This window comes from Nelumbo lutea, chromosome 7 (genome assembly GCF_056320005.1).
Source record: "Nelumbo lutea isolate HS-2025 chromosome 7, American lotus-T2T, whole genome shotgun sequence".
NCBI classification, from domain to species: domain Eukaryota; kingdom Viridiplantae; phylum Streptophyta; class Magnoliopsida; order Proteales; family Nelumbonaceae; genus Nelumbo; species Nelumbo lutea.
Genome location: NC_142690.1, coordinates 15,235,698 through 15,307,786, shown reverse-complemented (window position 1 = coordinate 15,307,786; position 72,089 = coordinate 15,235,698). Strand labels below are relative to the sequence as shown.

At 37.9% G+C, this 72,089-nt stretch overlaps 2 protein-coding genes, 2 long non-coding RNA genes and 1 pseudogene across 5 annotated transcripts; 4 read left to right on the top strand and 1 right to left on the bottom strand.

The window, feature by feature from the left end:
- Window positions 1–3,595: 3,595 nt before the first annotated feature.
- Window positions 3,596–6,896, top strand: LOC148845278 (uncharacterized). Its single transcript, XR_016102001.1, has 2 exons — window positions 3,596–4,033; window positions 6,613–6,896. It is a non-coding gene; the product is annotated as an uncharacterized LOC148845278 (long non-coding RNA).
- On the bottom strand, window positions 4,092–5,493 carry LOC148845279 (uncharacterized). Its single transcript, XR_016102002.1, has 2 exons — window positions 4,910–5,493; window positions 4,092–4,834 (listed from the first exon to the last, which is right to left on the bottom strand). It is a non-coding gene; the product is annotated as an uncharacterized LOC148845279 (long non-coding RNA).
- Window positions 6,897–15,998: 9,102 nt separating the features above from the next.
- On the top strand, window positions 15,999–19,288 carry LOC148845277 (disease resistance protein RPM1-like; annotated as a pseudogene). The gene is made up of 2 exons (XR_016102000.1): window positions 15,999–18,822; window positions 19,101–19,288. The product of XR_016102000.1 is annotated as a disease resistance protein RPM1-like (transcript).
- Window positions 19,289–31,948: 12,660 nt separating this feature from the next.
- On the top strand, window positions 31,949–37,766 carry PRMT3 (protein arginine methyltransferase 3). Its single transcript, XM_088955661.1, has 7 exons — window positions 31,949–32,379; window positions 33,070–33,636; window positions 33,750–33,847; window positions 35,332–35,410; window positions 35,513–35,773; window positions 35,875–36,042; window positions 37,106–37,766. Exons 1-7 carry the CDS (start codon window positions 32,101–32,103, stop codon window positions 37,559–37,561), a joined length of 1,908 nt encoding a protein of 635 aa, XP_088811787.1. The 5' UTR covers window positions 31,949–32,100; the 3' UTR covers window positions 37,562–37,766.
- Window positions 37,767–44,610: 6,844 nt separating this feature from the next.
- Window positions 44,611–69,790, top strand: LOC148845275 (Translin family protein). The gene is made up of 8 exons (XM_088953744.1): window positions 44,611–44,942; window positions 45,072–45,178; window positions 53,331–53,410; window positions 53,865–54,006; window positions 54,093–54,242; window positions 54,775–54,976; window positions 68,967–69,068; window positions 69,170–69,790. Exons 1-7 carry the CDS (start codon window positions 44,876–44,878, stop codon window positions 69,065–69,067), a joined length of 849 nt encoding a protein of 282 aa, XP_088809870.1. The 5' UTR covers window positions 44,611–44,875; the 3' UTR covers window position 69,068; window positions 69,170–69,790.
- Window positions 69,791–72,089: the final 2,299 nt, after the last annotated feature.

Here is a 72,089-nt window from a genome sequence, read left to right as displayed (position 1 = left end):
ATCTAAAAGTACTCTTTGTGAAGCTTGTTAATAAGGGAAAAGCCATCAACCGTCTTATCAGTTAGTTTCTAGTAGATCATTAAAATTGTTTTTTTTTTTAATGTTTGAGGACCCTCCCCTATGTTTCTAGTAATAGATTCAAATATTATGTTCTTAATGATTTCAGTAATTCATTTGGGCTTATCCACTTTCATCGAAGTCTGATTATATTGATGCCTTGTTGAGCTCTAAAAGACATGATTTTTAGCATGGCAGCATGATCTCTTCAATAGTTAATTGATCAGTGACGGTCACATGGCAGCATGATCTCTTCAATACAACTTGTACAGAAGAGTTTGAATCACAGAATAGACCAGCCTTGTAAGAGAATGAAGAGAAGCGGCAGAGAGTGCTGTGAGGTTTCAGGTGTTCACAACTGGTTAAGGTGTTTGTAGTGCAGTTTGATATTTAAGGTAGAGCAGTTGCTTTTGTTGGAGAAATGGAGTCACTGTAACTTTGGAGGAGAAGCTTTGAGGTGCGTCTGAAGATACTGTCTTTAGAACGTTCCCAAGATACAATAGCACATTGGACGAGAATCTGCAACCAACAAAGTTGAAGTGTCTCCAAAGAAACATTCTGTGAGACTGTAGCAGACTAGACTGAGAGAGAGAGTGTGTGTGTGAATTTCGAAATTGTGTGTTTTTGGAGTCCGATTCATGCTCCTTAAATAGTTTATGAAGATGTATGAAGAAAATGTAGGTGTTGTTTTAGAGAAGACACCTTGAACAGTCACAATTTTAAACATTGTGACTGTTTAAAAAGTAGTTAACAGTTAGTGACTGTTAAAAAGTGCGAGCAAAGTGTGCCTCTAAAGCGCCTCATTGTGCCGCACACACGTGTGTTGCATGGTATCAAACCCCCATACTCTCCTCTACTATTTCTAATGAGTGTAAATCAACTCATATTAAAATACTGAAAACAAAACTTATAATTTTCCAATGTGGGACAAGTTCAAAACTAGGTTTTGCAAGAGAAAAACTAATTTTTCAATCAAGTGTGTTGGTGCAATTTCTCATGTAATTGACCAATCAAACCCATTGGATTTAATCTCTTATGAGATTAAAATCCAAGAGCCTTGTGAGAGAGGAGAAATGCCGAGGGTAGGCCGTGAGCTTCCTTGGTTGATGGAAACTAAGCTAGTTGAATCTGTCCTGAGGAGTCGGATTAAGAACCGTCCCTGCTTTTGGAATTGATCCTAATCAATTTTGTATTCCTTGCATATAACTAACTCTCATCAATTAGAGGGCCATATGTAATAGAAATAGCAAATCAAGGAGAAAAGACATTAAGAAGAAAAATGGCTGAGAGCGTCGTATCTTTTCTACTTTACAAGCTTTGGCTCTTGATGGAAGGAATACAAAATTTACTGCTGATGGACGAGTTGGTACATGTCGAGTCCATGACCTCATCCGAGAAATCATTATTTCAAAAGCAAGGGACCAGAATTTTGGATCCATAGTTGTTGCTGGTGATGCGAAAGATACAATAATGGTAGATAAAAGAATCAGGCGCCTATCAATTCATAATGGTTGCGAAAAAATTATAATTGCACAGGAAGCAGAGAGCTTCATCCACCTTCGTTCTCTGTTCATGTTTAGGGTGGATACATTATCTAACACATTTAGAAGTGCATTTTTTTTTCTAGACCCAAGTTGTTCAAGGTATTGGATTTGAGAGGTGCCCCATTGGAGGAATTTCCAGAGGAATTCACCAATTGCTTCCATTTAAGGTATTTAAGCTTGAGGAACACCAAGATCAAAGAGAATCCAGATTCTATCAAGAAGCTCCAGAATCTTGAGACCTTGGATCTTAAAAAAACCTATGTATCCGAGTTGCCTGTTGGGATCCTCAACCTCTATAAACTACGACACCTTCTTGTTTATTACCCTTACAACTTTGATTAAAATCATTATATATTTAATTACCTAGGATGTAAAGCACCGAGCAAAATTGGAGATTTGGTATCCCTTCAAAAGCTCTGCTACGTAGAAGTAGACAATAGTAGTGACCTAATTAGAGGGCTTGGGTGATTGACACAATTGAGACGATTGGGGATTACCAAGTTAAAAAGAGGTGATGGAGTAGATCTATGCTCATCCTTTGAGAAAATGAGATATCTCCGCTCTTTGTTAGTGATTGCAAGAGAAGAGGGGGAGATTCTTGACCTACAATCTCTATCTTCTCCTTTTTCTCTTCAACGTTTAAACTTGGTGGGCCGTTTAGAGAAGTTACCGCACTGGATTCCTTCATTATATAATTTGTCTATGCTGTATTTAATGTATTGTAGAATGAAGGATGATCCACCTGAAGCCCTACAAGAATTGCCTAAATTGACAGCACTTGTTCTTAATGAACATGCTTACGAGGGAGAACAATTATATTTTCGGTCAGGAGGGTTTCAGAGACTTCAGTTTCTAAAACATTGAGAGATTAGAGGGATGCAGAAGGGTGATAGTTGAGGAAGGAGCATTACCTCAACTCCAGAATAGAGATTAGAGGGATGCAGAAGGGTGATAGTTGAGGAAGGAGCATTACCTCAACTCCAGAATATTAATCTATGTATCGTTAATTGTACAAAGCTAGAGGAGGCACCATTAGGCATTGAACTCCTCACCAACCTTAAAATTCTTGGAATTAGTGATATGCCAAATGAATTTGAGAGAAGAATACGTCTTCAAGGCGAAGATCATCACAGAATTGCACACATCCCACTGTGAAGATGGAGATTGGGTTTATTACTAGGATTAAATGCTACTGCAAACTCTAATTTGGTAAGTAGCACACTGCTGGGTGCTGCGTACATTATTATTTATTTATTTATTGCCTTTAATTTGCAGAATCAAAATAGTCCATTCCATTGATCTGACCATAATTAACCGGCACTTGATCAGGTTGAGTCTCTCATTTATTTTTGTACCAGAAATTGCTTGTAGGAATTAATGTCTCTGAAGCAGCTACTCGGGTATCGTGTGCTCTACTTTTTCTTCTTTCCCTTTTGTTATATCTCATTCTTGGGTGATGACATATGTGCAGGCAGGTTGAGACTTGAGATCTACTAGGAAATCCCTATTAAAAATCAGGCCAATTATCCCTTCTTCCCCTCTTCTAAGCTATTTAATCTGCTTATTATTTTGTTGGGCTCGACTAATCTTACATCTTTTTAACGTATTCATTTATATCATTATTTAATAGGATAAATTTTTTAAACTACACTTACTGTTTAGCGGTGGTCATCATTGATGGAAACCAACCAATACCACCTGAACCGCCAGTGCACCGAAATTTTGTGTTGACATCGACACGATCTACATGAACCAGAAGAGTGAATGAGTGTTGCAGACCAGAGGATGGTGGAAATGCTGCTGGTTTGGCGTCTGATTGGCTCGAGCAAGAGATTAAGAGAACCTATAGCCCTTGAACAGAAGCCTCTACATTCTAAAATTCAAAGAAGAAAAATAGCACTGTCAACAAAACTTGGGTTAGAATATTATGACCCCCTCCTCACACCCAGTGTTTTAAAAGGCACACCTGAGGCGCAAGGCGAGGCATTTTCGAGAGCTGGCGCCTCGCATGGGTCAAGGCGGCTACACTTTAGTAAGGCGCTTGCCTCTACACCTAAGGCGTGCGCCTCAGACCAGGCGCCAGGCGGTCCAGGCGTGCGCCTGTTTTTTTATTTGTTTTTAAATTGACTTTTATAGATAGATTATAATCGTATATGTATAGATTATTTCTTTTATGTGTCAAAATGGTTGGGATATGATATACAAATATGAACGAAAGTCACCACCCTCTCGAGAGAAAAAAACTTGCCATGCAAGGCTTCTCAGACTTCCAGTATCAGTCGAAGTCTTGAGCCCTCAGCCCCCACGTTCTTCTTGGATCAACAAGTTCAGGCCATCTCTCAATCGAACAGCCACCTTCGAAGTTCTATCAGAGGCCATCTCTCAGTCGGACGATCAACTGCAACGTTCAGGCTTTAAGCAATCAGCATCAGGTATTTGTTTCTTCTTTTTTTACGCTGAAAACAGGTTCCGCCTGCCCCCTTCTTCTTCTCCTCCTCCTTCTTCAGTTCTTCTTCTTGTTCACAGAAAAACAGGGGCTCCGCCTGCTCTTGTTTTTTTTTCATTGTCTTTCTTCTTCTGAAATATTTTTACGGTAAAACAGGGGCTCCGCCCCCTTCTTCTTCTTCTTCTCCTTCTCCTTCTTCTTCTCCTCCTCTCAGTTCTTCTTCTTGTACACAGAAAAACAGGGGCTCCGCCCCCTCCTTCTTCTTCTTCTTCTTCTTCTTTCCTTGTCTGTTTCACACTAAAACAGGGGCTCCACCCCATTGTTACACAATATTTTTTTACCAGTAGCAAATATTAGTTTGAATTTGAAAACAGGAATCGATCCCTTTCTTTTTTTCTTTTTAGTTTTTTCTTTGCTTCTTTCTTCCCCCACTTTGTTTTTTGATATTTTCCTGATTTCTTAGAATTTCTACATGTTTTCTTTTCTATTTTCTTTTTTTTGTGTGCTTTTTTAAAAAGGTGTACGCTTCGCCTTGCGCCTTTATGCCTCAGGCGCATTTGGAACCTGTTGCTTTTTGTGCGCCTTTCACTTTTAAAACACGACTCACACCTCCCTCCATCAAGCTCCCTCTCATGGTTTACTTCCATGGCAGTAGCTTCATCCTCCGCAGCATATCTTCCACAATCTATCACGACTTCTGCTCAAACATGGCCATTCAATTTCCTGCCTTGATCGTTTCCATCGAACACTGCCTCGCTCCCAAAAGCCTCCTCCCAGCGGAGTATACCTGTCAAATCCATATTCACATTTTATTTTTGCCATTTTGTGTGAAAGAGAACTATAGAGTAACGGCCTTGCTCACCTTCTTCAACCTCGTGACACCAAATAGAGCCGGCAGTGAGCCTTAATGGAAGTCGTCAAATCAAAGCCAATGACGAACCTCACAAAATCTATGCTGTTTTTTGCTTTGAGTTCGAATTAGGTAACGGGTGAATGAAAAAAAAAAAAAATTAAGGTAATTGGCGGTGGTGGTGGAATCGTTGAAAGGCTTCTGACGAGGCCAAAGAATCGTTGAGAGTAACCAGGTTGTCAATGCTTAATGAAAACTGGGAAGAATCATTCAAGTAGGGTTTTTGAGGAACTTATGGGATTTGGAGATTTAAAGAAGCATTGACAACATCGCTGCGGGATCGGTCGACGAAGAGTTGGGAATCGAGTTATCAGCACTACCTAAGCTTAATGGAAGATGCTAAGCCTCGACTTGGTGCCTAGAAAAGCAGTTCCAAAAACGGACATCGGCAATATCAGCATTCCAGCGCCACTGCCAACACCCCTCGAAAGAAGTAACTATTGCTGAAGAGCCATCATTTTGGTTGTTCGAGAATTCCGCTTATCTGGTGACGGAGACGGTTGGAAGAAGATAGAGGGAAGAGAGAGGGGTCAAAGGAGGAAGGGGTGCTGGTCAAGAGAAAGGGGATGGGGGCAATATTAGGGTTTTTTAAACGTGGTCACGCGTGTACGGTTTTGAGGAAATATTATAACTAGTCAATTGCAGGAAACAAGGTTAAAAACATCGATATCGGTGTATTGGACGTTTTGATAATTGTTTTTCTAATTTTTTTTTTCAAAATTGGTTCAGGGGAGCCGGTCTAAGACTCTTCCATCCCTGAACCAATCAGGCCCCTGATACACCCACTGTAAGGGCATATCGAAAGGGTCCCGGAACGATACATATCGGCCGATACAGGCTGTACTTTGAACCTTGGTCAGAAACAATAGGAGTAGTGTTAGACAATAGTCAAAGAGAAAATGTATACTTAGTCAATTAGCTAAACCATATAAGGGTAGTTTAAAAAATTTACCCTATTTAATATTAGTTTAGTTGCTTTATTTATATGTTTTTTTCTTAATTGGTCAATGCATAGATTTTTAAAAAGGGGAAAATCTATGATGGGGAAAGGATATGGTATGGAAAGAATTTTGTCCAATCAAAACCCACCCATGAATTTTGATAAATAACACTTTATTTGCTATCACGTTTATGATTCCAATTTATTGATCAATTGTTTTTGGTATATCATATCTTTTTCATATCATAGTTGAACCCTTTATTATTTATAAAATAGAAGCTTACATTAAAAATGGAAATCGGTTTTGGTTTTATCATTACCACTGATCGGAGTTTGGGTGGGTTTCCAGGAAACCCAAAACTCTGGGAATCGGAAACGGAGCGGGGATGGTATTTGTCCATTGAGCATGCCTGTCACAATTGAAGGAAGCTTCCTCCATTGATTTAGATTGAGCCCAACCCAGACCCGTCCATTGATGAATTGGGATTAGCTGAACGCGCGATCTCTGTTCAGTGGGCTGTGGAATCAATGGTAATACCTCACACCAGTAAAAAAATATATGGGGCTCATATGGAGAAATTAAGTGGTTGTGAGTTTATATATTTTATTAGTGATATGAAAAGATATCACTTGTGGAAAAGGACATTAGGTTATCAAAATCTTATGTTGAATTCAATCCATTTTCTCATGTTTTCCATTTCATGATGATTGATAGGCATATGGGAGGCTTTGACGCAAATACTCGTCGCGGGCGAGATTTGGAGGGAGGCATGCTTGAAGAAAACTTGGTTGGCGTTTGTTTGTTCAAATATTTTTGTTGGGGGGCTTTTATGGAGAACTGTTTTAGGATTTGATGATGACTCTTTGTTATATGTTTTAATTTTGTGTTTAATTGTGCTTTTCAACTTTTGTTTGGATATGTTTTATTTTGTTATTTGATGTAGTGTTTTTATTGGAAACTTTATTAGTTGCATAATTATATATGGATTTTATTTATAAGCCCGATGAATAATTTGTTGATTGTTTTGTTGCCTTCTTACCATTTTGCAACATGTGGATTGGTAGATAGGCTATAAATAGAAATAAAATTAAGTAAAAGATTATAAGAATATGAGTGTAATATATTAAATTCTGAATGGGCCTAAACCAGAGTCCAATGTAGTTGAAATTCTTTATGTTAGAAGAGCTTCTGTTCTAACTTTGTCTAGAAATTTGTGGGTCCAAAAGCTTGCTCTAGCCCAAGCCCAGTCTACTAGAGCCTCTAATTGATTCATAATGCTAAGTGAGTCAGTGAGTCGAATAAAACCTATTGAGTCAAATTTGAATGGGTAGATGTGGGTTTGTGTGTGTGAGAGGTCCCATCTCCAATGCCAGTCCATTCCTTTGAAGGCTCATTTGGGAGGAGCTGCATCCATGAGCCACTGTGAAGAAGCTGCTACAAAAACTAGCTAGCTTAACCAGAAAGTCAATTTCATAAGTGAATGAAAATTGGGGCTTTCCAGGTTCATCACCAAATATACCTTCTATGCTTTTCATACAAGGCCTGCCCACCTTGCAAAACCAGAAGCCACTACATAAATACCCTCCCAAACAAGTACTAAATTATGCCTAATTAACTTTAAAACCCCAATATGCCAGCAGGTTGTTGTGACTGTGAGGAGATCAAATCTCCTTTTCACTCGGGGCCACCCTACAACACCCCACATCACATCCCCACTGTGTATTGAGAACATTTCTTAATGATAGTACCAGAACCGATGATATTATCATTGGGAGAATTTCCCAATACACGATAGGAATATGCTGTGGGGCATTGTGGGGTGGCTCCATGTGGGAAGGAGATGTGAACTCGACCGTGAGGTCCCATCTCCAAAGTGGGTCTATTCCTTTAGTAGTGTCTAACAAGCTTTAAACCCTAATATCCCAACAAAGCAAATACAGAACTCATGCACGGATACCTCCCTTTATCAACTGAACTTTCATTTCCCACCCCATCTTAACGATAAAAAATTTAATAATCGACATACTAAATAGTTAGGATCTTCACCCCACCTCGCTCCATGCCCAAAACGAACAGGGATCTGCTATGAATACAAGCATGTGAACCAAGCGTGCAGTGTCCCATATACACATCAGCATCCGTAGCAGATTCTATATAACCCCAACCTTAATGGCAGTGGAATTGACCTCAAGTCTCTACTACAATCCGCCAGAAAACTTACCAACTGAACCACCATCAATCGGTGAAATCAGTGTCAACGTCTGCAAAGATGTCTCCAATTGATCAAGATGGTCATTCCTTTTTTGCCTATGTGGTTGCATGGAGAATGAATAATCTTCTGATGAAAACTGCTTGTATGTTTGACATTTGATTGCACTTAAAATCATGGTGAAAAAGATATTCTACAAAAGTTGCCCTTGAAAACAAATGGGCTTTGGTGTGATCCGAGGCTCAGTTTAAAAAGAGTACAAATATAAATATGTACAGTGTAAATGCATACTAAACAATACAAAATATAAGGTTTTACACTTTAAATATTTGCCTTTATACTCATTCCAAACTCAGCCTGAAGCACAATTCCAACCCAGCAGAGTTCGGTTCATTATAGCCATATACATTTACTTTGATATAGCTGTGAGGAGGTGCAATGCATCTGTTCAAAGCATCATCAATCCTTGATATTACATTCACAGGATTATTGATTAAAAGATACAGGGAAAGAGAGATCTACAAAACTATTAGAAAGAAAATATTAGGGACATTGTTTGGTACCGGTGTCATACACTAACACGGTTATAAAAATTTCAAATATAAGTTGGTGCGGTTGTTGCTTTGTTGCAGTGGAGACCCAAGTTCAAATCCCATTGCCACCAGGGTTTGGGGGGTTGGGTTGGGGGATGGCTACCCCCTTCTTGTGTAGCCCAATCTCTCTCTCTCTCTCTCTCTCTCTCTCTCTCTCTCTCTCTTAATTCTAGAAAATAACTTTTAAAACATTGATATTTATTAATAATAATTTTAAAATTTTAATCTATATTTATTATATATTTATATATACTAAAATTTATATTTATTATATTTTTTGTTATTTAATAAAAATTTCAATAATTATTGAAGATTAAACTATTAGTTTAGATAAAATTAGGAGTATACATGGATTGGTTCAATTCAGTTTTAGGTTGTTTGGCCAACCAAATTGACCTAACTGGGTTGGGGAGTTGGTCACCCGAAAACCAACCAACCATTAGTGAGAGCTAGCCTACTTGGGTTATATTGGTTTGGGTCAATTTTCAGTTCGGTTGGTTGGTTTAAAAGATTTAAACTAAAAAAATTAAATTTACAATATATAAAATACATATATATATATACAAATGGCTAAACCGAAATTGACCCAACTTGGTTAGTTTGGGAAATTATGAAAGTGAAACCCACCAAAAATACTAGAAAACTGACTAACTTGATTCGAGTTGTGTCGTATTGGTTGATTTCACTAGTTTGATGGACAACCTAGCTGAAATTAATTATCGTTATTTTTGTATTGTAAAATATTATTATAAGTAGTATATAAAATATAACTAATTATATAAAATAATTGTCTACTCTCATGTGTTTTATTCTTTAGCTTTCCCTTAACAAAGCTCGTGCATTGCATGGGTCCCCGCTAGTATATATACTAAAGTAGAAATGTGCCACCTAATTTACTATACATTTTTTCTAATCAACAACAATTTCAATAATTTTGGGAAATTATCATAAGATATTGTAATTTATTCTTATTTAATTTACTATTAGTTAATTAGTTATAGAAAATTATTAGAATTATAGGGTTGGCAATTTTCTCTATAAAATTAGAGCCCTACCTTGCTCCATATAAGAAACTTACAAAAATACAATATAAATAATATATTTATAAATAAATAATAAACAACATATATTATATATAAATGATATATATAAATAATTGATTTGACCACAATATTAATAATCAATATTCAAACAAAATATTGGAATTGCATTTCCTCTTGGTAAATATGTAATTTTTATTATCTCACAAAATAAATAATAAAAAATAAAAAATATAGAATTTTTTTATGAATTTTATAGAAAATTTTGAACATGCATTAATATTATATATTCTTCATATTAAACAAAAATATGTTTGAAAAAAAATAAGAATTATCGTTAGTAAAGATAGAAATGACTAAAATATAAAGAAAAAATGAATTAATGTCTTAATCATCATCATTTGATATTGCTAGGTTCAATGAGTGCGCACTTTTACTAGTATATATTAAAGTAGAAACATGCCACGTCATGGCCTGAGCTTTCTCCGATACCCTAACCGAGAACTCTTAGACACTTCATGTTAGCCTTTCTTACTCCCTCATGAAGTCACCTAATCACTGCCTTCTTCCTCTCTGATAATGAATTATTTAATTAATCATCAGTAATAATTAACATTATTTTATGATACTTATTTAATTAATTAACGGTATTAGCGATACATTATTTAATAGTATTTATTAATCAATTATGGTATTTACTTAATTAAATACCATAATTAACAAAAAATATTGTTACAAAAAATACATATAATATTGTTAAATAATTAAATAAATACTATAATTAATAAAAATATTATTAATTAATGAATTACTAATTAATTATATAAAAATACCATTAATTAAATACTATTAATTAGTTAACAGTATTTTTGTAAATACTATTTATTAATTAAATAATTAAAAAATACTATAATTAATAAAAATATCGTTAAAAAATACAAAAATTAATTATGGTATTTATTTAATTATTTAATTATTTATTTTCAGTATTTTGGTAAGCTCGGTGGATATTTTAGTCAATTTGGGTCTAAGGAGTTCAAAACAAAATTCTAATCTGATGGTGGGTATTTTGGGTTAAAAAAATGGCCAAAATGGAATCTTTTTATATGGAGGGCAAATTATAATCTAATTATTCAATTAATTTATCAACTTTGAAATAGAGTCTTGGTGTGATGGAGGGGAAAATGAGAGAAATTTTTTGTTGAAAATTGGTAGGGTGGTGTTTTTGAAAATTATGGGTAGATTGGTATGGTCAGATTGGCCCAATTGAGCTGAAATCGGGCATATTTGGAAATGACTTAACTCAACAAATATGAAGCTTTGAAATGGAATCTTGGTGTAATGGAGTGACAAAGGTATTTTGGGCTGAATTTTTGTAGGTAGGGTTTTTAGGGTATCTAGGATATGATAGAAACATCTGATTGGTTTTTAAGGGCCAAAGTCATAGAAATTTGGGTACACTAGAGCATTCGAAATGGAATATTTGTTTGATGATGGAAAAAATGGGGGAATTTTAGGTTAAAATTTTATGGGTAGATGTTTTGGTGTGTCTAGGGTTAAATTGTATGGTCTAATTGATTCAAAGGTGTTATGATGAAAGAGATTTGGGTTGTGTGTGCTTCAGGCTAACGAGAAAGTTTGAAAGGGAATATGATTTAATAAAAGAATAAACGGTGGGGAATCTTGAGTTGAAATTTCAATGGTAGATATTTTAGGAGGTCCTAGGTTTGATGGAAGTGTTTGGGAGGGGGGGGGGAGGGATTTAGGTGCTTCGGAAGGTTCAGAACGTTCTGAACAGGTGTTCAGAGTAAATTGGGGTTTCGATGATGAATTAAGCAAAAATCAGGTGTTGACAATGGGGTTTCTAGAGGTATTGGTCTCTTGAAACATTTGGTGGGGTTTGATTGGTCTATAAATGGTATGATCAAGGGCATTTAAGAAATGAATAACTTGGCCAATGAGATAGCCCAAATTAAAATCTTAGTGTGATAAAGGGTTAAATGGGGGATATTTGTGATGATATTTTGTGGTAAGGTGTTTATAAGTATTTAGAGCTCTTTAAAAGCCCATTAACTCTAAGTTGCAATTCGGTTAAAAAATCATATATGTCACACGAGTTCCAACTAGTTAAAAAACAAAAAAAAAACTAAAAACCAAAAAAAGTAGGTCTACCTAATTCTCTAAGAATGACAAACCAAACAAATTTCAAACTCCTTGCATTCGTAAAAGTGGGCCATTGCGTGCCCTTTTCTACTTAAAGAAACATCTGAGGTGCCAAACACAACCTAAGTCACTGCCATGATTACGATTCAGTCTCATGCTCTTCGAATTGAGCAATCCGAAAAACAGATATACAAGTACATGTTCAATTTAATGGGCCGAACCACAACCTATATAATAACAAAGGTTCTGTTTGGCATTGCTGCTGTTTCTACCTGAAATGATTTTCGATTGATCAATACAAATTAATAAGAGATGTGTATTCTCACATCACATATTAGTGTCACTCAAACTGAAATGATGAGACTTTATTTGTATAGGAAAAAGCATCAGTGGCCAAATCTATTATTTTAATAGTGTTTAGCCAATTTTTTAGTGGTATTTATATAAATGTCATTTAAAGCTCCCTTTGGTGGTTTTGGTTCTTTAAAGATGGATGTCATTAATCTTATTGTAAATTGCAAGACTAATCATATATGAATAAAAAGGGAGGTACTAGTGATGTGTATTCAAGTTCTACTGGTTTGGGGGATTTGACATGGGTAGAGCTACTATCTATTCTACAAGATTTAAGACGGGAAATTCATTGAGATAAGAAATTTACAAGTGGAAGGAACCAAAAGATAATCATCAGTTGGTTTAAAAATGGAGTTGTAGGAAGATGGAATCTACATGATCATATGAAGGAGACAAGGAGGCTAGAGCCATGGTTGCTAGATTTAATGCAAGTTTCAACTGCGTTCCTTGATTGGAAAATACTCCTACTGATACTCTAGCACAAGAGGGAATCAATAGAAGGCCTTGATATAATTAAGCATATATCCCCCAATATTTAAGTTAGTTGTCTATATTGGGTCTAGTTGTATATTAGGGAAGAGTAGAAGTGGGCTAGTTCTCATCTATCATTTGGGTGAGGGTTGGTTTCACTATTGTTGTACAATATGGTCTATTTGTATTCAATTATATTTTCTTTAAATTGATAAATCAGATAATTAAGTTACCAATGAAAACAGTAATGTTGAAGGTGCCAGCAAATTCAATTCTATTTTCTTTAACCATGCCCACTAAATTCTGTTGTTGATAGCTAGGGTTAAAGGGCGTCAATGACCGGTTTTGGACTGGATCCCTTCCAGTCCAAAATAAATTTGGACGGACCAACAAGGCATATTGGATTGGACCATTAATCCAATCCAAAATATTTATTAGATTGGATTGGATCTGGTCCATCCATAATAAACTTATGTTGGATTGGGTTTGATTGAGTTAATATGTGGTCCATTGATATAAGATAAGAATATAGGCATCAATGAATCAGGTTTAGGTTGAAATCAATCTAAATTAAAATGAATTTGAACAGATTGGACAATCCAGACTTTAAATTGGACTGGTCCAAAATGGTTTAAAATATTCATTGGATTGGATTGAACCTGATCCATTTGTAATGGACTCGCATTGGACTGGATCAAATTGGACCAAATCCAGTCCAATTGACACCCCTAGCTAGGGTAATGCAAAAAGAAGTGGTGACAGTAGTGAAGGGAACGCGGCCTCAACTTGAGAAAATATACATCTTTGGTTGTGAAATGTCAAAGGCACAGAATTGAAGTTCAGTGGACTTACATTTTTGGTATATGAAATAAATTTGAGATCAGGCAACAGGATTGAACACCTCCCACTTGTTAAATTTTATTACTTCCATGAATTATCCTCTGTTTAAATATTGCTAGCATGGTTGATATATTAAAATTTCTTGGTGACAATTTTTTTTTTTTCTTTTCTGTAGCACCAAAGTCCATATATCTGATGGTAACCATCGTTTTGATAAGTTCGACTTTTATAACAAGGAGATTTTGATGTACGGGTGGTCATGGGCTAGGCCGGGCTTATAACCCATGCTAAGAGCTTTAGTATAGGCCCAAATATAAGTCCAGGCCAGGCCTGGTTCACAGCCTATAATTACATGTGGGAGAAATGAAAATTTTAGATTTAAGTATCTGTAGTTCGATTTTAAATACATGTGATTCAATTCATAATTCAAACGGATAAGAAGACATTTAAATATATTGATGATTTAGATTTTAAATTTCAACTCAGGCCCAACCCTAAGAATTGGGCGTCAGACCAAGGTCAGACAAAACCCAAGGTCAAAAGCCTGATCTGTTCAACCAGGCCCAATTTGTGCTAAAGTTTAACATACATGCTGCATATATGTATCTTTAGTAGCATAAATTAATCCAATATACATTGGTTCATCCGAAATTTAGATTGATGGCTGTAAGGTGGAAGTGTTTTTAGGGGTTTCCAAAGATGGCATAAGTGAATTTTTTTTTCGGGGGCGGGGGTTGTGTCAATGGAAAATCAAATCTTTTCATTTACGGGTAATTTGGGTATTTCATCAATTTCTGTTAGGTTCATGACGTTTGTACAAAGGGAAGGGGTCAAAGTTATAGTTTACCCCAAATGTTGGGAGAGGTTTAAGTATTTCATCCAAAAATTTTAAAAATATTACTGAAAATTTGGATGTGTCTCTAATGTCATATCGTGTGATAAATGAAAAAAATGCGATTGTTAATAGTGGAAATGACTAAATATATATAAAAGAAAAAAGAAAAAACGAATTAATGTAAAATTAAAAAGAATGAATATTTACTTATGACCCATTGGGTCAAACAGTTAAGCAGTTCAAGTCACTCAACATTTTTTACAATTTAGCATTTGGACATTTCAAGGGTGAAAGAACCCAAAAATTTAATAAGACCACCGGCTATGTTGATGATTAAGTCAAATTTTGGTAATTAAGCTCCATTTGAGACAAAATGCAGTACTCAAGCCGAAGAAGCAAAGGTATAGGCCTAATTGCTGGGCTGTGAAGGAAGCAAATTCCTTGAACCATTTCTATTCTCCTACTCCAGCCAGAGGAAGGAATAATTTGTGTTTTTCTTCTTAATTCTTTCTTTTGCTAAAGGAACAAATCCTTGGACACATATCGAAGGAATGAATGGTCACTGTACAATGTTTCTTTGGTATATGGACATCTATAAATTAGTACTAGGGGATACCTTTAACCTTTTTAAGGACTCAAATAAATAAATTGGCCCTTGTTTCAAAGTGGAAAGTGCCCAAACCTCAGTCCTTTTCGTTAATGTGAAAAGCAAAAGAGATGCTTTAACCTTGTATCAGTTGTATCAGTTTTACAAGTAAGGAAGTGATGCTAGAAAAAGAAGAAGAAGGTGGAATGCAAGTATGTAACCTCTCCCAAGTATGAGTCACACGGCCGGGAGTAGAGAATTGTTCTTGACTTTTTTCTATTTCCTTCTTCCTTTGCTTTTGTGATAGTGAGTCACCCATTCAATCAATATACGTTAGTCTATATCAAAAATCTTCATTATAGTTATCCTCTCCTAAATTAAAGAACATAGACATTATTATAAAAGGGAGCATTACTTGGTGCAATATTGGTAAAATTTCGAGCTGTCAAGTGTAAGAACATGGGTTCCAGTCTTAGAGTGACCACTTTGTGGAAAAGAAAAAAAAACACAAGGTCAAGACCATATCCAGTCCACCCCTCCCAAAACCCCAAATGGTCTGATCAACATTGGGTAATGACCTTAGACATTATATATGAAAACCACATCTGTAATGTTTTCTACAACAGTGGTAATGAATGATACAAGAGGATCATTTTATTCTGGATTAATTAGACGATATATATTTTTGTATTCCAAATTTCTAAGGAGAAATTATAAGAAACCTTCTAAACTGTGAGCCTTGTTCTGTATTCAAATAGTATTATTTCAGTCTTAAAGATAGATGAATAGGAAGCACAATAATAAGCAAATAATATTCTTGAAAGCTTCATTAAGAAACGTCCCTTTGGGAATCGATCCTAATGTTGTAAAGCTTGCATACGGTTTGTCTTGTTCCAGCCTCTAAGAAACAAAATTTCATCAATTAGAGTGCCATATATAATAGAAGTTTCAACAAGGAAGATCAGAAATCCTTTGAGAATTCTACCAAAAAATAAACAAAAATCCTCCGAGAGAAACAAGAAAAATGGCGGAGAGTGCTGTATCCTTTCTACTCGACAAGGAAGCTACTGAAAGGGGTGCGCAAAGAAGTCAAGGACATGGTTGCTGAATTGGAAAGCATGCAAGCGTTTGTAAAAGATGCAGATGTAAAGAGCGAGGCTGACGAAAGTGTAAAATCATGGGTGAAGCAAGTGAGAGATGTGGCTTATGACATGGAAGATGTTCTTGATGAGTTCATGCTTCGCTTTGCAGAACAAGGAGAACATCAATCACATGGATTCATCATCAGCTATATTCACAAGATCAGCCGCTTCATCAAGAACTTTAAGACACGCCATTCACTGGCCACTCAGATACAAGAGATTAAAGCCCGACTCCATGGTGTATCTGAGAGGAGAAAGCGATACGAATTACATAGTAGCATGGATCAGATTGCACCTGCTAGTATGTGGCATGACCGTCGAGGAGATGCTCTTCTGATCGAGGAAGCAGAGCTCGTGAGGATTGACAAGCACAAAAACAAAATAATTGAATGGCTAGTGGAGGGTGAATCAAGCCTTGGAGTAATATCGGTGGTTGGTATGGGCGGTGTAGGCAAAACAACTCTTGTCAAGAAAGTGCACGATGATCAGAGGGTGAAAATACACTTCCAATTGCGTGCTTGGATTACATTTTCACAATCATTTAAGATTGAGGAGCTGTTGATCAACATGATGAGGCAACTCTATGATCAATACAACAAGGAAGCAATTCCACAGGCAGTCGAGGCCATGAACGATGTTCAACTTAAGCAGAAATTGTTGGGGTTTCTTAAGGGGAAGAGGTATGTAATTATTCTTGATGACATCTGGAGCATAAATGCATGGGAATCTGTTCAATATGTCTTCCCTGATAGTAATTGTGGTAGCCGAGTATTGATCACCACACGTTTCAAAAATATAGCTTCATCTTGCATCATCAAATCTGACCCTGACATCTACAATCTACATCCCCTGTCTGATGAGGAGTCTTGGACTCTGTTTTGCAACAAGACCTTTCGGTCAAACATTAAGAACAGCTGCCCTCTAGAATTGGAGGGGGTTTCTCAAAATATCTTGAGCAAGTGTGAAGGATTGCCACTAGCAATTACAGCAATCGCTGGTGTTCTATCAACAAAGCAAAAGACTAAAGTAGAATGGGAAACCATATATAACAACCTTGTCTATGAGTTTGTAGACAATGGAAATTTAAGGAGTGCCATGAATGTATTGTCCCTTAGCTACGATCATCTCCCCTACCATCTAAAGTCATGCTTCTTGCATTTGAGTTTTTTCCCTGAGGATGAATTGATTGAGCCCATGAGATTGATTAGGATGTGGACGGCTGAAGGGTTTATCCAAATAAAACAAGGAATAAAGAGCTTAGAGGAGATTGGAGAGAGCTATTTCCTTGAGCTCCTTAATAGGAGCCTCATCCAAATAGCAGAAACAACTCCTGATGGACGAGTTGCTACGTGTCGAGTTCAAGACCTCATACGTGAAATCATTGCTTTGAAAGCAAGGGACCAGAATTTTGGATTAGTTGTTGCTGATGATGCGAAAGATACAATAATGGTAGAAAAAAAAAAAGAATCAGGCGCCTATCAATTCATAATGGTTGCGAAAAAGTAATAATTGCACAGGAAGCAGAGAGCTTCATCCGCCTTGGTTCTCTGCTCATGTTTAGGGTGGATACATTATCTAGCACATTTAAAAGTGCATTCTTTTGTAGGCTCAAGCTGCTCAAGGTGTTGGATTTGAGAGGTGCCCCGCTGGAGGAATTTCCAGAGGAATTCACCAATTTCTTCTTTTTAAGGTATTTAAGCTTGAGGGACACCAAGGTCAAAGAGATTCCGGATTCTATCAAGAAGCTCCAGAACCTTGAGACCTTGGATCTTAAACATACCTATGTCTCTGCGTTGCCTGTTGGGATCCTCAACCTCCATAAATTACGGCATCTTCTTGTTTATGCGGCTGAATTTTTATTTTCTAAGTTGGTTGGATTTAAAGCACCGAGCAGAATTGGAGATTTGGTATCCCTTCAAAAGCTCTGTTACGTATTTGTAGTACACAGTAGCAATAATGACCTAATTAGAGGGCTTGGGAGATTGACACAATTGAGACGTGGGGATTGTTAACTTAAAAAGAGATGATGGAGTAGATCTATGCTCATCCATTGAGAAAATGAGATGTCTCCGCTCTTTGAATGTGGTTGCAAGAAAAGAGGGGGAGATTCTTGACCTAGAAGCTCTATCTTCTCCTCCTCCTCTTCAGCGCTTATTCTTGAATGGGCGTTTAGAGAAGTTACCACACTGGATTCCTTCCTTGCATAGTTTGTCCAAGTTGTCATTGTCGTGGTGTAGAATGAAGGATGATCCCCTTGAAGCCCTACAAGCTTTGCCTAACCTCGTGCAGCTTATCATACACCATGCCTATGATGGAGAACAATTATGCTTTCGGTTAAAAGGGTTTCCACGACTTAAATACCTACAACTGGAAAACTTAGAAGGATGCAAAAGGATAACAGTGGAGGAGGGAGCACTGCCTCAACTCGACCAACTCCACATCGTGGGTTGTGAAAAGCTAGAGGAGGCACCATTAGGCATTGAATTCCTCAACAACCTTGAATTTCTTGCAATTGCTGGTATGCCCAATGATTTTGAGAGACGGCTACGGCTTGAAGGCGAAGACCATCACAGAATTGCACACATCCCAATTGTTCGTTTTCTTCATTTTGAAGACGGATATTGGGTTTCTGACTAGAATTAAATGCTACTGCAGTTAATTAAGCTCGCTCTGGTGAGGATGATTTATTTGGTAAGTCGCATCCCCCTTAAATTTAATTTAATTTGTAGCGCCATGCAAAATTTTGGACCAGTCCAACTCAACACAACATATTGGACCGTCCAAACCCGGTCTAACTGGTTTTGATTTGAATTGAGCCCAACCCATACCTGGTCCATTGACACCACCTAGTTGCCACTTGCCACTTCATTTCTACATTACTAACTTTGGAAGGGACATAACGTTGTCAAAATCTTGGGTTAAATACAATCCATTTTCTTATGTTTTTCGATTTCATGATGTTTTGACAGGGCAAATGGGAGGAGGCTTCAATGCCAATACTTGTGGAGAGACTTGGAGGGAGGCATGCTTGGAAGAAAGCTTTGGTTTGGCGTTGGCATTTGTTTGTTTAAATATTTCTTGTTGGTTTGTTTAAATATACGGAGAACTGTTTTAGGATTTGATGATTCATTGCTATATGTATGCTTTAATTTTGTGTTTAGTTGTGTGGGCTCGTTTTACTTTGTTATTTGGTGTGATGTGCTTACTGGAAACTTTATCGGTTACATAACTATGGATTTTATTTATAAACCAATGAATAATTTGTTGATTGTTTTGTTGGTTTCTTACTATTTTTCAACAAATGGATGGGTGGGTAGGCGATAGATAGGAATAACTTTAAGTAGAAGATTGCAAGAATGTGAATGTAATTTGTTAAGTTTTGAATAGGAAAATCAAAGCACGTTGTAGTTGAACTTCTTTATGTAAGAATAAATTCTTATTAGTTGCTTCTTCTACTCTAACTTCGTTTGGAAATTTGTGCCTCCAAATAGCCCAAAACCTTGCCCTATCCCGGTCTAGTAGAGCCCTTAACTGATTCCTAATTCTAAGGATAAGAATACCTGCTATCTGAGTCATCTGACCCAGAGGAAACTTGGGCTGTTGGGTAACTATTCTTGTGAATGGCACGTCAACCCATTCAGTTACCTATTTGTCTTTTTGGTCAATTGAATATTGAGTGCAATTACACTTTTACCCCATACTGATAGGAATGTGTTAATGTGTTATGTCCGAGGTAAACCTCTTCATAAGCCGGGTGGGGCCAAGCTTGGGTCAGTAACAAATTTTCTTCAAGCAGGAGCCCAACAATCAGGCCTACAATTTAGGCCCGAGCCCAAAGCCCATTCTGCCAATCCACCTATTTAGCTCTGTCACTCAATGTTGACAGTTGTGCTATGGTAGTTGGTGGTGGTGAGGTCCCATCTTCAATGCCAGTCCATTCCTTTAAAGTCCCATTTGGGAAGATTTGATTGAGCCGCGTTCACTGAGCCACTGTGAAGAAGGACCGGAAAGTCGATTTCTTAATTGTATAAAAGTATATTGGGGTTTTCCAGGTTCATCACCGAACATACCTTCTATGCTTTCCATATGATGCCCACCTTGCAAAACCATAAGCCACTACATGAATGCCCTCATAAACAGACACTAAATTATGTCTAATTAACCTTAAACCCCAATATGCCAAAAGGTTGTTGTGACTGTAAGGTCCCATCTTCAAAACCTGACCCGTCCATTCCTTTAAATACGAACCAAATAAAAAAAAAAAGAAATTCAATAATCATCCTACTGCATGGTCAATGGATGTAAGACTTTTTTTCTTCATCGGGCTACACAATGTGAGTAACCCACCTCCATGCCTAAAACCAGTAGAGATCAGCTGTGAATACAATCTTAATGATAGAGGAATTGATCTCAAATCTCTATCACAACCGGCTAGAAAATTTACTAACTGAATCACCATCGGTTGGTGAAATCAATGTCTACAATGATGTATTTATTTTTTTGCCCATGTGATTGCATGTAGAATGAATAATCTAATGAAAATTGCTTGTATCTTTTGACATTTGATTGCACATAAAATCATGGTGAAAAAGATGCTCTACAAAAATTGAGTAATAGATAATTAACATTAAAGTTGGATTCCTTGCATAGGTTAATGATGGAAAATGGTGGAGATATTATGTTCCTTAGTGAATGGGTTGATGGAAAACAAAAGGTCTACTCTCAATAAATAAAGGAATGTTTTAGATAGAAGACAAAAAAGTTAATGTGGATCAAAAAACAATAGCTGGAGAGTTAGGTCTTTTCACCATGAACTCTTGGCGGTTGGTCAATTCTTTGAATGTTCAAAGAGAGCAATGGGAAAGAAAGAGGGTGTGGGAAGAGAGGAGAGAGGGGAGTTGCTCCCTTATGAGAAACCCTAGGCCAAAGTCCCCCCTTTTATAGAGAGAAAGTTAAGATTATCAAGGAAGAAGTTCTTTCCTGTTAGGAAAGATGATCTTTTTTGTTAGGAAAGGAAAACTTACCTTTTGTTTGAATATCAATGTATTATTATTAGAGAATCATATCCCTTTCAAATTCTTTTCGTATGCGATCCTATTATACCGATGTGGCGCGAGTGACGTCATCTTTTAGCAGGCCTACTTTCATTAAACTCGCATGTGTAATTCAAAGACGCATGTGTAACCGACATTTATTCCTGATCTATTGTGATTCTACGGTTTTGTAACGGTCTCAGATTCACCGCAACTCTACACGCATTTGAAGTTCATCATGACTTGTTTTAAGTATGAGTTCATCGCAATCACAAATCTGCGATGAACTCATTGTAAACGTGTAATGGGTTATGGATTCATTACAGGTGTCTATGTAGTGTTGGTTTGACACCTTTTGTACTCTAATGGTTTTATTAACCAGTATGTACCTACATTAGTCCACCTACTTATCATTAAGTGGGAGCTTATTGATAAGCATTTTATCGTCGTGTTTTCTTCGGGGTTTTGCGATGGGGCGAGGAAGAGAATCGTAGATGTTGTGGCATCCTGATATTTTTGCATTGAGTTTGGTGATTGATGCTGTTCTTGGTGAGATACTCTGCAAACTTTGCATGTGGAAAGATTTTATTTGGGTATGTTTAGTAGCCCCAATCTTAAGAACTTGTCAATAAGCATTGTGGTATTCGACTTAATAATGTTTTGGATGGGAATCGGGAGTTTTCGTTTTGTGATACAGCCTCCTGTCTTTTTGATAAGGTGTTGTGTTGACTTGTATTTGCTCTCTGTGTCATCGGAGTATTTTTGAAGGTGTAAGTGATGGAAACATCATAGGAGCATTTCATAAGGTATAGCTCAATACTTTTTATACTTTAGCCCCCTGTTTCTTAAGAGAAGTCATTGTATCAAGAGACAAGTGAAATGAATAGTTGGCTACTTTAACATTCAGCCCCCCTATATCTTGATAGAATGTCTTCTATCAAGAAACACTTAAGTGAGGGTTGCTAGGTTTGTGACCTTTGCGTTAATGTGGTCAAGGCTAGTCTCTCGAAAGCTACTGAGAAGTTAGAGGCCCTCATGAAGGAGTTGTGGTCTCTAGCGAAAGGTGGTAGCCGGTACAAAGCGAAGGCGCAGGATTTGATGGACTTTGAGGCGCATGTGTGAGGCTTTAGAAAATATAGTTGATATGAAGAAGGATTGGGCTTTTATGTGGACACCTGCAATCATTCATTTTGTAAATCACATTTATGAAAATAATAGATGAAATTTTTGTATAATGCCAGTGTCCAAGTGCTTTGATTTATTTTGCGCTAGTGCCTTTGTCGCAATGCCAATGGGTTGTCGGCCTTGGTGTATTATGTACGGGTTCTAACGCATAGCGAACTTAAACGTAGAGGAAAGTTTTCACATTATATTAGAGCTCCATATAAGAGAGCCTTCACAATGACTTCCAAGAGAACTTTGTCACTCGTCAAGAATTTTCGATTTAGTCTGAACCAAAGTTGTGTGTAATGCAGTTTGGAAGTCACATGGTTTGTGAATTTTTACCAAAACTTGTATCAATGCAAATGTCAAATGAAAATCAAATCATTTAAAGTTTGTCGTTTTGTGCATTCCATCATAAATAAGTACTTTTCATAAGTATTTTGGAAGTTATTCACATTCGGGTACCATTACAAGTGTAATTGGATTTTAATTACGAACTACTATAGAAAAAAAAAATTGTGTGTGCCCCTTGGTTTGGAGGCACAGTGCAAGTGTTAAACGTCATTGAGAAGAAAGAAAAAGTTGCAAGTGTCCATTGTCATTAGAAGGGACCTCGCAGGTTTTTGGGTAACATCGGAAATAATAGAATTCAAGTATTTTAGAATCGAGTGCCCGTTGGACGCTATCGCAATAAAGTATTAATACATGTATAGTGAACCTTACCGAATGTCGTTAGAGAAAAACGAACAATGTTATTCCAACATATGAGATATTGTTGGGTGCAAAGGAGTTATCCTAAATAAGTAGATAATTAACATGTTCATAGAAAAGGAACTTTGAATTACTTCATAGAAAAATGCAAATTTTCTACTCACCCAAGGATCGATGTTTGTTGTGCCTTAAGAAAGTGAGGCTCTTTATGGGCAATACAATTAGGGTTCAATCATAGTATAAATTATTAGCATAAGTCAGAGTTTCATCACAGCCATGTTTGGGAGGGTAACTAGTCCTAAAGGTTAATTATGAGTTTCAGATATTTGTTGCCTTTGTGGTAAAGTTTTGGTCATCGCATGAGAGGGCTATCTGAGCCTTCATATAGAAGCGAGATATCAATGGTCAAAATTAGTGTTATACTTTTGCAAAGTGTTATAGTTAATGTATGGGATGGGTGGAGTTTGTTCCCTCTTAGACCATTGCATTTATAAGTTAGATAAAGTATTTGCATTTATAAATTAGATAGGAATCATTCTTAATGTCGACGAAGCCCCCCAGGGGTTGCTTGGGGATGTGAGTACGCCTAGGGTTTCCATGGAGTCTGGGTGCAAGCCTAGAGTTGTTAGGTGATATGAGTGCTCCTAGGGTTGCTAGGGCCTTCCTAGGGCTATCATGGAATCCAAGTGCAACCTTGAGGTTACCAAGTGATATAAACGAGCTTGGGGTTGCCAAGGTCTTCCCGGGGATGCCGAGGAATCTGAGTGTTCCTGGGGTTGCCATGGCCTTCTTGGAGTTTCTAAGGCATGTGAGTGTGCTTGGGGTTGCTAAGGCCTTCTTAGGGTTGCCGGGGATTCTGAGTGTGTCTAGGGTTTCCAAGGCCTTCCTGAGGTTGCTAGGGAATGTGAGCGCATGGGGTTGTCAGGGCCTTTTCGGGGTTGTTGGGGAATTTGAGTGTGCCTAGGGTTGCCAAGGCCTTCCTAGGGTTGCCAAGGAATATGAGCGCACCCGGGGTTGCTAGAGCCTTCCCAGGGTTACTAGAGAATTTGAGTGCGCCTAGGGTTGGCAGGGAATGTGAGCACACCTAGGATTGGCAGGGAATGTGAGCACACCTAGGGTTGCCAAGGCCTTCTTGGGGTTGTAGGGGAATCTGAGTGTACCTGGTGTTGCCAAGGAATGTGAGTGCGCATGGGGTTGTTAAGGACTTCTTAGGGTTGCCAGGGAACCTAAGTGCAATCCTGGGGTTGCCAGGAGATATGAGTGTGCATGGGGTTGTCAAGGCCTTCCTGGGGTTACTTAAGAATCTGAGTGCAATCCTGGGATTGCCAGGAGATATGAACATGCCTGGGGTTACTAGGGCCTTCCTAGGGTTATCAGGGAATTTGAGTGCAATCCTAGGACTACCAGGAGATATGAGCATAACGTATATATATATATATATATATATATATATATATATATATATATATATAGAGAGAGAGAGAGAGAGAGAGAGAGAGAGAGAGACCTGTTCATGGGTTGGGTGGCCCGACGGGCCGGCCCAGCCCCCAGACGGGCTTGAACATGTTTATAGGCCCATGGGCCTAAATCCGAGCCAAAAAGCTTGGTCTGCAATAAATTCGAGTCGGGCTCGGGCTTTGTCAAAATAGCTCGGCCCGACCTAAAATTAAACTTAAAATGGGTTATGTGATTATGTCCATTTGAATAAATTTTTTATTTAAGAATGTAAAACTGTGTTTTAAAACGTAAAAAGAAAGGGAGAAAAACCATCTTGTAGGCCCATTGTTCGTTTAAATAGGAAAAAAAACTATTTGAATTTTTAATTCTAATTTGGATAAGGAAAATTATAATTTTTTTAATAGGTCGGGCTTTGGGCTCGGGCTCGGGCTTCGGGCTTTTTATCAGGGCCAGGCTTGGGCCCAAGTTATAGGCCCGTTGGTCGGGCCGGGCTCAGGCTCAGGCCTAACGTATTTCCATTAATAATGAGTAAAAGCCCAGTCCGAACCCGGCCCATCCTAACCCATGAACAGATCTAATATAGATAGATAGATAGATAGATAAAGCAAAATCGAGATATATATTCATTCGAGAAATCAAAACTACATCACACAATTCAAAATACATCATGATATATATTTCATTGCAGCATATCATATGTTCAACTCAGAACATGTATAAAAAAAATCTGAAGTTAGTAACATGCATCCGAAATCAATCATATTCCTATTTCAGAAAGACTCGAATGCACTATGTTTTGAATATAATAAACCTTTTCCATACACGGCAACTTTTCTTTCTTTTTTTTTCAAGAACCCTTTCAACTTGCAACAACTCATTTATTCCTAATGATATTATTCTCTACACATGTTAACAATTACCAAATTTCATTTAATTTTATTTTAAGTAAAGACCTTATTTTATTTTGCTAAAGCTGCTAACGGATCAGATAAAAAAAATCGATGCATTTATATTTAAATTGAATTCAGATTATAGTTTGAAATTGCCTAATGTCAATAAATTAACTAAAATGGTCAAAATATTATATATTATTGGTAAAATGAACCGAAGTGAACTTGGTATTGTATAAAATAATGAATAGAAAATTACTTGCATGAAACTTGAATCAATTAAAATTTAGTAAAATTACAACGAACTATGAGATTACCTTTACTAATAGGTACAACATAACTTTTTAAGTATATATGAGCATATATAAATCAAATCGATTGAATTGGATTTTATTAGATTAGAGAGGGGTGAATCCATATTTTATCCAAATATATATGAAATTCTAAGGTTAAATATAAACAGTTAAACAACATAAAAAAAAAACTAAGTTATATTACTTGATAATGAGAAGATAAAATCAAACAAACGAGAGTCGATGACTAACCCAACAATACAATTACTATTTAACATGTTAAACATCCAAGAAGCATCTAACACATTTAGTTAATAACGGAAAAGGAAAATAACAAGTCACTCAAAAACAAATTAAATAAAAAACCAACATCTAGCTCATGGGATTCGAGCTAAAAGAAAAGAAATTCTGGGTCATCTAAGGGTCTGCATATTATTTACTCAAATAACAGGAATGAGGTCCATCACTGCAGTTATTATTGGGGCTTTGTTGTGTGTTGATATTTTCTTGGTCATGGGAGACGTTGGGACAGCTACATCTTATGATTCTCTATACCTTCGTAAGTCTGAAGTATCAACCTTTTTGGATTTTGAATGGGAACTGGTTACCAAATTGACTAGTTAGTCAATTATTGAATGGCCTGATATTGTTTATTGATAATTAGTGACTTGATTTTTTTTTACATCATCTTTTGTCAGAATTCCTGGCTTTACTTGATTTTTTTACACCTGTTCACAGTTTTCTTTAATCTTGGACTAACAACTATACATATCTTATGGCATGGTTGACCTATCAGATTGATGAATATTGGTTAATTATGGTAGGGTCTATGTGTCTTTCTAGTGGCACTTTAGATGGCAATAAAATGTGAAGATCAGAAGTATTATATGTAGCTACTATAATAAACAACACTAAGTAAGCTAAGCTCATGAATTACCTCCTTGTGTGATTGATGGAACAACCCAATGCAAAGGATATGACCAGAATCATTCTCCTGAAGGTGGCTTCTTTGCTGTTGCAAGCAATGGAGTATGGGATGATGGAGCAATATGAGGCAGAAGATACCACATCGGGCATCAATGGATCAGGGTCAATCGTGGAAGGCGGTAGCAGGAGATCACACTCATTAACAACTTTCACCAATGTAACAAAAGTTGGCGGAACAACGATGCTCGGTACCCATTCCGGTCAAATGGAAATCACATAGTCTTGGGGGCTGATTCCAGTTTGCTATTACGATGCTAAGTCCTTACTGATCATGATCATGGAAGGTGGCAGCTGGAGGTCACGCCTGTCCACAGCTTCTGCCATTGGAACAGAGGCCAGCATGAGGAACCAACACGGAAACGAAATAGTGGCGCTTAGTACCCATTTCGGTCGAACACAATGATGAAAATCACATAATCTTGCAAATCCAGATCTTTTTTATGACGCTAGGCCGCCTCTTCTGATCTGGTGATGAGCCTTGGACCTTTCGATCATCTTCCTCCTTCTGCAGCAGCAGCAGCTGTTTCAGTACATCAATTTATTCCATAGACCTTTTGAAAGATCTGCATCCGCCGATGAACCATCTCTTCTTGCAGCTAACCATCAAATCTCAAATCAAAACGCCCCCTTATCTTGTCGAATCTCAGATCTAATGGTCATCAGGCTCGCTTCGATTTTTGTATAGAATGACGAGGGGTTTTCTCTTCCGTACCAGTACCAAGAGGTTAGGGTTTCAAATGTGCTAGTTCTTAAACGGCCCTGATTCGTAGAGACGACAGTCCAAGAGAGAGAGAGAATCGTTAAAATGCTATTCTCCTCTAACGTAACAACACAAAATTCCTTAAACACTATTTTCACCATGAACTCCGGGTGGTGAATAAAAGGGAAGAGGAGAGAGGGGAGTTACCCCATTATGAGAAATAGGTCAAAGTTATATTGTCTTATCTCTTTAAGAAAAGTTAAGGTTATTAAGAGAATATTTTCTATTTGAAAAGAATATCTTTTCTTTTCTTTCAATATGAAGTGATTATTATTAGAGAATCATATCCTTTCGAGTTTCTCTCCATATGCCATCTTATTATAATGAGTAGTGTAGGTGATGTCATCGTTTGTTAGGCGTATTTTCATTAAACTTGCATGTATAACTTAAAGACGCACATGTAACCGACATTTATTCCTAATCTACTATGATTCTACAGTTCTATAATGATATTGGATTCATCACAACTTTACACCCGTCCGAAATTCATTGTGACCCGTTTCAAGTATAAGTTCTATAATGATATAGGCAGTGATCGCTGACTTGGCCTATTTTCACTTGTAGAAGTGCTATTTTATAAAGTCTAGGCTGGTGGCTTGGACTGCAACATTTGTATATAAAAACTGGTAACAAGACGAAAGGCAATGGTTACATAGGACCTAAGGACTGGCGCCTTAATCAAGCTAAGTCGCACAGTCCTGACAAAACTACTGCTCTTGGAAATTTTGAGCCACCTTGGACCAACTATAAAAGGTGGTGGCCTTCATCTAAGGCAACAATCAATTAGATGGTAGACATACGACCACTGCCTAAGATGTAAGCCAACAGTTTTAGACCAATTTTCTTGTAGTGATTATAGGTTAAGGTTGTGGATCATAATAATAATTCACATGAATTCTGCCAATTAAATTGAGCATATGTGTATATTTGTTATTGGGATAGCTCAGTTGTAAGTCATGACATTGGTACCATTGAAGTTTCTTCAAGTGAAAATGGGCACACAACGGTCCAGTGTTTTACGAGCATAGGAAGTTTGATTTGTGTTCGGTTTGTCACTCTTAGAGGATTGGGTAGATCTGCTTTTTTTATTTTTTTTCTTTTTCGTTTTTTAATGGGGCTGTACACAATTTAAAGAACTTTTCTTACCTCATTGTTGACACACCTCATGCCGCACCAAACTGTTCATTCTTCCTTACAGGCTAAAATGCTAACAAACTAGACATATATGCTAGGGAAATATTCAACAGACATGTTCAATGGGCATATACAATAAATGTTGTTTGAGTTATGAAACTAGGGGCCAATAGGTATCATCTGAGATGGCTGAAGTGAACTTATTGCTTTGCTTTCAATGAATAAAAATAAATTAAATGATGAAATATTCAGGGCTTAGTAATGAACTCAATTTCAGATTATCTATTAAGGTGCTTGTAATCTCCTCCATAACCTATTATTCACTAGAAGATAAAGCAATAAATCATAAGGATGATGGAGATGGTCAACAAAGATTTCATTTGGAAATCTTTAGGGGAGTATTCGTTTTTTGGATTTTGAGAGGGGGTGGGGGTAGAAAGTTCGGAAATGGGATTCACAATGCCATTGACCCAGAAACTAATGTTCTTTTTTTAGATTTATGTGGAGATCGGAGAAAGTTTATTTTCTTGAGTAAGTGATATCCATTTTCCAGGTGGATAAATAACTTTCCCACCCGGGGGAAAGTTGCAAACACATGGATGGGACAAAAATTCCTCTTTTAATAATGGATTTTTATGGCTAAAACTATCATTGTTTTATTTATCCGAGAAATAAAAGAACATGGGTAAATGCACTTACCCAGATAATTAACTTACCAAAAAGTGAATGGGGCCTAAAAGATAACGGATTAACAAGTGTATTACAAATTGAATCTCATCTCACATTCAAGAAAAGGCAGAATGAAACTATAAAGAATTCCATTTAGATATAATATACATCCCCATTGGTTCATAGATCACCTCAACCTTCTTTTGCATTTGCCTCCGACATCAATGATTGGGGATTACCTAAATGGATCCCCATGTTCAGATGCAATGCCTTGGGAATCCTTCTGAACATTAAAGCTCTTTGGATCACTCCTCAAGTCAATGTTTTTCTCTCAATTCTGATCTTTGTAAGCTAGCTTCATATATATACAACTTGATAGCCCATGCAAGCAGAGAATAGCACTTCACATTTCTCCTCATAGTTAGCTATCTATTCATAAGCTATATAAGGGAAGGAGCCACAATTCTTTTCTTTTTATATATGATAATATTTTTGTAAACAATCAGGGAGGCTCAAGCAAAAGAGCATGTTTTTGAGTTTGAGAGTGGACACTTTCTGCCAAGACCCCATATATAACCCAAAAAATAAGGTTGGGTCCATATATAGCCCACCCCTTACAAGACCCCACAGATAGTAGGCTAGCACCAACATTGGGTAATGACCTTTTGGTTAAGTAGGAAATTATCATTTTCAGCCATGTTTATAGTGAAATTAAATGGAGATATTTAAACATTTACAGTAATTCTTTTTTATAAATCATTCATATACCATACATGCATATGTAATTATGCATAAGGAAGCACTCATAATTTCCATTATATATAACCATCATCCACTCTACCAGCCTTGGACCTTCCCAAACACACCCCTCAAACTTGTTATTATCCCATTCCTCTTCTACAAACTCAAGAAAAATGTCTCTTGCTTCAAATCTGTAAATAGCTCTTCCCATTCTCCATTCACAAGGAATCTGTCTAGTCTTCTTAGTTCTTAGTATTGGAGGTTCTTGTTCACTTGACCAGGTAAAAATAAAAGCCACCAGCCCTAACTCTTCCAATATTCATTTCTTTTGATAAAATCTCTAAATCTTTTCATTGCACTTGTCACCCTCCTATCCCTTCCCCCTTTCAACTCAACCAACTTTCTTGAAACGTTAGTCTTAGTTTGAAAGTAGTAAATGCAAATATGTACAGCATAAATACATACAAAATATAAGGTTTTACACTTTACGTATTTGCATTTGTACTCCTTCCAAAACTCAACCTTAAGGGTCTGTTTGATTGCTGAGAAAATTGGACTGAGAAAGGATGAGATGATAAGAGGAAATTTTATTTTCTCAGTTAGTTATAATGTGTTTGTTTGCTGAGAAAATTTTTGTGAGAAAATCCACTTTCTAGTGCTTGTTTTGCAAGAAAATTTATAGGAGAAAATGGCTGAGCTTCCAGCCATTGAGGGGAAAAACATGGGGTTGGGGAAAAAAGAACCATGGACCGAAAAACAACAAAAAAGGGTAGAACAAGACCGCTAGAGAGAGAGAGATTCATGGATCTTGGACTGTCTGAAGAAGAAGGTAAAGAGTGCAACCGCATCGTCAAAGCGCTTGGCGCGGTACATGGCAGCTATGACAACATTGTAGGTGAAGACGGTGGGGCGGGCTGTGGTAGAGGCGCCATCGATGTCGCCAGAGCGGATGAGTGATTGGACTTGGTTGTGGAGATTAAGGCGAGGGCCAACAAGCGCCGAAGTGGACTCTGGAAGGCGGGGAGCATTAGAATCGGGATGCGGGCGTGGTACGTTAGGGTCTCGACAGAGGGCGTGTAGTGGGGGTTCAATACGAAGGCGGCACTTCCGGCGACGATGCTCAGTAGCAGCCTCCTCCGCTGAGGAGTAGGCAAATGAGCGAGCAGAGAGGAGGTTATGGTTGGGATGCTGGAGGAGGATGTGGTGATGATCGGCGGCAGTGGTGGAGGTGCTGATAATAGGAAGAAGATGGTTAGTGGTGGAGAGAGAGAGGAGATGATCGACTTCTTGCTCTGATAAAGCCCGGGCAATGTTCTTAGCGTTTTTTTTTTCTCACCAAGGTCGCACTGTTTTGGTGCGACCCCGCTCACTTAATTTTGGGATCCCACATCCCTCTTATTTCTCATCTCAAAACATTGTTTACCAATAAACAAACACAAGAAAGGGAGAATCATTCGGGAATATTTTCTTTTCTCATCCCTTTCTCAGTAAACAAACAGAACCTAAAGTCACCCCCTAACACCTATGTTTCACCCCCGCCTCGTGAACACCCTCCAACTCTTCTCCCAAATCTAGTCTTCCATTTCACTATCCGAATTAATTCAGCCCATAAACGTCCGATACCAGCAGCACTGCATACCATCAGCTAAGGTATCATGGGCAGAGACTTCCAAAACAGCCAAAGTGAACTCACAACGTTTAGTTGAATAATGGATCATTTGATGCTAAGGTGTCAAGGTACGTTGAATCATTTAAATCAAAATCAATTTGGATGGATTGGATAGACATACTCGTTAGTCCACCTGATCCATCTGTAAGACCGAAATGGATTGATCCATCAATGGGTCAGATTTGGATTAAAGCCAATTTGACGGTTCAGAGTCTTCGGACATTGAATTGGACCTGGTCCATAATTGGACTAACCAGGTCAGATTAGACCAAATCCGATTTTAAGCCAATTTAGTAAACCAAGGCTTCGCCCAGGCTGGAGCTAGGTCGGGTAGGCCAAGTCCCAAGTGAGGATTTCTGAGCCCATAGTGTTCTGCTGCAACTACAAATGACGTTCAGCGCTTTAGGGGTTTTCTAGGGTTTTAGCCAAGAATAAAGACTGGATTTTGATTTTCGATTCCATGGCTGAGAAGCTCATGCAAAAGGTGGAATTGGAAGAACTCGAAGAAGAAGAAGAAGAAGTTGAAGATCAGCTCGAAGACTGGGATGATTGGAACTCGGACGAAGAAGATTCGGACAGAGGTTTTATCTGTTTGTTCTGCAATATGAAATACAGTTCGACCGAAACCCTGTTCGAGCATTGTAGTTCCACTCACCATTTTAACTTTCAGATTATCAGGGAATCCTTGGGTTTAGATTTCTACGGTTGCTTCAAGCTCATCAACTACGTCAGGTCTCAGGTGGATATCTATGCAAATCGCTCTCTGTTTTTTTCTTTGCACTTCGATCGATTTGATTGAGAGAAAGTATTACTTTTGTCATATAGATGGAATTTGTTAACCTGTTAAGAAACGGATGTGCAATTCTTATGTTATTTGGGATTCGAGTATGCAGAGAAACTTTAACACTTAACCCTTTTCCGTCTATCAGGATTGTAGATTATTGACAAAATCTAAAATCTATGTTTCTTCATCAAGTAGTGAATAGAAACTAAAATGCATGTAGTTACTAATTCGTGTTCAGTTGTGCTCACAATGGTATCAATGATAATGAATGAAAGAAAGATGTGGTGCCTGATTAACTTTTGATAAGTAGAAACTTTTCATAAAAAAAAAAGATAAGTGGAAGTGCTGGGGAAATTGATGCTTGGTTGTGGCCTCTCCGTGGAATGATAACAGATTAAAAATTCTGCGGAGTATTGGAAAATCTTTACTCTTCAATTTTATGTCTATTTGGTTTGTATCAGCCCATAAGGCAATATATATTTTTTATAAAGATTAAATTATAATTTCTTTTTTTGCCTTCACTTTTATTTTCTTCTGGGAGAAAGGACGTTTTTATTAGCATTTGAGCCGGTATAAATGATATTACAAAGAAAAGGTTGATGAATGATGTTTTCTATCCCCCTCCCCCTCTATTTCTGTTTTCAGGTGGCAGAAAATAGATGCTGGACTTGTGAGCTTACCTGCCAGTCTAACAAGGATCTACTGAATCATTTACATGAACCAGTCAGTTTGGGTGACAGCAAGAACTTTTGGCAAGATGATAAGTATCTTAAACCTTATATGCAAGAGGATTCACTGTTGCACAGTTTTGCGGAAGATGAAGATGGTGAAGATGATTGTACCATATCTGTTGATAGAGAGGAACTAATGAAAGAACTGGGGATCACACTAGACTTTGAAAATATCTGCATTGATGATGGGAATACTTTTGATTTGGTTTGTTCCAAACCTGATACCAATGATGAAAATGTACGGAAGGATTCATCCCCTGCATCTAGTAGCCTTTTTAATGTTGGAGATCAGTTGGAGAAAGCTATGGTTGATCTTATTGAGACAAAAGACAATATTGGATTTACCCACAAAAGGCAAGAGGATAAACATAAAAGACTGCAATTTGCAGAAACTGTTGCAAAGAAAATCAAGAATGCCAACGAAAATTATTTTGGATCATATAGTTCTTTTGGCATCCATAGAGAGATGATCAGTGATAAGGTAATTGTTTATTTCTTTGGTAGAAAAGGAGTCATAATGCTGTGTATGCCATGCTAGAAAAGGTTGTTCCACAATCATAATACAGTAAGTGCTCATTTGATGTAGTTATGCAGGTAAGAATGGATGCTTATATGGGAGCAATCTTGAACAATCCTTCTCTTTTGAATGGTGCAACTATCTTAGATGTGGGTTGTGGCACTGGAATATTAAGGTGCAATTTCTCTTTTCCCTGGTTGTGAAAATAAAAAAAGAAACAAAAAACCACATATAGAATGCATAAAGTACTAGATGTTATAGTTCAGTCATTTCCCTATTTCTACTTGAATAGTGGAGGAACTTCTTTGGTTGAAGTTTGAAGCAGCTCATTACCAGTGGAGCTAGGTGTCAAGAATTAAACAAAAGTCTTCCCTCACTTGCCTACTTCGTCACAGAGCTTATTGTTGACTGTTGATATTTCTTATCAGATACTTGAAATGTTCAATAATCTGATTTGTTGCTGTTATTCTGTAAAATTTTATCTTCATTTTATTGAAAGTTTTTTTATCAAAATAAAGAAGTAGAAAATATACATACGTTGGAAAGCATAATTATCTAATCTCTTAGAGAACATCAAAATGTTATATTAATCTCATAAGATACATTATTGGTTATTTTATTGAAAATAAATACATATTCAATTAATATACAAGGTCTAAAACACTGAGAGTATGTAACTGATGTTTTTTTTTTTGACAAGAAGGGAATACATCTCTCTGCAAGGGTCCAGGTGCCCATTTGGGAGGGCTCTTATATAGTGGCTTCTGGCTTTGTGAGGTGGGGCCAACCTGGAGAACCTATAAGCAATGGTTGGAGAAAAACCCTAGAAAGCCCAAAATGACTATCTTATGGCCAAAAATATAGCCTTCCACTGAAGCTTCTTTTGGTGGCTTCTTCAAAACAGCTCAGTGAAGGTAGCTCAGTCAAAGCTCTAGTCTCCTCCCAAATGGCCCCTACCTGCTGTCTAATAGCTGTAACTAGAATCCATGTAATTTACGAGGTCCAAAATTCTAAGAATATATCACAGAAATTTTGTTGATAAGAAATGCAGACACCTTCAGCAGCATTATGTTTTCTCTTTTTGCCTTTGTACATATTGTGAAAAGGAAGCAATACAACTGACTTGCTGAAGCACAAATACCTCTGTAACCTTTTTGATGTCTTGGTTATAGTGCTTTATTTTTTTTAATCTAAATAATTAAAAAACCTGCCACAGTAGAGAGTTCTCTTTCTTTTTTTTTGTTACCCTGATATGGTAAGGGCACCCCTAGACAATTTAAATTTTTTTTATTGATTAAAAAAAAGACACCCCTAGACAAGGTGTTGGAGAGATGTACTGTTCACTCAACCCTTTTCCGAGTAAGACACATTGTTCTCTCTTACTCGGTATATGAAATGCAATGTGGTCATTTCACTTGGCTGTTGACAGTCAACTAACGGTAGGGACCTGCTAGACACAAAATGAAAGTTACAGTCTACTTATGCATAAAGTGGCTGGAGATGGGACTTTTGCCCTCTATAAATTTGGCCGTACAGCAACTTTTTATTTCCAGTTGGTTAGAAAAGTTGAATGGGATTATATTCCTAAGTGTCTATTGTTTTACCTTTGAATACTGCTTATCTTGTTCTTATACCCAGTTGTTACTTTCTGTTTTGTAGTCTTTTCGCTGCCCAAGCAGGGGCATCAAGGGTTATCTCTGTAGAAGCCAGTCATAAGATGGCTTCCGTGGCCACTCAGGTGAATATTCCAGGTCTTCCATGCTTTTTCAAGCTTTTACCACAATACTACTCAATATTGTCTCAGTTTCTGAGTTCCACCTAATAGTTTGGGTGATTGCAGGTTGCAAAAGATAATGGTTTGTTATGGAATGGTAGCTTTACTGGAGGTAATAACCAGTGCACTGGGGTAATCAATGTGGTGCAAGGTATGATTGAAGAACTTGATGAATCCCTGAATATTCCACCCAACAGTGCCGATGTTCTGTTAAGTGAATGGATGGGATATTGCCTACTCTATGAATCAATGCTCAGCTCAGTGCTTTATGCAAGGGATCGATGGTTGAAGCCTGGTGGTGCCATTCTTCCAGACACTGCAACTATTGTGTGTTATCTAGTACTGCTTTTTTGTTCAAATCGTACTTGGGGTTTTATCTTGCCTAATTGACATATTTATTGTTTTGCCTCTTCATTTTATTTTTCCAGTTTGTAGCAGGGTTTGGAAGAGGTGGAACCAGTATTCCATTTTGGGAAAATGTATATGGTTTCAATATGTCTTGCATTGGCAAGGAAGTTGCACAGGATGCTGCCCAGCTTCCTGTTGTTGATGTAGTTGACAGCCATGATATAGTGACTAATGCTGTGGTTCTCCAGGTTAGTGTCATTCTCTAATTTATGGGATATATGGTATTTATTCACTGGCATTTTCACTAATTCTTATATGGTTATCTGTCAAGGATTTTGGTTAACAAATTCTTCTATCGGATAGACTTAAAAACAAAAAGCAAGTGAAAAATAAATAAGACTATTTCAATAACAAGTCCAAAATATTAGTTTAATGCTCCTTGTGTTTTATCTACTCACCCTGTGTGATACATGTTGGACAAACCTGAAGCCAATCTGGCATCATCATCATTTTCTTCCATCTCTTTTCCTTTATAGCTTGATTTTTGCCATTGTAATTGTCACCATCATTATCATGTAGCAAATCCCAATATCTGAAATAAGTTTTGAATGACAAATTTTCTGATGATCATCAACATCTGAAGGTTATTTTCTGATATCCATGCTCCCCTCTTGGATTGATTGTTAGCTTATCTAGATTTAAAGATTTTATGTAGTCTCTTTCTAAATGGATCTCAATAAACTTATGTTTTCCCGTATGACCAACCTACATTTTGCCCCTTTGTTTTTTTGGGTTCGTTAATACCGACTATTATTTGTAGTTCTGTTGAACCCAAGTACCTAAAGTCCCGAGGCAAAACAGATCCTACTAACCATGATGAGCCTTGAGTCTCATGGAAACAAATTCAACACTAATTCATCAAAAAAAAAAAAAAAAAGAAAACAAATTCAACACTAAGCTTGACATTTCACTTAGGAGTGGGTTGAATATCTCTACAACTTTCATCAGTTGGCGTAAAGTAACAAGTAACAACCCCCCTCTCTCCAGGAAGGCTATGAAGACAATGTGCTTGTTACAACTAATTTACTGTCAATTACCCCATTGACCTGCCCTTCCCCAAATATACAAGTTTAGAAGGTACTAGTTAAATTGTCAATGGCTGGATTGATTATTGAGTACTTATGCAAAAGGCTATGATTAGTGGTGGTTCTCTCTTTCCAAATTTTAATATGGATACCTCCTATCTCTTCATGTCATTTCCAGAAACAATTTTTTGATTTGAAAATAATGTCTGTCCATTTCTTGTTTCAGTCCTTTGATCTGGTAAACATGAAGCCTCAGGAGATGGACTTCAATGCTAGCGTCGAATTAGAACCAAAGTCAGGCCACCCTGGCGACAACCACACAGATTTGCAACCCAAGATAACCTGGTGTTATGGAGTTGTCTTGTGGTTTGAAACTGGTTTCACAAGCAGGTTCTGCAAAGAGATGCCTACTGTTCTATCCACATCACCTTATTCTCCCGAAACGCACTGGTACCAAACCATCTTCACATTCCGAGAACCAATTGCAATGGCATCAGGAAAACCAGAATGCAATGGTATGGCAGAAATTGGCACTGAAACCTGCCCTGCCATGAAAATCCAATCACGTATAAGTATTGTCCGAGCTGAACAACATCGTTGCGTTGACATATCATTGGAGACCGTGGGGATCTGTTGTGATGGTAGAAAACGGAGTTGGCCTGTTCAGATCTTTAAATTATAAAAGGATTTTCCTTGGTTCTACCAGTGAGTTGTTCCAGCTGGCAGTTTTCAATTTTTGCCCTGGTTATTTGTTTTGGAGTAATTGGGATTAAAGCACGGCTCAAATGAATTGTCATTTCCCCATTCCATGTTCATGTTTTGTTGTGTATCTAAACTAGTTACTCTTACTTAGGTTTGATGCCATTTCTGCTTTTTCATTTCTTTAAGGTGGGGTCATGAATTGCCATTTGGATTTTCGAAAGATCTGGACACACCATTGGATGGGTTACATATACAAACAAATAGAATGATCAGATAAACTTCAACCATTTAAGTAATTGTTCCTAATTTGGGAAAATTGGAGTAAGTATTCTCTGGTCGAATAGCCTTGACATGTAATAATGCTATTCCATTGATTTATAAACATACCTTCGCTAATACCTTCAAAAGATTTTAAACACATCCACATACCTACCTCTTAAGGGTCTATTCTATATTTTCCAAAAATTTGATCAGGAGTAGAGATGCCTTTGATTAAAAAGTACTATGGTTTCCTTCCTTATAGGCAATCCAACTCACTACAAAATGCATGGGATTCCACAAGATTTTGCCATTGTCGAAAAACCCCCAATCTCCATGAAGTCAATAACAACATAGCCATGTTCCTTCTACCCAATCTCCTAATCATTGAGGCTTTGCTCAAGTAAATGACTATGTACCTTCTGTCATGGTTTTCAAACCATTGTTGACCTGGATGGGCAGATTCTTTGGCCTGGGAACCGTTTAAGCAATTGGTTTTGTCCCAAATCTGGTTTTTGGCTAAATACTGTTGAATCGGTCAATGATCTATTGACTCAGATGGTCAAACCGTTGACCTGTTTAACGGTTTTTGTCAGAATGAGCAGTTCCTTCGAACCAGATGATTGAATTATCAACCCGACTGGTGGCCAGAATGGTTTCAATTCTAAGTCATTTTTTTAGACATTGCTTGTAGCAGGGGCTCACTCACTGAACACAGTTTTTGACCCTCTCCTTATCAGCTTCACATAAAGACTGTTCAGTTTTCACCAAGCCAGCTATCAGTTTGAAAAAAGTATTCTCATTTTTCACCATTGCCAGGCTTAATGCCCACAAGCCAATTAAATTTCGTTTCATTATACCTTTTCAAGCACGGAACCCCAAGGAAAATGAGTTGCAGGTTACAATGGGTTCAACTAATGGATAGACAGTATACCAGAAAAACTTATAATCAATTAATCGGCATCAAAAGTAGTAACCAATCAGGTTGGTTTTTCCCAAGATTCATGGGGGATTTTGGTTGGGCAAATCATCTTCGGTATCATAGATTTTGATAGATAAGAGAGAAATTTCTTGGGGGGAAATTACACAAATTTGAGGAAAGGTCGAACAAGATTACAATGGATATCAAGGGGGATTAAACATTCAAGAGAACAAACACAAAATTAGGCATTTTTAATTAAACTAGCATGGAGACTTATGAATTATGATCCAAAACAATAGATTTTGGGCAAGAATCTTCATAAAAAAATATGGGGGAGGTTTAAGTTTCTTAAATATGCAAGTTAAGCCTAAAAATTGTTGGGGACGGAAAAGTATTGTTAATGAAATCCAAGGTCTTATTAAACTAATTGCAAATGGAATAAAATATAATAATAGAAATATTATTAAAGTAATAATAAAATAATAATATATTTAATAAAATATTCATAAATCAATAATAAATACCAAGATGCTAATTATTAAATATTAATAAAATAATAATTATATATTCATAAAATATTAATAAATTAATAAATAGATTAATACAAAATTGAAATTTTCCAGTTGATTCCGATTCCAACTCCAAATGAACCCAACAACAATAGTCATAATCTGTAGAGTTGTAGGGCAATAATATCTTTATTTATGTTGATGTTAGCATACCATTTATGTAGTTGTTAGTAGTGTCAGTTAGTTAGTTATTTTTGTTATTCTTTTGTTGTGACAAGTTATTTTAGTAGGGGCAATATTGTAAGTTTGCTATGTTTTAAATCTTTAATATAAATACCTGAGCGGGGCGGCAATGCACAAGTCAACCCACACTCTTCTCCGAATTCTTTTTCTTTTGATTTCTCTCTCTCTCTCTCTCCCCCTCTTCTATTCTCAAATTTTTCTTGTTGAATTCTCATCTAGAATAGGACTGATCACAATCTCTACTAGACAAGTTGGTATTAGAGCCAACTAGGGTTTCTCATGTGAGTCTAATCAGGTCAACTACATGAGAACCTCCTAGGGTTGGAAGTTTTAGCAAGATTTGTCAGTCGGTTGGTTCTTGGAGATCATTGGTAGAGTGCAACAACTTTTCAAGAAATTATAGAGCCTTGGAAAGAGTCCAATTATTAGGAAGAATCAGAGGGAATGAAAGAAATCCAATATTAGGTTTCAGACTGAGGATTGGAAGTGGTGATCAATTATTTATAGGGTAAGTTTCGATTTTTTTTTAGATCGACACCAATTAGAAATTGATCAGAGTGATCTATTTATTTCTCCTGATCTTTTATAGGGTTTTCCTAAACCCACGATCAACTCTCTGTTTTAAACCCTATTAGACTAATTGTGATTAGTTTCTAGGTACCAGTTGATTTATTTTTAGCATTTTGGATTGGTTGGTAATGATTTTTTGAAGATTATTAGGCCTGTTTCATAATTTTTGGATTTTTGCTAGACCTTTTTCAGCATTCCAAGTTGGTTGTTAGTAGTTTTAGGGTGTTAATTGCCTTTGTTTCAGCATAAAAAACAATTATTTGTGATAAATTTTTGATAGAGATGGTAGGAACTGAGTTAAAGGCTCAAGGGGAAGGTGTTTTGGGGGCTAGAAACATGACTGAAAAATACCTTTTAGATTATCATTGTGAAATTTGATCGATCAAATTACTTGAAGTGGGCCCAATCAGCTATGATGGCTATTAGAGGTAGAGGGAAATTAGTCTATCTGATGGGGAGTGTAAAGAAATTGCCAAGGAAGACCCATTATATGCCAAATGGGTTCAAAAGAACTATTTGGTCATGACTTGGCTGTGCAATTCCATGCAGCCTCATATTAGTCAAAATTACTTATAAGCTAAAAATTTCAAGGAAATTTGGAAAATCACGAGAGAAACCTATTCTTACCAACTTAATATTGCTAAGACCTATGAATTGAAATGTAAAGTCAATAATCTCAAGTAGGGAGAGAAATCGGTCTTAGTTTACTTTTCTACTTTGAAGTCTTTGTGGCATGAAATTGATCACCTAGAGGCAATTGAGTGGGAAAGTCAAAAGGATGAATATACATAGAAAATAGGTTGAAACCAATATAGTTTTTGAATTCATAGCTGGTCTAAATCCAAAATATGAAATTGTGAGGCAACAACTTCTCACCAGGGAGAGTGTGACATTGCCTCATGCTTATTTCTTAGTGCATAGTGAATGAAGTAGGAGAAAGGTTATGCTATAGTATCAACCTATGGAATCAGCCCTGGGAACAACAAAACTAGAGTTTGGGAGTGACAAGGAAAGGGATATGAAGAAAGAGGACAAGAGGAAGTGAATTTGTGATCATTGTAAGAAACCGAAGCATACCAAGGACACATGTTGGAAGTTTTATCTACATTTAATTCCAACAAAGCTTAGAAACAAAAAGGGGAATGCCAATGTGACAATTATTATTGATGGTGTTAAATCCTCAAGCACAAGAACCACATCCTTAGACACCTTAGGTGTTGTTCGAGCTACCCTAACTTAGTTGGAAAGCAAAGTTGGCACTTCAACACTCTCATCTTAGCCACTGGCTACATATGCTACTCCCACTTCTGCATTTGCTCATTCAAGTACAAGGGCTTCAACATATCATGTTTCATCCCCAAGTAATAATGAACTTTGTTTGGTTATATATTTAAGTGCACATGACCATATGACCAGTTTATCTCCATTATTTAATACTTATTGCTTATCTTATGGTAGAGGCAAAGTGTCCATTGTTGATTGCTTCCTTGTTCTCATTTCTAACAAATTAGGATGTTTGATTCCATATCTTTGTCCTTAGTTTTGTATGTTCTTAAACTTAGTACTAACTTGCTTTCAGTTAATAGTATAACTAAAAATCAAAATTGTTTAGTGACTTTCTATACTGATAGGTGTGTTTTTTAGGATTTGGAGACAAAGAAGGTGATTGGGATTGGTTGTGAGACGAATGGAATCTACCTGCTTAGAGAGCATTCACATGGGGAACATGGAGAAGTGGAGAGGTCATTAATTTCTCAGTCTAAATAGTAATTTGTGAAACCATTATCTTCATAACTCCATGACCATGGGGTTATTTATCAAAGCACTTGTTCCCATACACCTCAACAAAATGGGGTTGCTGAGAGGAAAAATAGGCATATAGTGGAGGTGGTTAGAAGTATTATGCTGACTTCCATTGTTCCCATACATTTTTGGGAAGATGCTACCCACATTGTTGTGTGCCTCATCAATTGAGTTCTTTCACGGGTCCTTGATATGAGAATTCCATTTTACCTATTATATCCCAATAAGGATTTGTTTACCATTCCTCTTAAGACCTTTGGATGCATTTGTTTTGTTTAGATTCTTAAACTTCATTGCTCTAAATTTGATTCTAAAACATTAAAATGTATATTTCTTGGTTATGTACAAAATAAAAAAGGATATTACTACTATGAGCCTATTTTTAGGAAATAGTTTATTTCTATGAATGCCACATTCCTTGAGGATATACCCTATTATCATAGAGTTCATTCTCAATGAGAGAATAGTGAGATGAGATCTCATTCATTAGAAATTTCATTACCTATTCCAACCACTAAAGGGGAGTGTAGTGAGGAGGGTTATCAAAGATGTCAAGATTTGAGGGTGTATCACATGCCAACTCCAATTCCCTATGTGGCTCTAGATTCAGGTACCATAGTTTCTTTATCCCCCACTACAAATGAAATACCTCCTATGCCTCTCATTATTGAGCCTTTTCCTCATTTGAATGATCTTCATCTTCTAATTGCAGTTCATAAAGGGAAGCACCATTGTACCTCATCTATAATCCATTGTATTTCTTAGTTTCTGTCTTATGATCATTTATCTCAATCATCTAAGTCTTTTTTTTGGCATCTATTACTGTTATTACCATTCCTAGTATAGTGTAGGAAACCTTGTCAGTACTTGAGTGGATGCAATTGATTGGGTGTAAATGGGTGTAAATGAGTATAAGGCCACATTAGTTGCAAGAGGGTTTACACTAGCATATGGAATAGACTATTAAGAGACTTTTTGCACCAATATCCAAGATGAATACTATCAAAGTTTTACTATCATTGCAACAAATTTCTTATAGCAATTGTTTTAGATGGATTCCAAAAATGCCTTTTTCAATGGCGGTTTGCAAGAGGAGGTGTATAGAGAGTTACCTCCTAGATTCTATAACATAAAAGCATGAAAGAAGGTATGTCAGATGAATAAGGCCTTATATGGATTGAAATAATCTCTTAGAGCGTGGTTTGATAAATTTGATCACATCCTTGAAAAATTTGGCTATGTATAGTTCTAGTCAGATCATACCCTTTTCATTAAGAAGATGGATTCCTCTTTGACCCTACTTGCTGTATATGTAAATGATATTATTGTGATAGGGAGTGATATCCATGAGATTGTCTCTCTTAAGCAATTGTTTTACCAAGAGTTTGAAGTCAAAGATTTGAGAACACTACAATATTTCTTGGGAATTGAAGTAGCACGGTCCAAACATAGGATTTTTGTCTCCCAAAGGAAATATGTTCTCAATCTCTTAGAAGAAACTGAGAAAGTAGGTGTTAGACCTGCTAACACACTTATTAAACAAAATCATAGATAAGTGCAGAAGGTGGTGAGCTTTTTAAAGATAAAGTTATGTTTCATTGATTGGTTGGGAAATTCTTTTATGTTTGCCTCACACGAACGAATATTTCTTATGCGGTTAATGTTGTTAGCCAGTGCATGCATTCCCCCAGAACCAATCACTTTCTTGTATTTGAGAAGATTCTTGCTTATTTGAATAAATGTCCAAGTAGATGCATACTCTTCAAAGATAATGGTCACATGATAATAGAAGTCTACACAGATGTTGATTGGGCTAGGTGTGTTATTGGCAGGAGATTCACCTTTGGGTATTGTGCCTTATACGAGGAAATCTCGTTTCTTGGAGAAGTAAAAGATAGAATATTGTTGCTCGTTCTAATAGTGAAGCTGAATTCAAATCTATGACTAGTGGTGTGGCTGAAGTCTTATGGTTGAGATCTCTATTTGAAGAATTGGGCATTGCTTATGAGAAGCCCCTAATGCTGTACTGTGATACTCAGGCCGTTATTAATATTCCCCATAACCCTGGTTCAATATGACATAATTAAGCATATCGAAGTGGATTGACACTTTATTAGAGAGAGAGAATCGCTTCTCAAGAAGCATGTCTTCCATATATTGCCTTTAACATGCAGCTTGTTGATCTCTTTATTAAGGCAGTTTCAAAGACCAAGTTGGAGATAGACTTAAACAAGTTGTAAATGATTGATATCTACTCCCAACTTGAGAGGGAGTGCGGAGTTATAGGACAATAATATTTTTATTTATGCCAATGTTAGCATACCATTTATGTAGCTGTTATGATGTTAGTAGTGTCAACAAGTTAGTTATTTCTATTATTCCTTAGTTGCTGATAAGTTATGTTAGTAGAGGCAATATTGTAAGTTTTCTATGTTTTAAATCTTTAATATAACTAGTTTAGTGGGGCAGCAATGTGAAAGTCAACCCAGATTCTTTGGTTCCAATTCCCATCTCTCTACAAACCGAATGGCCTCTTGCTTAGTTTGAAAGGAGTATAGACAAGAGAAAGGAAAACCTTATATTATGTATTATTTTAATATATTTGTATTTGGATTCTTTCCAATCTGAGCCCTAATATTTTTCTTTTGTTTTTTTTAACAGATAGGTTGTGCCAAACGTTGTTTGATAAGCGACTTAATAAATAAATAAAATTTCAAACTCGAACAGGGAAAATTGATTATTCGGAAATATTCTAATGTATCCACATATCCAAGCTACATTTCTTAAAAATCACCACCTCAGTAGTTGCTAATTTCCACGTGGGACTATACTTTGGAGGATTTGACAATATTGTTTAGACAAGTGGAGCATCATTGATCTCCCACGTCAACTGTCAGGGTCGTCAAACTCCAAACTTGCTTTGCCACGTCAACTGAGCTGGTGATCGTTTATTTACGAGGAAGAGAGCAAAAATGTGAAACACAGACAAATGTTCTGCTCTCTCGCCTTTCAAAGGCTCTCTCTCATGGCGCCCAAACCCCGTCGCCTCCATCCCCGTAACCTCTCTCTCTCTTTCTCTGCATCCATTTTGAGTGTTCACGCCGAATAATGCACGCGTACTTGTTCATTCTCTTCAATTTTTGCCCATAATAGGTAGATCTAAGTCTCTCTTTCTCTGTGATTAGTTGCAGAGGCATCGTTACTAAACTCCGCCAAGAGGCCCAGGAAAATGTCGACGAGCTCCGCCACGAAGGAAGGTTTCGAGAAGTATGCGCAATATCTCAATGAACTTGTATGCTTCTTCATCTACTGTTATCACTACTCTTTTTTCTTTTAATTAAGCTTTGCTTAGTATTTTGTTGGAAAACAAATATATTTTTACTTCTTTGGCTTAAATTTACAATTGATTAAATTAAGATATAATTTTATAAGAATTAGGGTTTATAAGCTGCTTTTTAGTCCTGCTGATAAAAATAAAAATGCTTCTTTTTGGTCCTGTCACCTTTAATCTCTTCGAAATTGGGATTCTATCATGCATTATTACATTCTTTAATTAAAGGGTAGCGTCTAAAGATAAAGCAAAAACATCCACCAGTACTCAAAATATTAGCACCGCTCTCTGTGAAATTGAAAAAGACATGCAATGAGCAAACCATGTTCTTCTCCAACTGATTTCGCCCTATTTATGCAAGTGATATGCATTTTTGTACTCTACCAGAATTAGGATATAACTCCCAATAAGCGGAGCATATATTATTATGTGTCAAAGTATTGGCACTAGTATAATTCCGTTTCTGAGTTTCTTCGTAGCCGTGGCCGTTAAGATTGCATTTGGTTTGATAGAAAATGAGAGAGAAACAGAAAGTTGAGGGGAAGTTATTTAAGTCTCAGTTTGGGAAGAGGGCGAATACGAATATGTTCAGTGCAAAACCTTGTATACTATATTTCTAAACCTTTGTATTCTCATCGTATAAATTTGTATTTGCACTCTTCCTAACTAAGCATAAGTATTTTTAGCCTCAGGGAAAACCGTAACACTATTCCCATTGCTGAACATGCATTGGTCTTAACTCTTAAGCCCCTTGTGAATACAAATGGATCTTGTATCAAATATCATCCAGTTGAAAGAGATCATTCCCCTTGTGTCACTTAATTACTGATTGTTGCATATAATGATCCCTTCCCCCAAGTAGAGGGGTTTTTATCGTTAACTTTGTCTTTCCTTAGACCAGAAACATGGACAAATGCAATTTTAAGTCCCCTTGCATGTGAACTATGGAGCCTTACTTTTTCTAGTCAGAATTATATGATCAATGATTGTAAATCAATCAATTAGGTGACATTTACAGTTATCCAAATGGTGTAGTTTTCTTTAAAAGTTAACAGCCCTAATGCCTTAACGTCTAGATATATAAATCAGAGGCATTAAGCATAAATTCCTGATTGGTACTTTGTGAACAATCCAAAACTTCTTTGGAGAACTAAAATTGCTCTTGATGATGTGAAGTTTGAGTTTTACGGATATGACTGAATTTTTGACTGCTCAACATGCTGCCATGTTGTTTTGTTGGTGCCTTGAATTCCAATTGCAATCTTGGAGAAACCTGAAGGTAAATTTTTATAGTGGTCTGTGGTGGAAGCGGGGACAAGTAGAGAATATAGAGATTGTTAGTATCCAGACTCACAACATATTTGGATTTTGCAAGTATATTAGATCTCACAGCATAGCCAATGTTATGACTCATCTTGATCTCGCAGGACTTTGGACTCACTAGTCCTTTGGACTTGCAGAAGCCTGGTCTTGCAGGCTGATCTCACGGTAGCCTGATCTTGACAGTTTGTGGGGATCATTTTGATTTGTTTTTTTTTTTTTTTCCATATAAATAGCCTTGTAACTTGCACAGAAAGTTACCTTGTATCTTGGGATCCAAGAAAGAGAGCAAGAGAGTGTGTGAGAAACAGGGGGGAGTGAACTTTGGGTGTATTGGGAGCTAGGGCTTTAGTGAGAGGTTATAAACACTGTAACTATAAATCTCCATTGCTGATTGGATTTTGTCTCCTTTGGTGCATGTGGACATAGGCTATAAGCCGAACCACATAAATCTCTGTGTGTGCCTTGTGTGCTCTGTTTTTGCGTTTTCTTTTTGTATTCTTTACTTGCCAAATGTTATCTTATTCCTGTGTTTGTTAGAACCCCAACACATGTCTAGCACATGGGTTGACTGAATTTGGTGGGACATGTTAAGGATAAAATTCCTTTGGTTTGATATATGTTAATTCTTTATTTAGTGATATTGGTGCCTATAGAACAAGGTTTAAAATTTCGTCACATATTGGCCTTGTAGAGAACATTGATGTGGGCCCCACAGCTGTGGTCCCACTCTGTCCGTAGGGTAGAATGTATCTAGTCACAGCTGTGGTTATTTTGCTATTCTGTTATTTCTAGTTTCAGCTTTATATTGTTTGTTATTTGTTAGCAGTTATGATGTAAACACCAAGGGCAGATATGTCCTTTCATGTAACTAGCATAACCTATATATATTAACTTAAAGTGGCGGCGGCAGAATATTTGACATTCTGTTCTCCTCAAAATCTCTGTTCTACTGCTCTTTCACCACTCTTCCTTCTACTTCTTCTTCACTTTTCTTCTCATCGAACCTGAAATCTCTTAGTGGTCAAGACTGAATAGCAGTCTTGAAAACCTACATGGTATCAGAGCCAAGTTAGGGTTTTTCATGTGAGTCTAATACCAGCCGACCACATGAGAATTCCCTAGGACTGAAAGTTGAAAAGGAGGAGTTCGCAGACTGATTCTTGGAGATCGCCAGAGGTGCTAGCAGCTGTTGGAAACTTGCTAGGGTTGCAGAGTGTTGGTGGTCAGGAAGGATCAGAGAAGACTAGGGTTCAGGTAACCCTAGAAGGCGGCGAACTATTTTTTCCTTGTAAGTTGTTTACTTTTTAAGAGAAGTTCTATCAGAGAAGATAGGTTGGGCCTATCTGGAGGGGAAGGCTGAACCATTCTAGTTCTTTCTCTTCGATTCACTAGGGTTTTACTGCAAACCCTGGCCGAACTGTGTTTCTCTCTACTCTAGGGTTTGAAAGTGATCTGCGGCAAGCCCTAGTGTTTGACTGAACCCTGTGATCTACCTAGAGCTACTCTTAAGTTTATTGGTAGGTCCGATTAGATTATAGGGTTTCTTATTAACCCTACTGCAAGCTCATCTATATAGTTTGGACTGTGCGACTGAATTGCTTCCTTTCAGGACTGATTAAAACCCTAACTTTCCCTAGCATATCAGTTTTTTTTAAGGCTGTTCTCAGAGTTCTAAGGGAGTTAGAGATCTACGGACAGCTACTGCTGTGTTGGCTAGTTGGTTTCAGATAAGATTTATTTCGGTTTTGTGCACATACACAGAGAATACAGATCATGCCTATACTGTTTTGATTGTGATTGGTGATTCAAGTGCTGTTTTGAGACTTGATAGAAATGGAGTCTGAAATTCAGGCAGAAGGCAATCTTGGGAACATCAGTTATGGTGGTATTTCTGAGATGGGTGGTCAGATTACGACCGTAAAGTTTGATGGATCAAACTATTTGGAATGGGCCCAATCAGCCATGATGGCTATTGGTGGAAGAGGTAAATTAGGGTACTTCTCGGGAGATATGAAAGAACCTTCCAAGGGAGACCCGACATATACCAAGTGGATGCAAGAAAACTACTTGGTTATGACATGGTTGTGTAATTCTATGCAGCCTCATATTAGTCGGAATTATTTGTGGGCAAAGACAACTAAGGAGATATGGGATGTTATGAAAGAAACTTACTCCCAACCCCTTAATGTTGTTAGAGCATATGAATTGAAATGTGAAGTGAACACCCTTAAACAAGGAGAGAAACCGGTGTCGGTCTACTTCTCTACCTTGAAGTCCCTGTGGCACGAGATTGATCACTTAGAAACTCTTGAGTGGGAGAGTCTCAAAGATGCTTAGACCCATAGAAAGCACATCGAGACAAACAGAGTGTTTGAGTTCCTGGCGGGACTGAACTCAGAATATGATATTGTGAGGCATCAGATTTTGACTAGAGACAGTGTGACTCTCTCTCAGGCTTACTCATTTGTACACAATGAAGAGACCAGAAGGAAGGTTATGATGCAACCCACATCAGCCTTTGTAGCGGCTACACCAAAATCAGAGGGTGATTTAGAGAAGGACAGGAGGAAGGAAGGCAAGAAGGATGTAGTATGTGAACATTGTAAGAAACCCAAACATACAAAAGAGACATGTTGGAAACTACATCCCCACTTGGTTCCTGCGAAGTTAAGAAACAAGAAGGGCACTGCTCATGTAGCCATGAACACTGATTCAGCATCCTCATCTGGCACAAAAGAAACATCTTTGGAGACCTTAGCTGCAGTTCGGGCTGCCCTGATACAGCTAGAAAAGGAGGTTGGAAATTTAGCTCAACCACTGTAGCCTCCATCAACCCCTGTCACATCTGCCTTCGCCCATTCAGGTACTCGAGCTTCAGCCTATCATGCCTCAGCTCCAGGTACTACTGAACCTTGTTGGGTAATAGACTCAGGTGCATCTGATCACATGACTAGCTTGCCTTCATTGTTTACTACTTACCATTTGTCTTCTGGTAGGGATAAAGTATCTATTGTTGATGGCTCCTTGGTTCCTATTTCTGGGAAGGGTGACATCAAGCTTTCAGATACTATCTCCCTATCATCTGTTTTGCATATCCCTAAGCGTGATACTAACATTCTTTCAGTCAGTAGTATTACCAAGCATATGAACTGCTCAATAACCTTCTTCCCTGACCGATGTGTTTTTCAGGACTTGGAGACGTAGAAGGTGATTGGGACTGGCTGTGAGACGAATGGGACCTATCTGCTCGGGGAGCGGTTCCGTCAGGGAGAGTCAGTAGAGAAGTTGTCTTTTGTTTCTCAGAGAGTGAGTCCGGTTATGCTTTGGCATAACCGATTAGGTCATTTGTCTTTTCAATCTTTACAGAGTTTGTTTCCTACTTTATTTGAGTCTATTGAGTTGTCTCAGCTACAATGTGAAAGTTGTGAGTCTGCTAAGCATTGTAGAAAGCCTTATTTATTGAGTAATAAAAGGAGTGATAATTCTTTTGATATTGTGCATATTGACGTTTGGGGGCCTTATCATATCCCTTCAATGGGTGGGTACATATACTTTTTGTTATTTGTTGATGACCATACCCGGTTTTCTTGGATTTATCTCATGCGTTCACGAGATGAGGTACATTCCCTGACCCAAAATTTTCACCAAATGATCCTAACCCAGTTTGATGCCAAGATCAAAGTTCTCAGATCTGATAACGCAAATGAATACATTGCTAAATCATTGACATCTTATCTTCTTCATCATGTGGTTATCCACCAGAGCTCTTGCCCTCATACACCTCAGCAGATTGGAGTTGCTGAGAGGAAGATTAGGCACATTTTGGAAGTGGCTAGAAGCCTCATGTTTACTTCCAATGTCCTTATTCGCTTTTGGGGGGATGCTATCCTCACGACAGTATACCTTATTAATCGGGTCCCTTCCAGGGTCCTTGGTATGTGATCTCCTTTTTCGCTTCTACACCCACGTGAGGATTTGCTTTCTATTCCCCTTAAGACATTCGGTTGCACTTGCTTTGTTCAGCTTCTCGGACCCCATCCCTTCAAGTTTGAGCTCAAAGCCTCCAAATGCATCTTCCTTGGTTATGCACAAACTCAAAAGGGTTATTGTTGTTATGATCCTGTCTCTGGGAGGAAGTTTGTCTCCATGGATGTCACTTTCTTTGAGGGGACACCCTATTATCCTCGGGTTGCCCCTCAGGGGGAGAGTAGTGAGAATGGGGGTTTGAGTTCTTGTCTTCAGGGGGAGAGCACTGAGAGTGGGGCAGTTCTTTTACCTATTCCATTGGGTGATGAGAGCTGCAATGGTGAGGGTGGTCAGAGGGATCAGGAGTTGAGGGAAAGCTGCAATGGTGAGGGTGGTCAGAGGGATCGGGAGTTGAGGGTTTATCACAGGCGGTGCAGGCAGGTTGATCCTGATCATCAGCAGTCCAGACCAGCTCCAATCTCATCTGCAGCTCCAGGTCCAGATACTTCAGTCCCAGAGCCCACAGAGACTTCCCCTACAGATGATCTCGACCTTCCAATTGCAGTCTGTAAAGGGAAACGACATTGTACCACATCCACAGCCCACTGTATTTCCCGTTTTTTATCCTATGATCGCCTATCTCCTACCTATAGGTTCTACCTTAGCTCCATTTCCAATGTCCCTATTCCAAGAACAGTGCAAGAAGCCCTATCCGTTCCTGAATGGAAAGATGCAATGCAAGTTGAGATGGATGCCCTGTTGAAAAACAACACCTGGGAGGTAGTTGATATGCCAAAAGGAAAGAAACCAGTTGGATGCAGATGGGTATTTACGGTGAAGCATAATGCAGATTGATTTATTGAGAGGTATAAAGCTTGGTTAGTTGCAAGAGGGTTTACACAGACTTATGGCATAGATTACTTGGAGACGTTTGCACCAGTAGCCAAGATGACTATTATTCGAGTTCTATTGTCCCTTGCAGCAAGTCACACTTGGCCTTTATACCAAATGGACGTGAAAAATGCCTTTCTGAATGGAGATTTGCAGGAAGAAGTTTACATGCGATTGCCTCCTGGATTCTATGATGCAAAAATAGGTAAGAAGGTTTGCCTGTTCAACAAGGCTTTGTATGGTTTTAAAACAGTCACCTAGGGCTTGGTTCGATAGATTCAGACTAGCACTTGTGAAGTTTGGATATGTATAGGCCCAGTCAGATCATACTCTATTCATCAAGAGGGTAAAGTCCTTTTTGACACTACTGGCCATATATGTTGATGATATTGTGGTCACAGGGAATGATAGCCATGAGATTGAGACTCTTAAATAGCTTCTTCACCAAGAATTTGAGGTGAAGGACCTTGGTGTACTCCGGTATTTTTTGGGTATTGAGGTTGCTAGATCCAAACAGGGGATCTTTATATCTCAGAGGAAATATGTCCTAGACCTGTTGGCAGAAACTGGAAAGTTAGGTGTCAAGCCTGCAGATACACCAATTAAACAGAATCATAGGATTAGTGCCGAGATGCCCAGGTAGGGGTATACTTTTCAAGAACAACAATCACATGAAGGTGGATGTCTATATTGATGCAGATTGGGCTGGGAGTGTTGATGACAGAAGGTCTACCTCAGGATATTGTGCCCTTGTGGGAGGAAACCTTGTCTCCTGGAGAAGTAAGAAACAAAGTGTCGTCTCCCGGTCAAGTGCTGAAGCAGAATACAGGTCCATGGCCAATGGAGTGGCTGAAATCCTATGGCTAAGATCTCTACTTAAGAAGCCCCTGATGCTGTAATGTGATAATCAAGCCGCCATTAATATAGCATATAATCCAGTACAACATGACAGAACCAAACACATTGAAGTTGACCGCCATTTTGTGCGAGAGAGGGTCTCATCTCAAGAAGTATGCCTCCCTTACATCACATCCAGTATGCAACTAGCAGACATCCTCACTAAAGCCGTATCAAGAAAGAAGCTAGAGGCAGATCTATCCAAGTTGGGAATGATGAACATATACTCCCAACTTGAGGGGGAGTGTAAAGAACATTGATGTGGGCCCCACAGCTGTGGTCCCATTCTGTCCGTAGGGTAGAATGTATCTAGTCACAGCTGTGGTTATTTTGCTATTCTGTTATTTCTAGTTTCAGTTTTATATTGTTTGTTATTTGTTAGCAGTTATGATGTAAACACCATGTGCAGATGTGTCCTTTCATATAACTAGCATAACCTATATATATTAACTTAAAGTGGTGGCAGCAGAATATTTAACATTCTGTTATTCTCTTCAAAATCTGTGTTCTACTGCTCTTTCACCACTCTTTCTTCTACTTCTTCTTCACTTTTCTTCTCATCGAACCTGAAATCTCTTAGTGGTCAAGACTGAATAGCAGTCCTGAAAACCTACAGGCCTGTATCAGCCGATATGTATTGTTACACAAAATAGAGGTGTTTTGGGATTTTGAATAGGGCAGACAGGTCTAAGACTTACCCTTACATGTTTTTTTTTTTTTTTAAATAAAAATTTAAAAGAGATGAAACTAAAATAGAGGTGGCATAAGGTTAAAGTACTGATACACCCCTTTTACCATCTTGGGATGTATCAATATTGATACTTTGGAACTTGCTCTAGAGATTGCCAAGATAATGCAAAATGTACAAACTATTAATGGTTTTTGTTGGAGTTGGATGATAACTCTTCTAAAATATATGTCATTCAGGCTTTATCTGGATTGAACTCAGAAGTTGCATATATATATATGTATATATATATCTTTTGATTTTGTTGTTTATGTTTTAAGATACTGTTATTAATCATATATGTTGCAGAATGACAAGAGGGAGAGAGTGGTAAAAGCAAGTCGTGACATCACCATTAACAGTAAAAAAGTTATTTTTCAGGTGCACAGGTAACTGAATGTTCTTCATTGCCTACAATATACTATGCTGTTAGTTAGATGTCACCATGGTTCTTTGTATATCACTTTATTTATTTATGTCTGTCAGATGTCACCATGCCCAGATTACCATTAACTTGGTTATTTTTTATTTTATTATTTGTTTATCACTTTATTTATTTTTTGTCTATCATGCCCAGGCTACCATTAAATTGGTTGTTTTTTATTTTCTTATTTTTTCACTTAAGTTTTGGTTCTTCCATGCATCTTGCTACCACCTTGTTTATCTGGAACCCATTCTGTGCTTCAAAATCCCTTTCTGTTGCCTCTCCTAGTTCCAGAAATCCAAAACTGTGTTTCTTCTCACAACTACTGCTTTGTTGTTTCCATTGAATCCATCTTGCTCCTCAAATGCCTCTGCTTATTTGCACTGTTTATGTTTTTTTTTTGGATTGTCCTATAACAGGATCAGTAAAGATAATAAAGAAGAAGTTCTGGAAAAGGCAGAAAAGGATCTAGCTGCTGTTACTGATCAATATATGTCCCGACTAGTAAAAGAATTGCAAGGAACTGATTTTTGGAAGCTCAGACGAGCATACTCTCCTGGGGTTGTATTTATGGATCCCTCTTAACTGTTAATCTAGAAGGGATACTTTCAAAGTCTCATATGCATTCTCTTGTATGATCATTGCAGGTACAGGAATATGTTGAAGCTGCAACTCTTTGTAAATTCTGCAAGACTGGGAAACTCTTGAATCTTGCTGAGATAAATGCTAATTTGCTACGACTGAGTGATCCATCTCAAGAGCCCTTGCAGATTAATGTCCTTGACTATCTGTTGGGGGTAATCTCCTGTCTTATTTGTTTACTTGTTTATCTTGCAAAATTTATTTACTTATTCAATTTCCTTCTTTTTTTGGCTTATCACACGAGGAAACCCAAGATGCCAACTTGGTGGCCTGGATATGACTAGAAAAACTACACTAGGGATGTAAATGTTGTGTATGCAATTCAATATTTTTTGGTGCTTTCCATAATGGAATTTTTTGTTGAGTAATAATGCTTTCCATAAAGATATACTACATTGTAGAAAACTACCGTCTTATATTCCATTCTTATGCTCCCAAACCAATGAAATATTAACTTTTATTAATTTTTTATGATTGGAATTGAATTGATTTTTATCCAAGACAACTCCTTTCTGGGGTTCATTGAATTTTTAGCACCATCTCTGCATCTGCAACCTCTGTTGTTGGTATACTATCTTCTTGCTCCACCAAATGGGGCTAGATTTGTTCTTCATGAATGAAATCCTCTTTTTGTAACTAAGAGTTGGACCGTTTCCATGTAAAAGATTCTCAAATCTTGTGGTTTAGCTTGCTGATTTGACAGGAGAGCTGATGAGACTAGCCATTGGTCGAATATCAGATGGTGAACTTGATTATGCAGAGAAGATATGCTCATTTGTTCGTGAGATCTATAGGGAGCTAACTCTGCTTGTCCCGAATATGGATGACAATGCTGAGATGAAGAAGAAAATGGAGACTATGCTTCAAAGTGTAGTGAAGATAGAAAATGGTATGGTACTGCTGCTTTCCTGTTCCAAAGTCACTAAGACAAATGTATGTGATATTTTCCTGTTTTCCTGGTCCAATGCAATTGATTACTTGTAAATATGGATAGAATTTATGTGTTTTTTTACTCAATGATGGATAGAAGACAAATATATATGCTTTTTTTACTCGGTGATATATGAATTGAGTTTACCTCAATTCTTGAGAAGTGGTAATCCACAACTAAGATTGCAAGTGTAGTATTTTGGAAGAAAGGAGCACAACTGAAATGCAAGGGATTAATGAAGTGTGATGTGCAAGAAGGCAAGGCACATGCTTGAATGAAATGTGGTGTCACTCTTGGGAAAAATTAACCACTTATTATTAAGAATATTTTATCCAAATTTGAAAAATGTTTTTAAAAGCTTATTAGCTGGTAGATTTATTACCATGGATGTTGTAATGTTGTAACACAAGTTAAACTGTTTAAACTTTATAAATTAGAGATAGAACCTAAAATATAGTAAATTAGCTAATGTCAACTTCAAGGTTAACTTATCAAAACATAATAGTGCTAGGTAAGGTGCACCCAAGAAAATGAGTCTTAGGCTCTTAGCTTGTGAACCCAGATGCACCTTTTAAAACATCAGGCAAGCACAGAGAGGAGAGTTTTCTATTATAGATCCCAATGGGTTGTCTAATTTTTTTCTTTTCACCATATGGCTCAGGTCTTAGCCTCTGAACCCTGTCTAATGTTTTTATTTTTCACCCAAAAAAAGGTTATCTAATGAGGTGGGACCAGGGGCATTCCCAGAACCAATTTGGTGCTTAGGGTGGGAGTTAGATTATGGGTGTGGCTTGGTGAATGTTCTAAGGATGCTTTGCCACTGCTGGGGAGTGAAACTCTTGGCAATCTAGGTTGGGGCTTTACATACTCTGCTTGGCGTTACTGGTGGTGAGCATATCAGGTTTAAGAGGTATAGATGTCTCCAAGGTTGACCATGGGGTTTTAGTTTGGTTGGATGTTTCATTTTGCTTATGGTAGTGCATTAAGCCATATTTTTCAAGGGATGGGTAGATTTTACTCATCCATTTCAAGGGATGTCTCTGCTGGTGGTCAATGGATAAGGAGATTCTGAGCCATATAAGTTATTGGGGGTGATGCTATGAGGGAAGAGGAAGCTACAGGTTGAGAAGACACACATGGTTTGGTCCTAGGTCCTTAACCAGGCCGGATTCAGATACATCTGAGTCTAATATAATCCAATTACCAAAAGACTAAGGTGGCATTTGTTACAAGTGAACTCTATCTCTGAGAAAGCAAGAACTTCTGGCTCTAGACTCCGAATATCCAAAATTGCTTTTTTTTTTTTTGCTTTTGTACCCTCTAAATGCAGTTTGTTGAATATTTGAATCTTATAATATCTGAAAAGTGATTGTTTTACATATTTAACCCTATGAATTTATGAGTTTTTTTTCTTGGCTGAAGAGAAAAAAGAAGGAAAAATTGGGTAGAAGGTTGTTTACTAGTAGCATTGGCTCCACTAAAAAAAGAGAACCACAAGATAAATGGTGGTGTAAGAGAGAGGTAGGGTTTGGAGATAGATGGTGCAAATGGATTATGGGTTGTGTTAGGAATTGTCACAACTCTGTGCTGGTAAATGGAACAATGGGGGATATATTTTCAAATTTAACAGGCACAAGACAAGGAGACCCACTCTCCTCCTTGTTTACCTTGATTGTTGATGTTTTAGGGAGATTGATTCATAGAGCAGATTCGAGGAACCCAGTAAGAGGTTGGAGACTAGGAGGGACGAGATACCACTTACCAACCTACAATTTGTGGATGACACAATCTTATTCTGTGAAGGGGGAATTTGGATTAGATAAGGAACTTGAAGATGGTGATACAACTCTTTGAGAAGATGCCCAACCTTAAGGTGAACTCTGAGAAGAACTGTATAGTGAGTGAACTTTGAAGGGAGGGACCAAGGGAGTTGGGGGAGTGTGTAGATATTTTAGGATGTGCAGCGTCAAGCTGGCCTTTGACCTACTTAGGGCTACTCCTATGAGATGACCCCAAGAAAGGGAGTTTCTAGAATTTTGTGGTGGAAATATTTGAGAAAAGACATGCCTCATGGAAGAAGAACTATCTTTCTCTTGGGGGGAGGATCACACTGATTAGGGCAACCCTAACCAACTTACCCATCTATTTTTTGTCAGTGTTCAAGGTTCTTGCAAAAGTTTCTAGTAGATTGGAAAATTTGATGAGGGACTTTCTGTGGGAGCTAAGAGAGGAGAAGAGGGACCATAGAATGGGTTGGGAGATGGTGACTAGAAGAAGCTAGGAGGGCTTGGAATTGGAAAAATTAGGAAAAGGAACATGGCTTTGTTGGGGAAGTGGTTGTGGTGGTTCTCTCTAGAGAAGGATATGCTGTGGGCCAAAGTAGTGGCTAGCATTCATGGGCTAGAAGACATTGGATGGGATCCTAGAATTTTGGCAAGGACTAGAAGTGCATCTCTGTGGAAAGCCATTCATGATTTGTTACCAAATTTCTCCCTTTGGATCAGGTATGATTTGTGTAGAGAACACTGATGTGGGCCCCACAGCTGTGGTCCCACTCTGTCCGTAGGGTAGAATGTACCTAGTCATCCTAGGGTTAGCTGATGGTCAATCTGTTATTCTAGTTGCTATTTATTTTTCAGTTTTATATTGTTATGTGTTATGATGTAAACACCAAGGGCAGATGTGTCCTTTCATGTAACTAGCATAACCTATAAATATTAAATAGAAGTGGCGGCGGCAGAATATTGAGATTCTGTCCTTCCTTTCAGAGTTTGTGTTCTACTGCTCTCTCACTACTCTTTCTCCTCTTTTCTCTATACTTTCTCTTCTTTTCGAACCTGAAATTTATTAGTGTTCAAGACTGCTATCCAGAGCCAAGTTAGGGTTTCTCATGTGAGTCTAGTACCAGCCGACCACATGAGAATCTCCTAGGACTGGAAGCTGAAAAAGGTGGAGTTCGCAGACTGATTCTTGGAGATCGCCAGAAGTGCTAGCAGCTGTTGAAAGCTTGTCATGGTTGCAGAGTGTTGGTGGTCAGGAAGGATCAGAGAAGACTAGGGTTCGGGTAACCTTGGAAGGCAGCGATCATTTTTTCCTTGTAAGTTATTTATTTTCTAAGAGAAGTTCTATCAGAGAAGATAGGTTGGACCTATCTGGAGAGGGCGATCGAACCATTCTAGGGTTTTCTCCCTTCGATTCTCTAGGGTTTTACAGCAAACCCTACTGTTGAAAGTGATCTTGCGGCAAGCCCTAGTGTTAAACTGAACCTTGCGGTCTACCTAGAGCTGTTCTCAAGTTTATTGTTAGCATTGATAAGATTCTAGGGTTTCATATTAACCCTACTGCAAGTCTATCTATACGGTACTGATTGGATTGTGCAACTGAACTGTTCACTTTAAGGACTGATTAAAACCCTAATTCTGCCAAGCATATCATACCTACTTCTAAGCTGTTTTTCAGAGTCTTTTGAGGTTTTCGAACTCTCTTAAGGGGTTAGAACTCTACGGACAGCTACTGTTGTGTTTGCTAGTTGGTTTCAGATTAGAGTTATCCCAGTTTTGTGCACATACACTGTGAATACAGATCAGTCCTACACTGTTTTTTGATTGTGATTGGTAGTCCAAGTGTTGTTTTGAGACTTGACTGAGATGGAGTTTAAAAATCAGGCAGAAGGCAGCTTTGGGAACATCAGTTATGGTAGTGTTTCTAAGATGGGTGGTCAGATTACAACTGTAAAATTTGATGGATCAAACTATTTGGAATGGGCCCAATCAGCCGTGATGGCTATTGGGGGAAGAGGTAAATTAGGGTACCTCTTGAGAGATGTGAAAGAACCCCCCAAGGGAGACCCTACGTATACCAAGTTAATCCAAGAAAACTACTTGGTTATGACATGGATGTGTAATTTTATGCAGCCTCATATTAGCCGAAATTACTTGTGCGCAAAGACAGCTAAGGAGATATGGGATGTTATGAATGAAACTTATTCCCAACCCCTTAATGTTGCCAGAGCATATGAATTGAAATGTGAAGTGAAAAATCTTAAACAAGGAGAGAAACCGGTTTCAGTATATTTCTCTACCTTGCAGTCTCTGTGGCGTGAGATTGATCACTTAGAGACTCTTGAGTGGGAGAGTCCCAAAGATGCACAGATATATAGAAAGCAGGTCGAGACAAACTAGGTATTTGAGTTTCTGGCAGGCCTAAATTCAGAGTATGATATTGTGCGGCAACAGATTTTGACTAGAGATAGTGTGACTCTCTCTCAGGCATACTCATTCATACACAGTGAAGAGACCAGAAGGAAAGTTATGATGCAACCTCAGCCCCTCACACTAGCCTTTGTAGCGGTCACACCCAAATCAGGGGGTGATTCAGAGAAGGACAGGAGGAAGGAAGAAAAGAAGGATGTGGTATGTGAACATTGTAAGAAACCCAAACATGCAAAAGAAACATGTTGGAAATTGCATCATCACTTGGTTCCTACGAAGTTGAGAAGCAAGAAGGGCACTGCTCGTGTGGTCGTGAACACTGATTCAGCATCCTCATCTGGCACAAGAGGAACATCTTTAGAGACCTTAGTTGCAGTTCGGGCCGCCCTAATACAATTAGAAAAGGAAGTTGGAAATTCAGCTCAGCCACCGCAGTCACCATCAACCCCTGCCACATCTGTCTTCGCACATTCAGGTACTCGAGCTTCAGCCTACCATGCCTCAGCTCCAGGTACTACTAAATCTTGTTGGGTAATAGATTCAGGTGCATCCGATCACATGACTAGCTTGCCTTCATTGTTTACCACTTACCATTTGTCTTCTGGTAGGGATAAAGTATCTATTGCTGATGGTTCCTTGGTTCCTATTTCTGGGAAGGGTGACATCAAGTTATCAGATACTATCTCCTTGTCATCTGTTTTGCATGTTCCTAAGCTTGATACTAACATTCTTTCAGTCAGTAGTATTACCAAGCATATGAACTGCTCAGTAACCTTTTTCCTTGACCGATGTGTTTTTCAGGACTTGGAGACGAAGAAGGTGATTGGGACTGGCCATGAGACGAATGGGATATATCTGCTTGGGGAGAGGTTCCGTCAGGAAGAGTTAGTAGAGAAGATGTCTTTTGTTTCTCAAAGTGTGAGTCCGGTTATGCTTTGGCATAACCAATTAGGTCATTTGTCCTTTCGGTCTCTAAAGAGTCTGTTTCCAGCTTTATTTGAGTCTATTGAGTTGTCTCAGTTGCAGTGTGAAAGTTGTGAGTTTGCTAAGCATTGTAGAAAGCCTTATTTATTGAGCAATAAAAGGAGTAATAATTTTTTTGATATTGTGCATATTGACGTTTGGGGGCCTTATCACATCCCTTCCATGGGTGGGTACAGACATTTCTTGTTATTTGTTGATGACCATACCCGTTTTTCTTGGGTTTATCTCATGCGTTCACGAGATGAGGTACCTGCCTTGACCCAAAACTTTCACCAAATGATCCTAACCCAATTTGATGCCAAGATCAAAGTTCTCAGATCTGATAACGCAAAGGAATACTTTGCTAAACCATTGACATCTTACCTTCTTAATCATGGGGTTATCCACCAGAAGTCTTGCCCTCATACACCTCAACAGAATGGAGTTGCAGAAAGAATAGGCACATCTTGGGAGTGGCTAGAAGTCTCATGTTTACTTCCAATGTTCCTATTCGCTTCTGGGGTGATGCTATCCCCATGGCGGTATATCTTATTAATCGGGTTCCTTCCTAGGTTCTTGATATGAGATCTCCTTTTTCCCTTCTATACCCAAGTGAGGAGTTGTTTTCTATTCCCCTTAAAACATTCGGTTGTACCTGCTTTGTTCAGCTTCTCGGACTCCATCACTCCAAGTTCGAACCCAAAGCCTCCAAATGCATCTTCCTTGGTTATGTACAAACTCAAAAGGGTTATTGCTGTTATGATCCTGTCTCAAGGAGGAGGTTTGTCTCCATGGATGTCACTTTCTTTGAGGAGACACCCTATTATCCTCGGGTTTCTCCTCAGGGGGAGAGCAGTGAGAGTGGGGGTTTGAGTCATTGTCTTCAGGGGGAGAGCAGTGAGAGTGGGGTAGTTCCTTTACCTATTCCATTGGGTGATAGAGTTGCAATGGTGAGGGCGGTCAGAGGGATCAGGAGTTGAGGGGGAGATGCGATGGTGAGGGTGGTCAAAGGGATCAGGAGTTGAGGGTCTATCATGGGCGGTGCAGGCAGGTTGATCCCGATCATCAGTAGTCCAGGCTAGCTCCAATCTCATCTGCAGCTCCAAGTCTAGGTATTACAGTCCCAGGGCCCACAGAGACTTCCTCTATTGTTGCCATTTCACCTCCTACAGATGACCTTGACCTTCCAATTGCAGTCCGTAAAGGGAAACGACATTGTACCACATCCATAGCCCACTGTATTTCCCATTTTTTATCCTATGATCGCCTATCTCCTACCTACAGGTCCTACCTTAGCTCCATTTCCAATGTCCCTATTCCAAGAACAATGCAAGAAGCCCTATCCGTTCCTGAATGGAAAGATGCAATGCATGTTGAGATGGATGCCCTGTTGAAAAACAACACCTGGGAGGTAGTTGATTTGCCAAAAGGAAAGAAACCAGTTGGATGCAGATGGGTATTTATAGTGAAGCATAATGCAGATGGATCTATTGAGAGGTATAAAGCTTGGTTAGTTGCAAGAGGGTTTACACAGACTTATGGCATAGATTACTTGGAGACGTTTGCACCAGTAGCCAAGATGACTATTATTCGAGTTCTATTGTCCCTTGCAACAAGTCACACTTGGCCTTTATACCAAATGGACGTGAAAAATGCCTTTCTGAATGGAGATTTGCAGGAAGAAGTTTACATGCGATTGCCTCCTGGATTCTATGATGCAAAAATAGGTAAGAAGGTTTGCCTGTTCAACAAGGCTTTGTATGGTTTGAAACAGTCACCTAGGGCTTGGTTTGATAGATTCAGACTAGCACTTGTGAAGTTTGGATATGTACAGGCCCAGTCAGATCATACTCTATTCATCAAGAGGGTAGAGTCCTCTTTGACACTACTGGCCGTATATGTTGATGATATTGTGGTCACAGGGAATTTGAGGTGAAGGACCTTGGTGTACTCCGGTATTTTTTGGGTATTGAGGTTGCTAGATCCAAACAGGGGATCTTTATATCTCAGAGGAAATATGTCCTAGACCTGTTGGTAGAAATTGGAAAGTTAGGTGTCAAGCCTGCGAATACACCCATTGAACAGTATCACAAGATTAGTGTAGAGTGGGGAGCTTCTTGAAGACAAGGTTATGTTCCAACGATTGGTAGGAAAGCTCCTATATCTCTGCCTCACTCGGCCAGATATTATTTATGCTGTTAGTGTTGTCAGCCAGTACATGCATTCTCCTAGAACCACACATCTTCTTGCGGTAGAAAGAATTTTAGCCTACTTGAAGAGATGCCCGGGTAGGGGTATACTATTCAAGAACAATAACCACATGAAGGTGGAGGTCTATACGGATGCCGATTGGGCTGGGAGTGTTGATGACAGAAGGTCTACCTCAGGATATTGTGCCCTTGTGGGAGGTAATCTTGTCTCCTGGAGAAGTAAGAAGCAAAGTGTTGTCTCCCGGTCTAGTGCTGAAGCAGAATACAGGTACATGGCTAACGGAGTGGCTGAAATCCTATGGCTAAGATCTCTACTTGAGGAGTTGGGTATTGAGTATGAGAAGCCCTGGATGCTGTATTGTGATAATCAAGCATCCATTAATATAGCAAATAATCCAGTGTAGCATGACAGAACCAAACACGTTAAAGTTGACCGACATTTTGTACGAGAGAGGGTCTCATCTCAAGAAGTATGCCTCCCTTACATCACATCCAATATGCAACTAGCAGATATCCTCACTAAAGCCGTATCAAGAAAGAAGCTAGAAGCGGATCTATCCAAGTTTGGAATGATAAACATTTACTCCCAACTTGAGGGGAGTGTAGAGGACACAGCTGTGGTCCCACTCTGTCCGTAGGGTAGAATGTACCTAGTCATCCTAGGGTTAGCTGATGGTCAATCTGTTATTCTAGTTGTTATTTACTTTTCAGTTTTATATTGTTGTGTTATGATGTAAACACCAAGGGCAGATGTGTCCTTTCATGTAACTAGCATAACCTATAAATATTAAATAGAAGTGGCGGCGGCAGAATATTGAGATTCTGTCCTTCCTTTCAGAGTTTGTGTTCTACTGCTCTCTCACTACTCTTTCTCCTCTTTTCTCTATACTTTCTCTTCTTTTCGAACCTGAAATTTATTAGTGATCAAGACTGATAGCAGTCTTGAACATCTACAATTTGAATTCAATCAATCTTATAAAATTTTGGGAACAAACTTGGGTGGAGAATTCCCCCTTAAAGACCCAGTTTCCTTCTTTGTGTGCTCTCTCTGATTTGAAAAATGAGTCAATTTCATCCTTCCTAGTTCCTTCAAACTCGACTTCTGGTTTTGTGTGAAATCTAGGTCTAGGGCTGTAAAGGATACAGAGCTAGATTTTTTTTTCTTTTTTTTTTTTTGGAAAAGGTAGGGTATTTTATTAAATCAATAACCAGTACAAAGGAGCCTAGGCCATTAGAGGCTGCCTAGAGTCATCGCAAATTACAGATACATCCAGTTCTGAGATCTAAACAACATACTCAAATTCTGATTTTTAAACACCTCTGTTGCTGACACCCAGGACAGAAGTTTACCCACAACTTTCTGCACCATTTCCTCTGGAGATTTAGCTTTGCCCTTAAAAATTCTGTTATTTCTTTCAATCCAGATAGTCCAAAGCACAGCAGCTGGGATAGTCTTCCAAAGCAAGATACTTTTCTTGCCGAGACCCTCAATCTGCCAACACAACAGCAGATCCTTCACAGAATTTGGCATTACCCAGCTGATTTCCAAAGTTTGAAGAAAATGCCTCCAAATTATAATTCGAGACTGGGCAATGTAAGGCCAGATGTTCAGTAGTTTCTACTGCCCCACCACACAAGCCACATGACATCCGAAATCTGTATGCCACATTTCACTAGATTAGCTTTGGATAGACATTTATTTGAAGCCATTGTCCAGAGCAAAAACTTCACTTTAGAAGGACTGATTGAGTTCCAAATCTGCCTAGCCTGAAAGTTTCCCTGACCTGGACTTATCAACTTACTGAACATAGACTTTACAGAGAACCTGCCATCAGCTTCCCATTTCCATCTTCAAGCATCCTCCATGTTTGTGTCAATCCTCTGGTTATGTAGCAGGCCCAACAGATTTGCATACTCCTCAATTTCCCAGTCAAAGAGATGCCTCCTACAAGTTAGGTTCCAACTGAAAGAGTTACCATCCACATTGAAGTTCTCAGCCACCAAGGAATCCTGATTTATAGAAATTTGATACAAGAGACGAAAGGCATCTTTTAGACACACTTAAGAACACCAAGAGTCTTTCCAAAATTTAATTCTTCCCTATTTCCCAAGTTGTAATCGATTCCTTCCTCAAATAAATTAGAGTTCTTCATTATACCTGTCCAAATGGAGCTTATCCCTCTTTACATAGGAGAACTGGATCTCCAATCACCCCAATCCACTTCATATTTGTCCACAATCAGCTCCACCAAGCATTTCTTTCATTTGCAAATATCCAAAGCCATTTACACAGAAGGGCAGAATTGAATTTCTTCAATTTTCTTATTCCCAACCCTTTAACTTCCTTAGGAAGACACACTTGATCCCAGTTTACAACATGAACCTTCTTCTCCTCCTTCCAACTTCTCCAGAGAATTTTTCTGTAGTTGCTCCAATTTGTTAGCCTCTTTGGAAGAAATAAAAGAGGGAGAGGAAGTAAGTAGGTAGATTAGAAAGAGTACTCTTAATCAAAATCACTCTCCCTCTGAAAGAAAGGTATTTAGCTTTCCAGGAAGCCTATTTTTCTCCATTCTTTCAACCACTGGATTCCAAATTTGAGAGGAAGTATATTTAGCTCTAAGAGGGAGCCCCAAGTACTTGATCAGAAGATGGGCAGTCTGACAAGCCATAACTTCTGCACAAACTTCTAGATTTGTAACAAGACCTACAGGGATAATCTGAGATTTAGTCAAATTAACCTTGAGGCCAGACACCACCTCAAACCAACTCAAAATTCCAAGCACCACCTCTAGTTGATTTGGAGAAGCATCAACAAAGCATAAGGTGTCATCAGCAAATTGAAGAATATTTACTTTTTCTTTTCCCGGAGCAATTGCAAAGCCCTCCCAAAGCCCATTCTCAGCAGCCTTCTTGCTAAAGAGAGAAAATTTCCATGGCGCAAATGAAGAGTAGGGGAGAGAGAGGGTCACCTTGCCTCAAACCTCTTGAACTTCCAAAAAACCCCGTTGATTGCCCATTAACTAAGATGGAGAACTTAGGAGTCTTAACACAAACTCTGATCCAGTTTCTCCAAAGCTGCCCAAAATTCACTTTCTCCAAAACCAGATCCAAGCAGTGCCAGTTAGCATGATCATAAGCTTTTTCAATATCCAGTTTGCACAGAACACCTGGGGTCCCCTCTCTTCTTCTGGACTCCAGCAGTTCATTGGCAATGAGAATAGAGTCAACCATCTGTCTACCCGGGACAAAAGCACTTTGGTTACAAGAGATAACACTGCCTAACACACACTTCATTCTTGCCAATTTGCTAAAACATTTATTTTTTTGAAAGATCAAAGGAAAATTCATTAAACTAAAAATGACCGAACATCTCAAGGAGATGGTTGTCTAGTTGACAAACCAACTACAAAATAGAAATGACACTGAAAAGAATCAAATTTCAAGGATTCAACTCCAACGTCCTCTAGAAATTTCTCAAAGAAATCAGGCTCAATCATTTGCACATACTCGGGAAGACAGAGGCCCCAAACTGTCATCAAAATGCCCATTCTTGCAATAAGAATTCAATGCTCTATCGGTTCTGCTCCCTCCTACCTTCTCTCCTACTCCTCACAATCCAGCTAGAACCTCATCCTCCTCCCCCTCTCCCTGTCTTCCACCAACCCCAAGTTCACTCAATTTCGTCCGGTCCTTCCTCTTCTCCCCCTTCCTCATCCCACCCCTTAATTTTTTCTAGATATTCTTCCTTTTTCTTTTTTTTTTCATATTTATCAAGTGCTATTTTTGTGAAATCTTCTCCTCCTCAAAAAACTAAACTGAGAGACTTTCCCATCTCGACCTCCCTCTCCACCAGTTTATTAATATTCACCTTCCCATTTTGAACTATTTCCTTGACTTCTTGGTCCTTTTGTATCTGTTCCACTCTCTCTCTCTCTCTCTATATTCCTGTCCCCACCAATTGTGGCCTCTCTTTCCACTGATTTCTGGAGAGGTACACAGCTTATGACACCTTCCTTATCTGTACCGGTTTGTGAACACAAAATCTCTTCAGCAACGGAACCGTCAACACTCACCTTGTAGGTGGAATCCCCCATTGAATTTGCAAAGCTTGTTCTCTTCCTCTTATTTCAGATGGCCTATGAAAAGAGGAAGAATTATGTGGAGATGCATAAGGGCTGCTGTTTGTTGGGCTTTGTGGGAAAAAAGAAACTCAAGAATATTCTTAAAAAAGGAGATAAGTGCTGAAATTTTAATAGAGCTAATCCATGTAAGGGTGGCCCAATGGCTGGAATCCTCAGATCTTTTCTCTAGTGTTACTTTGGATGATTTGCTGAGCAATTGGAAAGAAGTAGCTAGTTCTGCCCAAGTTAAAAGGATTATAAATCCTTTGTGGATACCTTTTTTTTTTGAAGGATAAAAGAAAATTCATTAAAACTGAAAAAAAGCAGTACAGCTCAGAGAAATGGTTGTCTAGTTGACAAACCAATATTGAACAAACTACACTCAGAAAGATTCAAAATTACAAGGATTCAACTCTAGAGTACTCCAGAAATTCTCTATCAGATCAGACTTGTTCACGTGGACAAACTCTGGAAGGCTGAGAACCCAGGCTGCAATCGAGTTGCTCATCCCTGCAACTCTGTATACCTTCCCCTAAAGTCTTTATAAAACTGAACTTGGATGGTAGTAATAGAGGGAATCCAGGACAATCAGGTATTGGGGGTGTCTTTAGGAATGAGGATGGGAATGTTTCAGCAATTTTCTCATGCCCAATTGGTGAAGTTAACTCTCTTAGGGCTGAGGTTTATGCTGCATTGGAAGGAACCCAAAGAGCAAAAGAAATGAACAAAAGGAGGCTTGTAATTGAGGGTGATTTGGAGGTGGCAGTTGGTTGGTTAAAAGAGGACAAGGCTGGTATGTGGAGTTACAGCAATGAAAGGAAAAAATTCAAATGGCTGGCCAAGGACATCGAGATAAAGTACAGCTGGGTGAAGAGATCTGCTAACTCATTTGTAGATAGGTTAGCCAATCAAGCGGTGCTTAGGGATTCTTTGTTTTGGGCTGAATTTTAGTTCTGTTTTTATGTTTTCTTTTGGGGTCCCAGCCTCTTTGGGAGGAGTTAAGATAGTTTATCTCCCCTGTTGTTTTGAAATTAATGAAAGCTTCTTGTATACTGGCACTTTACTCAGGACCGGTAGGGGTTGGAGACTCTTTTAAGGCTGAACTTTTTGCAGTTTTACAAGGTGTTCATATTGCAAAAGACATGAATTTGGAGAACCTGGTAATTGAAGGGGACTCCAAGGTGGTGGTAGGTTGGCTACAAAATCCTTTCCAGACTCAGTGATTTGGTGTTATAGAAATGAAATGTAGAAGTTCCAGTGGTTAACTCAGCAGATGAATCTAAGTATACAATAGGTGGGAAGGGAGGCAAATACGTTGGCTGATGCTTTAACAAAGCAAGGGGTAATTAGGGATCAGTTGTATTGGGCACAATTGTAATTACAGTGCTAGCTCTAAATTAATAGTGAGGTAGGGTTTAGGTAAGAATAAAAGACATGGGCATTTCTGTCATAGAGTGAGGTCATTTTTGGAGCAAAAAGTTACAAAACATCTCTTAGCTCACTAATGAAAAATTATTATTTTTTGATACACTACTAACAAAAAATTATTAAAATATCAAAGGGGAAAATTACTATGAAGGATAGGCATAAAAATTAATGCTGAATCTGCAAGGGTAAAAAAAAGAGAGAAAAGAAGAAAAAGATAAGGACGAACCAAAAGATCCACAGATAAGGAGAAAAATTCTGTAGTTTTATCATTTCCATTAAGGGGAAGAAAAATTTCCTGCTTTTTTCTGAATTGAATCTTCTCAACCCAAGAGTTAACTCGCTTTTTAAGAAATTCCCCTTGCCATCATTGGCTGTTTCTCTTGCCTCAGCAGTTACTATTTGTTCTCTAAAGAAACTTCCAACCTATTGTAATAAAATTTTAAGCTTCAATTCAATCATGTGAACTATGCCTGAGAAATTGAAGACATCAGCTGCTGTGCTTGGATCAATTGTTAATATCCTTTTTATCTAAAAAAAAAAAAATGTTAATATCCTTTCCTCCTCATGCCTAACAGTGAAACAGAGATAGACTACCAACATTTGAAGAATTTAGTATTTATTTTTATTTTCAACGAGGTAATTTTTGAAAACTGTGCCATGCCTATATTTGAAAATCTTGTTTTTCTAATCAAGTTCGATATTCTCTATAATTTTAGAGATTTTGTGGATCACAATTTCTCCTGAGAAATTTGATGTTTGTAAAGAAACTTAGCTTTGTATTTTGTTGCAAGGTATACTAAAGCTTTACTTGTTTTTTTGGTAGAAGCTTCATTAACAAACTTTTTAGATGTTGTTCGAAGTTTTATGTTTTCTGAGTTCCAGATAAATTCAATATAAACAATTAACTTCATCCGAGAATTTAGAAAGATGTTCCAGTAGTGGTGTTTGTGACTGCCTTTTTTTTTGTAATTTTATCCACAAATTGAGCCCTTCGTTTTTTGCGTTGTTGCTGCAGCCTGCTTTAGTGTTCATGTGAGAGGATCAGAATATGTTCCTTTACTAGGATCCAGTGATCCAGGTTACTCTTTCTTGGGTGTGCCAGACGTTGAACTTTGAAGTAACTCCATCTGCCTCTCAAGAACTATATTAAGTTTCCTTTCTGAATTTTTTATTTGTTAGATGTCTCCTGGTCTTACTCTTTCTTGCTCACACTTGCAGCTTTGACTCATGTGGAAACATCATGATAGAAGGGTTATTTGTTAAGCAATAGGTGATATTCTTGTTCTTTGCCAGAAAAAAAATGGAGATTTAATCTATATAGCAAACAGAAGGAAAGATGGTAATAGGTTTCAAGCATATGACAATATCCACAGAGGTTGGCTTTGGGTGGCGGGATGCTGCAGGAATGGAAGATGCATTTCTCTATTAACGTATTATTCGTTCATTTACTAGTTAGCATCGTCTGGACATTTTCCTACTTTGGCGGAAAAAGGATTGCATTTGGATCTTCCTGTTTGTAGTGTAAATTTCAGATGCACTTGCACAAATGCATGGGAGTGCAAATTTTGGTTCCCATTTGGTTGACTTTGCTTTATTTATTTGAGAGTTGTTAAGTCGGAAGATGATGTGGCCCCCATCGTATATGTGAGAGAATGAAGAATGAAAGATGGGAAGGGATCACTTTTTAGGATATAAAATTTGCACCTATGCAAATACATGCGAAAGAGCAAAATTTACCTCACTACTGTGTAAATTGGTTTTAGCAAAAAAAAAAAAAAATGTAAATTAGCACAACAAAAAAGTACTAATCCAAGCCAGTTTGTTCTCCTTTTGAGTTCATCTAAATTCTGATAAAGCTCTCAGAAATCATATTATTGCACCTAGTCTTTTGGATATGCACTAGTATTTAAGAAATTCTGACATGTATTCCGACGACAGTTGCTAATTTCGTACTGCTTTGTATTCTATTAGGTTACGTTTGGTTTGACAAAAATAGAACATAAAATTGAGGGAAGGTTCTTAATTTGCGGAAATTTTGCAGAAAACCTTGTCCTCAGCTTTCTGTTTCTCCTATTTTTTGAATAAAACCAAAGTAGTATGAACTACGAAATGTGAAGGCCGTAGCGATCTTGTTACGCTCCCATGTGGCTGTGGTGTGCTTGCCAGGAAGTTAATTGCTCCCCAGCATTGCAAGGCAGTCCCTACATGGAAGCTAGCAAGCTGTGTTTGGTGAAAAGCTGACAAATGCTGTTGTTGAGCAAAGAGTGCTTTTTTTTGTTTTTTTTTTGGTGGTGGGGGTTGAAATTTTGATGGCTTTTCCAAAGCCGCTCAGTCAACGCAGCTCCCCTCCAAACAAGCTCTAAGATGTCGGCATACATTGTTCGAACTCGCGTTTCACCTAAAATGGAGGCCGCCCTCAGAAATGTAGGCTGTTTATGGTATTTGGATTTTCTCTGTGATATTTTTTGGGCTTTCTGATAGAGTTAGGTGTTAAGTATTTACACCTCCCTTACCAACTGTCGGGTGGCTCAATTGGTATGTTGGTTTGCTCCGGTATAGACACGGAAGGGTTATTAGTGTGGTGCATATTGTCAAATACCTCTCTTGAAGCAAATATTAAGAGTTTAAGGTTGCATTTAGCATTCTTTATTTTAAGGATTCGTTATCTTTTTGGGGTTAAAAAGTCAGTGTTGATAGGGGCAATTTATCAATAAAAAAAGAGATAAATCCTTAAAATAAGGAATGCCAAATGTAGTTTAAGATCTCTTCGGCCAACTTATTAACTAATTCATCCATTCTAAATTGTGGTTAAGTTACTTTTTTTTTAATGCTTGGAAGGAGTGGTTAAACTATTTATTCCACTCTCTCTTCCATTTAGTTAATAAGTTTATTATGTATGACTCTAGAGAGGTATGACCAATGAAACCTCCCCATGAATTTTAAACCATGAGTGGTTATAGGTTAATTACATATCATGGAAAATGCCAAAATGACATCCTGATTTTTAGAAAATTCGGTTCAGTTTCGAAGCAGTTGTAAAGATGGGGAGGATTTTATTGAACAAAGGATTGGCTGAATTTGATGGCTTATTTACATTCTGTGGGACCAATAATAACGCACCATGCCAGCCAGAAATATGAAGTGAAAGATTAAGTTTTTTATAATAATTTTTGTTTTTATTTGTTTTAAAAAATATTATTTAATTATGAAATCGTGGATTGGTCTATTTGACCCAAATGGTTGAATTGTTCAATGACACTCAAATAGTAAAATGGTTTCATTTCATCATTGATAAGAAAAGTTTTATTTATTATACTTATTTTTGTTTAATATGATGAATACATAAAATTAGAGATGTGTGATGTGTCTAAAGTTTTCAACAAAATTTCTTTTGTTTTATGTACTGTTAAATTTTTATTATTTAATTATTGCATCATGAGTTGATTCATTTGATCCAAATGGTCCGTTGAACTGCTTACCTACCACATAGAAAAAAAAACAGTTTTATATAGTTTTTATACTATTAAAATTGTTGTCTATAAATTTAATTAGTGGAACTTAATGATGAAAAACAAAAATATTTTAAATATGGGATTTAATGAAAAGAAATTAAATAAACTGAAAAGTAGAATTCAAATTATGTTTTCTATCCTCATAATAGAGATAGAACAGATTTAAAAACAGGGGTATTTTAATCATAAAGAAGTCTAAAAATCTAAGACCGTAAGACCTCATTATTTTCCACTTTTATGGGAGCATATTTAGAGTAGATGGATATAACATCAATGTCATAGAATGGCCAACATCTTTATTTATTTATTTTTGTTGAAATAGTCCTTAGGCTAAACTCATTGCACCAAATCTTCTTCCACCAGTACAGGAATAAAAAAGTTAAGAGGTAAGGATCAAGTAGTGATCCTACACACATGACAAGCAAATTTTGCAATTACATGGGCAACCCTATTGCTTGTACGAGGGATAAAAGAGATTAAAACATAATGAAATTCTTGCAAAGATTCATGCAATCAACAATAATTGTGCGAAGTCGCCAAAGGACATCTCGAGAGGCGTTTAATAGGATATCTGTTATATTTTGCGAATCTCCTTCGATGTGAATATGAGAGAGGTAGAGTTCCTT

Excerpts from the sequence above, each read along its gene's own strand:
- PRMT3 (XM_088955661.1), top strand. The coding sequence starts at position 32,101 with ATGGCTGAGAAGCTCATGCAAAAGGTGGAATTGGAAGAACTCGAAGAA. Across the intron at positions 33,637-33,749 it reads GAGAGATGATCAGTGATAAG|GTAAGAATGGATGCTTATAT; the intron begins GTAATTGTTTAT and ends GTAGTTATGCAG. Across the intron at positions 36,043-37,105 it reads CTAATGCTGTGGTTCTCCAG|TCCTTTGATCTGGTAAACAT; the intron begins GTTAGTGTCATT and ends TTCTTGTTTCAG.
- LOC148845275 (XM_088953744.1), top strand. The coding sequence starts at position 44,876 with ATGTTCTGCTCTCTCGCCTTTCAAAGGCTCTCTCTCATGGCGCCCAAA. Across the intron at positions 44,943-45,071 it reads ACCCCGTCGCCTCCATCCCC|TTGCAGAGGCATCGTTACTA; the intron begins GTAACCTCTCTC and ends CTCTGTGATTAG. Across the intron at positions 53,411-53,864 it reads GTTATTTTTCAGGTGCACAG|GATCAGTAAAGATAATAAAG; the intron begins GTAACTGAATGT and ends GTCCTATAACAG.